At 38.3% G+C, this 72,089-nt stretch overlaps 1 protein-coding gene and 1 pseudogene across 1 annotated transcript; one reads left to right on the top strand and one right to left on the bottom strand.

Annotated features, from left to right (window-relative positions):
* Positions 1-16,316: 16,316 nt before the first annotated feature.
* Positions 16,317-17,489, bottom strand: LOC118546173 (glyceraldehyde-3-phosphate dehydrogenase pseudogene; annotated as a pseudogene).
* A 14,438-nt stretch (positions 17,490-31,927) lies between these two features.
* GC (GC vitamin D binding protein) lies at positions 31,928-71,135 on the top strand. Its single transcript, XM_036108819.2, has 13 exons — positions 31,928-32,082; positions 43,795-43,864; positions 44,472-44,604; positions 45,850-46,061; positions 47,195-47,327; positions 47,654-47,748; positions 51,114-51,243; positions 60,052-60,254; positions 60,984-61,113; positions 61,574-61,671; positions 63,496-63,628; positions 68,695-68,749; positions 70,972-71,135. The coding sequence occupies exons 1-12, from the start codon at positions 32,025-32,027 to the stop codon at positions 68,722-68,724; spliced, it is 1,425 nt and encodes a 474-aa protein (XP_035964712.1). The 5' UTR covers positions 31,928-32,024; the 3' UTR covers positions 68,725-68,749; positions 70,972-71,135.
* The last annotated feature ends 954 nt before the right edge of the window (positions 71,136-72,089 follow it).

Here is a 72,089-nt window from a genome sequence, read left to right as displayed (position 1 = left end):
TAGGGTAAACCATACGTGACCAATGGTGCTGCCAAGTCCTTTCACTTAGGGAGTAGTTATTGTTTATCTTAAAAACATCTATGTAATGGGTTGTATCTGCTTGGCCAAAGAAGGAGGTGAGACTTCTCAGTCTTTATAATTTCTTCAACAGATTGCCTGTGATGCACATCACATTCTGATTTAATGCTTACTCAATAATTCTTTTGTCTTCTACCTTTGTGGAGAGATTTTCTGGGCTGTGCTTAACCTCTTTTTCTTTCCTTTCTCTCTCCTTCATCTTGCTACCAGGAACATGGATGCTGCCAACTCTGATTATGAAGGAAGGCCACACACAGCCAAGTAACAAGACAAAAGGAACTTGTACCATGACACCATGGAACAACAGATCTACAGAAATTTCATGCGAGGTGAATAGATTCCTATATAGTTTAAGCTACTATTAGTTGGAGTTTTCTGTCAATTGTTGCTGAATCTAATCTTAACCAGAATGGGAAAAACAGAGGTGGCAGTGTGTGCAAAAGTCCTGAGGAACTGTTTCCCGAATCAAAAGACCAGTTCAGGAGAAAATTAGCAAGAAAGGGAAGAAATACTACAAGAGGACTACACACTGATGACATACACTGGGGATATAAACTAAGTCCAGAACACCATGGTAACAGGAAAGCAATGGGAAGTCCCCTAAGGATCAGGAAAGTGGTAGAATATAATGTACTTTCTAAGGATTCGCTCGGGTTATGCTGTGGGAAATGAAGAAAGACAGGCAGGAAGAGTACACAGGGAAGCCATTAAAAAGGCTATTGTAGTTATCAAAGAAAGAAATGACTGAGCACAGATTAAGGTGGAGGTAAAGAATATAAAGTGGAATATATGGATTAGCGGTGGGGAAGTTTCTTTCAGAGCCCTGATTTTCTCTTCTGGAAGATTGGGATACTAATACTCTTTCTCATAACACTTTTGTCACACTTAATAATGTATGTAAAGTGATTAGAAGCATCCTTGGCAGAGAGCTAAATTAAGGTTATCTATTGCTATCACTATTAAAATGATCATCTTGGAAGTAGAAGTGACAGGACTTATTAACAGCTTTTGTAAAATTATGATCTACTATGTGCTGGACACTTACCAGATATTGTACCAACCTCTAGGTAGAGTCTAGTGGAGTAAGGGCCATTAGTTTTAGTCTATGTCACAGTTTCAGAGTGCATAATCAGAATTTTACTGACATGTTTATTATATTAACTTTTTCAACTATGGCAGGTATGAAGTTTATTACTCATCTATCAGAGACAAAGAGAGGAGATAAATTATATATATATTTCTGTAAGTCTAATCTCTAAATTAAATCCCTTCTGAATATCCCCTCATGACCAGCAAGAAATTCAATCTCATTAGGATTTGTAGAGCCCTTCTCTAAGGTTATGTAAGAGCTCCAGGGTCTTATTTATTCCAAAACATTCAACAAGGACCTTTCATCAGTCTACACTGGAAAAGCCCTATGGTCAATATGAAGCAGAGAACACTGCTGTTTCATTGGGCATCTTGGGCACCATGACCCTTGCCAAGTAGGGGAATCAGGTCCCTGGTAAGCAGCTTTCAATCCCATATGAGTTTCTGCTACCTCCCTGGGTGCTGCATGGAAACAGACTGCTGAATCTTACACATGAGGTGTCCCATATATTTTGAGGACTTTTTCTCAGTTCCTTAGAAGTATCTCTGGACAACCCTTCTTAGCCCCTCTATCAAACACCACAGTCTATTTCCTCCCTGGACTCACCTTTCAAAAAACACTACTATTCTTTTTTACTTATATTTAGTTTATGCATAAAAACCACCACCAATTCCTAATTGTCTGGGGATTCAGATAAGTACTGTGGGAGCAGGAAGTGGGGGCTTTTTGATCATTCACCATGTGACAAATGGCTTCATCTATGAACTTATGGCCTCGTTAAACAGAGCACCTTGGTAAACAGGTTCTAGCAAATCCTAGGTCCTTTTACACCTAGGAGATCATTTATGTAGGGTTACAAAAGAGAGAGGAGAAAAGCATAGGAGGTACTTTTTACTCCTTATATCTTGCATCGTATCATGGGACTATATCCATGCTTGATCCCTTGTCAGATAGGTGGACTTCATTCATTTGATAACCTATCAGTGTCCCAGGTAAGAAAAAGAAAAGTTGTAATAGAAGTCATTCCTGCGAATATGGATAATAAAAGGTGAAGACTGGTTATTTCTTGCCGAGAAGCACTGACCAGTCCATGTTCACAAAGTTTGATGAAATAAAAATCTTATTTCTATTTTTCTTTTTGTCCTAAGAGTGGGTTAAGGGGGTAGGAATTTCTATTTATGTACAAATCATTGAAACAATTCAAACAAAGAGACCTTGTAACAGAGCCCCGAGAGCCAATGGAAGTAATATTGGATGATTATTTAATGCTATCTTTAATGGGAAATAAAAATTGCTAACAAACCTAACTGATAGATGGCTCTTAGAGTTTTGAACCTTCTTAAAATACAGTCTGTGCTTTATGAAAACCATAAGCAGAAGGAAGTTTTCACCTAATATTTGGCCAAGGATTCTCCTAAAACACACATCTAGAACCCCACAAATCTGTTAACTCAGATACTATCAAGCCATTCTCCCTCCCTTACGTCCTGCTTACTCAGACCCCAAGAGTAGTTTGGCCTCTGTCCCAATAGGTCACAGAAGCAGCTCTCACAAAGGTAAATAGTTTTTAATCCTCCTTAATGGGTATAAACAACAAAGCTCTTTATTTTCCCTGGGAAGGAGAAGATGGTATAAGAGCAGCTCACACCTTCACTCAATTCTGTAAATAACCTAAATGTCTATTGACAGGAGAATGGATAAATAAAATATAGCATATCCATGTAATTGTTTACATAGCTGTGAAAATGGAGTAACTTATCAACCCAACTAAATCTCAAAAAGCATTATTTTTGAGGAAAAAGGCACATTGCAAAAAAGTAGCTCACAGTGTTGACTACATTATAGAAGCATGCAAAATACTGTTTAGCAAATCATTCAGTTAGAATAAAAATATTAATATATTCATTGGAGTGAAAAAAATGCAAAAAAAAAAAATGATGCTGGTACCTCAGAGGTAGGAAAATGTGATTAGGATGAAGTGCTTCGATTGTATTTTTATGTGATATGTACATGTATTTTAATTAGATTCTCTATCCTGCTCAGCATGTTTAAAATAATACAGGAAACAAAATTTAAACCTCTTTCCTGGAGGTGAGGAAAAGGGTTAGGTGAGGAGAGGTTGGTGCTATTACGTTCCTTCTTCGTATTACACACCCTGTTGTATTCATTGTTCTTTACACCATAACTAGACAAAATGAGCTGGGCTATGCTTCACTAACAAATCCCAAAATGTTTATCGCATAACTAGACAAAAGTTCAGTTTTCATTTTTGCAGAGCAGCTGGATTCCTTGAGGTGGCTCCACATTCCAGATGGCTTCATCTCAACACAGGTTTATACAATTACCATACCTAAGTAAGAAAGCAGGAATAATTCATTACACAAGGAATCTCAAGTGCTTCTAAGCATGGCCAAATGCCACATACCATCCCTCATTTTAAGGGGCTGTTTCTTAGCCTGTAACATCCTCCCCTAAAGAAGCAGAACCTGAGTCAAGGGCATGCCTGTAAATCATTTATTATGTAAAGTAATCCTAGAAACAGGAGGAGAAAGGATAGAAAAATACAGGGAAGGAGGAAAAGGCAATTCTAGGGTTTATTGGCAAGCAGAGTCTCTCTCAGGCTCAGTTGTGCTTCAGAGTCTCACAGGAGCCATAGAAGATTATCTGAGAATTGCCTTTTTGAGTGATTTTGAAGTATTTGTTCATATTCTTCTAACCTTGTTGGCCAAGAATTGCCCCCATGTAGTAACTAACACTTTCTGGTTGGTGTATGTATCAAAATGGCTGAGCTGGTTCTTGCGAATGTTCTACACTGCTTCACAGAAAAACACCAGGGCAAACAACAAGAGACAGGCAGTACAGCTGAGGCCAGTTGCCATCAAGCTGCACCTCTAAGTAGTGGACTACCACAACAATAGCTGGAACAGGAAGTGTGCTGAAAGATGGGTAGTCATCCAGTAGTCAGTCTCCCACTTAAACCACTCAGATCTACTTGTGCCCTACATCAAATCCAATAGGCCACAGAGAACAACCTACTGTCCTCACTGCTGTAACTCATCTCAAGTCTAACACTGATATTTCTCTTCACCACACATTTTAGATTTCCCTAATCCTTGGGCAACAATTCAGGATCTCCAGATTTCTCCTCTACTGAGATAATATAGACCTCTGTGAGAAGTCAAGGCCTTCAGCTACTTCATGTGGTTTAAGCATGTTTGCTGCAATTACCTATCTATAGTCATGACTAGGCATAGAAGCACCAAGATATTCTCCTAGATTTTAGATGTATTTCTTGTCCCCAGGATATAATATCTCTATTATGTTAGAGATGTATGATAGATATGTTCTGGATCAACCACTCCCACTCATACAGTAACTCCTTTCATGGGTCAACAGCATTAAGAGTTAAAATGAGGAACATCAAAAACTAATGATGTAATGTATGGTGATTAAAATAACATAATAAAAAAAAAAGAGTTAAAATCAGGAAACAGTAGTGGGGCTTCAGGCAATTTGAACCCTTACCTCTGGTAGAAATATTTCCCTGGTGGGATCCAGGATCTCTATTGTAGCAGTCAAGGGACAGGAAGCACAAATTCCAAAAGAGGGTCACTTGGCATAATATGAAGAGGGGCCAACCCTTCCTATAAACTTTGGTTCCCATTTCTATATGTTTTAGTTATTGAGGACATATGTAAACCACTCTTTTAGTGTGTATAATGCATTCTGAAGGACAACCCACAATCCAGTGGTGTGCTGTAAGCTGGCTTCTTCTCAAAGTCATCTTTTGCTCTGGGCCCCATTCAAATGTAGCCTACTTTCAAGTCACTAATAAATGAATCAAAAACGTTTCCCAACTGCATAAATATCACTTCAAAAATTCAGAGGCTTACTGAGTACAGAGTCTTTTTTACAGGACTTCTAACACTTTACTTAGTGACAGGCCCCTGAACCCTCCCAGAGTCTCTCTCTCATCCTCTGCCACTCATGTGTCCTAATGGGACATCAGAGTACATCCTAATTTCTATTCATCATATCCAATTAACCTAATGTCAATACTATTAGTGAACTAGCATGATAGTCTGCAGAACATAAACATTGTCCTCGGACTATAATGTTATAAAGAACAGGAGAGTTAACATAACCCTGAGACCAGATAGTGATTATACAGTGACTGCAGGAGATATAAACAAAAAACAGCCAACTCTGTAATTATCACAATATTAATCAACACTGTTACCGTATAAGCTGATGAGTTATCTCCAGTACTCTTCTCAACCCATCATCAAAGTCTTAATTTTACCAATGTTACTCCACATGCCAAGGGTCATATCACCCTTATAGAATTACCACTTCTAGAGTCCCATCTTGAGGTCTGCTAAAAATAAAATAAAATTTTTAAAAAATGCTACTGGAGCTATTTAGAGTACCGACTATTCCAGCCTGGGCTTCCCCTATAAGCAGAGACTGAGACAGGGCTTGCATATATGTATTTTATTTGGGGATATGCTCAGCCTCTAGAATGGTTCCCTGAGGGAAACCATTTAGAACCTTAAAATTCTCTGTCTATGGATAGAAAAGAGTAGTATTTAGCTACCAACTCCTATCCCCATTGTCTAGGCCTATCTCATGGGATGATAACTACCTCATCCTCCCAGCTTAGAACATTCATCAGAATGACCGAGAATTTTCACAGGTGACCCATGCAGATATGGCAGAGAAGCGCTGAGGCAGAAAATGAAGTTCTCAATGCAGCTGAAATGAGGTGGTGTCAGGTTACACCTGTCCACACCAACCTTTTACAACAATGTTTGAGGTGGTGGAGGATTGTGGGAATAGGCTGAGAAGATATGAGGTAAGGCACACGCAGAGCCTGCCATGTTCCTGGTAAGAAAGAAAGTCTGGAAATCCTGGTAGACCCTAGTGTGGTGTACCACAGACCCCATTAAATACATATTTAGGAGCACTGTCTGTCACTCCATGAAGCCAAGGACAGGCTGTGTCTTATTTATCATAGTAAGTGCTCAAATATCTGTTGAGTAAATGGTTAAAAGAATAAGTGAACAATGCTGCTTATCATCGAATTGTTAATGGAAGAAATTTAAAAGCACATCATCTTACCTACTACATGTATAGATATAGGACTCCTGTTAAGTAACAGTGCACTGAAACATTTCATCATGCTTTGTAAGATACATATTATCCAGGCACTCAGTATACATCATGTCTTAATAGCAAACAGAAACAAAAGGCAGACTCACGTTTCGTATAGGTTCAATCAATCCATACTTACAGAACATAAGAAATTACTCAGTGATTGTTCTTTAACCCAAGTTAGCATGGAAGACATATTTGAAATGAAGTAGAGCTTAAGGTAGCTCACAAAATTATGCATAGGTAGTCGGGTTTTATTTTGGTTTTGAGAAATCTCTTCTGTTCGACCCAATAGCAAAGCGATGCACTAGTCTAGCATAGTCCAAGTGCCATATAGCTTTCTCCAGATCCCTACCTGATATGTATATTTTTAGGTGTTTCGTGGATTTACAGAGAGAGAGACAGAAAGAGAAAGATATAAGGTTTCAGCTTACTCTCAATTGATTATAAAGAGCTACTTTTCATGTGGAAATATTTCACAATTCATTTCATTTTGCAAATGATTTGAGTTGCCATTTCCATTATATTGTTCCGATTTTTCCATCCCTTTTAAGACAAAGCCTGCACATCTAAGATGGCCAGTTATGATGAAACTATAGCCGTAAAGACTTTTTCATGAAGATAATACTATAGGCTTAAGTTCTGAGCCAGTGACCCCAAAATACTGCCAATTTATAGTATTATGCCTTCCAACCTCAAGTATGCAGATCCTTTTTAACTATCAAAAAGGGTATCAACATCTTCTACCTCTATACTATTCTTAATTCAGTTTAAGTGAAATTGCATTCAATAGTCAGACAAGTGCTAAATATAATTGAAAGTAGCAGTATGGAAAATATATATCCATTTATAAGTCACTGCTTCCTTGTTGATAGTAGAGAACTGGTTTAGGGGTAGCTCTGGATCAAAATGCTTGACTTGATAATCAGATTCTGCTTACTAGGAAACTCTAAGGCACAGTTTTCTGATCTATAAAAAAGAATGAGGACTTCATGTACTGTTATAAAAATTAAATGAGGAAATCCATGTAAACTGTTCAGCATAGCACTTGAGGGGAGAGGGTGCTAACAGTAAGAGAAATGTTAAGCTCACTTCGTGTTAACATTTTTAGTAGTATGCGTATGAATCTGACTTTTTTCCTTTTACAATGACATTGATCACTTCCTCCTCAAAAAAATTGGGAGAAATCACTTTTGTTAATGAAACTAGCCAGGCCAGGTTGCTGAGCAATGAACAATGAGACCACATAGCTACAGTATAGAGAGATATTACTAGTAAGTGTCTATACAGTCTTGAGACTTTTTTGGTTAGCTCACTGCGAAGTTATTTAAATGCCAATAGATTTTATTGGCATTTGACAACTTCGGAGTAAATTTAAGAATGACCCAAAACATGAGTTGATAGTTAAAAGAAAATTGTCTTTGAGAAAAGTCCTCACCACTTCTCCAGTTATACTACAAATCAGTAATCTTAGTAAGAATTCCAGATTCCTTATTTGAAACTTAACATACATTGTTCTGCCTACCAATGCATAGAACAACGCTTCTTTTAGATACCTTGAAAATGTCAATTTCTTAAATATTGTACACATCTTAGTACATTATGAAGGCTATATAACAGATGAAAGAAGAAAGTTAATAGCAAGGGAAAATGGTGTTTTCTCTTACTATTAGCACCCTCTCACCTCACCAAAAGAAGAGGGGTTGCTTCATCTAGTGTTTATACACTTTGTGGTTATTCCCTGTTGTTCTATATGCTGCACAATCCCTGTGTGCTTTTATTTTTTTTGTTTCCCATAGCTGTTCTACTTTTTCTGTGATTAAGTTAGAAATATTTTTTATTGACTCCAAGGTAAAAAGGAACACAGCAGAATCTCAAGTCTAATTCTCCTGGGTATTCAGTGACTTTTTTAATAAAAAAACATATGAAGCTTTAAGAAACAAATGGTATTGGGATGGGCTGCTCATTATAAAGCAATTTTCCTTGGGTTATAGTGGCTCAAATGTCCTTAAAATTATATAATTGTATCTACTAGAAGACTGCGTACCAGAATAGATATGCCACACACAATTTTTATTTCTTTTTAAGTAGGCTCCATGCCCAGCATGGAGCCCAACACAGGGCTTGAACTCACAACGCTGAGATAATGACCGGAGCTGAAATCAAGAGTCAGATGCTTAACTGACTAAGCCACTCAGGTGCCCTGCCACACACAATTTAAAAAGACATGGACTCCTCAGGTCTCACCCAGTGTAAATTATCTGCATGAAGAGGGTTCACTAAAAACTTTTACATCAGAAAGCAATTACCACTACCTAACAAGTAACTATTTATTAAAATATAATTACCATCTTTTCTATCCCACTAGAATTACATTCCATGAAGGCAAATATTTTGTCTGCATTTTCATTATCTTACCCCAATGTTTAGAACAGTGCCTAGATCAATAAAAGTTTCTTTGAATGAAGTAATATGTTACTAATGCTAGTCAAATTACTATAATTAACAATATAACAGTATGTTAGGAACAATGGGTTACTACTATTATGCCACATGACTATAGGTTAAGCAGAGTTAGGTGTTTTTGTTTTTTTTAAGGTGGGCTTTTTTTTAATTTCTTCCTCTAACTTGTTATATCAGTCAATGTTTGTAGAATCAAAAATTTAAACACTCCTTATAAATTAGCCATGACTGAAAAAATGACATATTCTAAGAAACAGAAGTAATAATATGTGTTTTGAATTCAAATGTTTAGGTTTGGCCAGTTGTCTTAATTTTTCTACGTTTATGTTATAACAAAGTTCATACTCTTTGCACTGTTCTAAGAGATTGCTTACTCCATCAGGAGAAAGCTATCTACCTTATCTATCAATGGTGATGATCTGGACTAATTCAATTAACGAGAAACACTCTAGTCTGGAGTCAGGTTTTGTATTTTAATCTCAAAGAATTTCAAGTACCATTGGTACTCTAAGCCTCAGCTTTCTTATTTGTAAAATTATTTTATAATCTTCTAACTACCAATGTATAAATTGTTGTCCAGAGCAAATGAAATGAGAAGTATAGGAAAGTGACTTACAAGCTGTAAAGCAATCGAAGTATATGATATGGCTGGTATCAGCACTCATCTACAGTCACTCATGTCAAAGTTTTTTTTTGTTTTTTGTTTTTTTAAGATTTATTTATTTGACACAGAGAGAGAGCACAAGCAGTGGGAGCAGCAGGCGGAGGGAGAGGGAGAAGCAGGCTCCCCATTGAGCAGGGAGCCCGATGTGGGACTCGATCCCAGGACCCTGGATCATGACCTGAGCCAAAGGCAGACACTTAACCTACTGAGCCACCCAGGTGCTCCAGAGTTGTTTTTCTGTTGTTGTTTTTTATTCTTTGTTTGTTTGTTTGTTTCTTTTTTTTAAGAGCTATGATTTTACACCAAATTTTATTTGTGGGAAGGAAGTAGAGTCCTGATATCTGAAGAGGACAAAAAAATAGAATAACAGAAATAGCCAGTGTTTGTATCCTGCATATCCCTTTAATTGGACTCCTTTTTCAGAGCACATCTTGTATAGAATTCACATGGCAGTACTTTGAATAAAGCAGAACATTCATTACACATTAACCTGTTGAAAGTCTCCATATTTGAAGTGACAATCAGAAGTGAGCTTTCTAATAGGTAATCAGATGTCTTTCTTTAAAAAAAAAAAAAATTGGTTCAGAAATAGACTGAGAATAAATTTCTGTTACCAGAAAACTTTTCTTTGCTAGTTCCTTTTATCCTCAACCAAATTAGAGTTTATGTATGACATCAAACTGAGTTCATCAGATCTTTCTATCTTAGTCCCCCATTTGAGTATTCCAAATGGTGGTTTGACTAAACTGGGCAGCAATTTGGCTGCTATCCAATCGATTCAATCAAAAGGATGTTTGAATAGCACTAATTAAACTCTGGGATATCGAGAATGAGAAAACCAATGTGAAAACAACTTAAAGGTTCTGTATGGTTTGATTTTTTAATTCCCTATAACATCACAAGTGTTGATGAGACTATCCTAAGGGTCTTGTTTTTCTGTTAAAGAACATATTGACCTAACCTGATCAGTGTAGGCACAGCTCTATGGAGAATGCCAATATGATCTTGCATGTGAATAATGCTAGAAGGTAAATATCAAAAGAATAAAAATATTAAGCTCAAAGTCTAAATAAACATTAATTGCAATAATTAAAAGCACTGGAGAACCTAAGACTATTAAAACAATGAAGTATTTATTGGAATAGGTAAGAGTGAAAAATAAAATAATAAGTGTATGGAGCTACTAGAATAAAGGCTTAAATCCAATACTTAGTCAAGACAAATAAAATCTACTTTCCAAAGAAATAAAGGCATTATTCAAGACTGACTACAATTAAGTCAATTAGCTCAAAAAAATATTTTGATCACTTCTACAAATTTAAAATTAAGTTGGTATTTTCAAACACTTAGTTTTTCTAATACTGATTAATTTTCATCTCAAAATCAACTTTGAGAACAGGTAAAAAGAAGAAACTACCATGAAGTTATAGGAAAGCAGAATACAAATATTTAAAAATTAAAGACTAGTCATTTAAAAATATGACAGTGATATTTTTAAATAATTATTGTCAACACTTATAGGCAGAGCTTTTATATTTTAGGTATTTGTAATTCTGTTTATGTATCAAGAGTATATCCTCTTTCAGGTATGAAGGAATAACAGGAAAATCAAATACCATGCTAGAATTCCTGCTGTAAGAAACCATTAATGAGGTACCTGCTTTCAGGCATTAGACAACAGTTAAATTTGAATCCCTCTGAATGAGGAACCTCAGAAGCTAAGCCCCAAGGTCACCCTGGCTCTATTTGTAGAAAATGTGCTGACCTCAACTGCAACAAGCTGCAATCCATGCAGAGCACAGTGGCCCCACTATATGGAGGAATTTGCAGCATAGGGTATGGGGTGGAGGAGGAGAATATGCATGGTAGTAGGAAATGTGCCCAGGAGACAATGAGCTTCCCATTTGATCTAGGACAAAGATTGGCTGTGCATGCAGAGTGCAAAGACATATAAGCCCTGCTTATGCATAATTTTTCTTTTTGATAATAGCTTTATTAAAATAAAATTCACACACCATATAATGCCTCTATTTAAAATATTAATCTATCCACAGATACATGCAATCATCAGCACTGTCAATTTTAGAACCTTTTCATCCCCTCAAAAAGAAATTCCAGAACCCCTGGGTGGCTCAGTTGGTTAAGCAACCGACCCTTGGTTTCAGCTCAGGTCATGATCTTGGGGTTGTGGGATCAAGCCCAGCATTGGGCTCCACACTCAGTGGAGAGTCTGCTTAAGATTCTCTTTCTGCCCACTCTCCTCCATGTGTATGCATGTGCACTCTCTCTAAAATAAGTAAATCTTAAAAAAAAAAAAAAAAAAAAGGAAAGAAAGAAATGCTATACCCTTTAGCTATCACCCCACTGATTCCCCCATTTCCCTAAACATAGGCAACCACTAAGCTACTTTGTCTCCATAGCTTGGCTTATTCTGGATATTTCACATGAATAGAATCATGTAATAGGTGGTCATTTAGCATAATGGTTTCAAGGTTCCACATGTTAAACATGTATCCTTACTTCATTCCCAGTATTCTATACGGATATATCACATTTTGTTTATCCATTCATCAGCTGATGGGCAATTAGGTTGTTTGTACCATTTGGCTATTATGAGTTGTGCTGCTATAAACGTTTGTTTAAAAGTTTTTGTGTAGACATAAAGTTTCATCTCTCTTGGGAAGAAATCTAGGAGTGGAGCTGCTGGATCACATAGTAACTATATTTAATCATCTGAGGAATTTCCAGACCATTTTTCAAAGTGACTGCATCATTTTATATCCCCCACAATCAGTTTATGAAGGTTTTAATTTCTCCACATTCTCAACACATTATCCAACTTTGAGATTGTAGTCATCCAAATGGGTATGAAGTGGTGCCTCATTGTGGTTTTGGTTTGCATCTCCCTGATGACTAATGAGGTCAAGCATCATGTGTTTTTTGTCAGCTTATCTACCTTCCTTGGAGAAATATCTATTCAGATCCTTTATCCCCCCCCCCCTTTTTTTTTAATTCAGTTGTCTTTTTATTGTTGAGTTGTAAGAGTTCTATATATTTTGGTTACAAGACCCTTATCAGATATAATTTGCAAATATTTTCTCCTACTCTAGGGGTTGTCTTTTCAAGCTCTTGGTAAAAACCTTTGTCCTACAAAGGACACTAGTTTTGATGAAGTCCATTTATCTGTTTTCTCTTTTGTTGTTTATCATCCTGGTGTCATATCTAGGAATCCATTGTCATGAAGATTACCCCTATACTTTCTCCTAAGAAATCAAGAGTGAAATAGAGCTGAGCACTCAGTGGCGGGAGCAGACATCAGGCCCAGGTCACCTTGGTGTGCCTCTCTTGTCCTTGAGCTCCTACCCACAAACCACAGCAAAGGCAGTTAGGGCTCAAGTTTTCTCAGTGATGCCATGCCCAAGGTTGAACCTATATCCCATGAGCAGGAGCTGGGCAGAAAAGGGGCACTTACTTTTCAGCCACACTCACCTGGAGCTTAGCCTCAGTAACAGGTAGATAAAGGTAGGAGGAGAAATGCTGGCATCCTGGCCCTCTGCTGGGTAGCCCTACCAACTGAGAGAGGAGGGAAAAGGGAGTCCTTTGTACTTATACTTGTCTTGCTGAGCTGGGAGTAAGGAGTGAGTGGGTCTTGTTTTAAATACCACAGACTATCCAAGTTTAGAACTACCCTACGATCCAGCAATTGCACTACTGGGTATTTACTCCAAAGATACAAATGTAGTGATCTGAAGGGGCACATGCACCCCAATGTTTATAGCAGCAATGTCCACAATAGACAAACTATGGAAAGATCCTAGATGTCCATCAAAGGATGAATGGATAAAGAAGATGTAGTGTGTATATATACAATGGAATATTATGCAGCAATCAAAAAATGAAATCTTGCCTTTTGCAACAATGTGGATGGAACTAGAGGGTATTATGCTAAGTGAAATAAGTTAATCAGAGAAAGACAATTATCATTTGATCTCACTGATATGTGGAATTTGAGAAACAAGGCAGAGAATCATAGGGGAAGGGAGGAAAAAATGAAACAAGATGAAAGCAGAGAGGGAGACAAACCATAAGAGACTATTAATCTCAGGAAACAAACTGAAGTTTGCTGGAGTGGAGGGGGCTGGCAGGGATGGGGTGTCTGGGTGATGGACACTGGGGAGGGTATGTGCTCTGGTGAGTGTTGTGAATTGTGTAAGACTGATGAATCACAGACCTGTACCCCTGAAACAAATAATACCTTATATGTTAATAAAAAATATATAAGTTGCCTTCTAGTCTTTGTTCTACTAAATAGTATGCGAGGGCCATCTCAAAGTTGGTTTCTAGTGACTGATTTTTATCTGGATTATCGGTGACATTTTTCAGTTTCTTTTCATATGTAGTAACTTTTTCATTGTATACTGGACACTATTGAATGTTATTTAAAAAAAAAAACACTGCATTCCATTATATTCCTATAAAGATTTGACTTTTTTTCAGTTGGCACTTCAATTATTGGCCAAATTCATCTTAAACTTGTGTGAGCTTAATTTTGCCTTTCCTTAGGGTGGATGAGTGAAAAGCACAGTGTTTCTCAAGCCCCTGTAACTTGGAGGGACTGAATCCCTCTAAATGCTGTCTTTTATTGCTCTTATAAGGACTTGGATATTAGGCTCTGTACAGGTGGATCTAGAGTAGATCTTACTCTCCAATGAGATCTATATGTCTAGAGTGTAGTCTTTTTAGCATCTTAGCTGGGTGTTTTGATGTTTAAAAAGGTGGTGATGAAGCCTTTTCACTAGTGGGGTATGGAACCTGGGAGGTTCTAGCACTGCTTAACCTCTCTTCTCTTTTCCCTTCTCAACACAGTAACCACATTTTGGTAAGCCTCATATATTCTTTTTTTAATGGCAAAATTACTGAGATGTAATTTAAATTCCATAATGTTCATCTGATTAAGGTATAAGATTGAATGTTTTTTAGTATAGTCAGGCAACCATCACCATATCTAATTTTGGAACATTTTCATCATCCCAAAAAAGAAACCTTGTAGTTCCTTTGGCATGATAATATGAGGAACGCCATGGACTTGCTCCCCCAGGGAAACTAGTGAAAGTCTCTGGAAATGGTTCTAAGGGTATATAACAAATGAAGAAACATTTTTTTTCCCAAGAAAATCTAAATTTGGTAAGGGTAGCTCTATTTTCAACTTTTTGAGGAATCTCCATACTGTTTTCCAGAGTGGCTGCACCAGCTTGCATTCCCACCAACAGTATAGAAGGGTTCCCCTTTCTCCACATCCTCGCCAACATCTGTCGTTTCCTGACTTGTTAATTTTAGTCATTCTGACTGGTGTGAGGTGGTATATCATTGTGGTTTTGATTTGGATTTCCCTGATGCCAAGTGATGTTGAGCACTTTTTCATGCATCTGTTGGCCGTTTGGATGTCTTCTTTGCAGAAATGTCTGTTCATGTCTTCTGCCCATTTCTTGATTGGATTATTTGTTCTTTGGGTGTTGAGTTTGATAAGTTCTTTATAGATTTTGGATACTAGCCCTTTATCTGATATGTCATTTGCAAATATCTTCTCCCATTCTGTCAGTTGTCTTTTGGTTTTGTTGACTATTTCCTTTGCTTTGCAAAAGCTTTTTATATTGATGAAATCCCAATAGTTCATTTTTGCCCTTGCTTCCCTTGCCTTTGGCAATGTTTCTAGGAAGCAGTTACTGCGGCTGAGGTGGAAGAGGTTGCTGCCTGTGTTCTCCTCTAGGATTTTGATGGATTCCTGTCTCACATTGAGGTCCTTCATCCATTTTGAGTCTATTTTTGTGTGTGGTGTAAGGAAATGGTCCAGTTTCATTCTTCTGCATGTGGCTGTCCAATTTTCCCAACACCATTTGTTGAAGAGATTGTATTTTTTCCATTGGACATTCTTTCCTGCTTTGTTGAAGATTACTTGACCATAGAATTGAGGGTCCATTTCTGGGCTCTCTGTTCTATGTGTCTGTTTTTGTGCCAGTACCATACTGTCTTGATGATGACAGCTTTGTAATAGAGCTGGAAGTCTGGAATTGTAATGCCACCAGCTTTTTCAACATTTCTCTGGCTATTTGGGGTCTTTTCTGGTTCCATACAAATTTTAGGATTATTTGTTCCATTTCTTTGAAAAAAGTTGATGGTATTTTAATAGGGATTGCATTAAATGTGTAGATTGCTCTAGGTAGCATAGACATTTTCACAATATTTGTTCTTCCAATCCATGAGCATGGAATGTTTTTCCATTTCTTTGTGTCTTCCTCAATTTCTTTCATGAGTATTCTATAGTTTTCTGAGTACAGGTTCTTTGCCTCTTTGGTTAGATTTATTCCTAGGTATCTTATGGTTTTGGGTGCAATTGTAAATGAGATCGACTCCTTAATTTCTCCTCTGTCTTGTTAGTGTATAGAAATGCAACTGATTTTTGTGCATTGATTTTATATCCTGTCACTTTACTGAATTCCTGTATGAGTTCTAGCAGTTTTGGGGTGGAATCTTTTGGGTTTCCCACATAAAGTATCATATCATCTGCAAAGAGTGAGTTTCATTTCTTCTTTGCTGATTCAGATGCGTTTTCTTTTTGTTGTCTGATTGCTGAGGCTAGGAGTTCTAGTACTATGTTGAATTGCAGTGGTGAGATTGGACATCCCTGCCGTGTTCCTGACCTTAGGAGAAAAGGTCTCAATTTTTCCCCATTGAGAATGATATTCGCTGTGGGTTTTTCATAGATGGCCTTTTTTTTTTTTTTTTGGCTGGGTACAGTATACCTTATTGATGGTACATGACAAGGTAGGGCTCCCAAAGCCCCTCCCCTTCTTCAGGGGGTCTGGGATGGAAATGATGGAGGTCAGGAGATTCTTAGTGTTTGTGGGGATAAGTTGGGGCAGGGACTCCCCAGCAGCTGAGGGCCTCTCTCTTCCTCTTGCTCTCATTGGGGCTGGTGGTCCAGGGGGCTCTTACTCCTTGGAGGCCATGTGGACCATAAGGTCCACCACCCGGTTGCTGTAGCCGAATTCATTGTCATACCAGGAAATGAGCTTGACAAAGTAGTCGTTGAGAGCAATGCCAGCCCCAGCATCGAAGGTGGAGGAGTGGGTGTCACTGTTAAAGTCGCAGGAGACAAACTGGTCCTCAGTGTACCCCAGTATGCCCTTGAGGGGGCCCTCTGATGCCTGCTTCACCACCTTCTTGATGTCGTCATATTTGGTAGCTTTCTCCAGGCAGCAGATCAGATCCACGACGGACACGTTGGGGGTGGGGATACGGAAGGCCATGCCAGTGAGCTTCCTGTTCAGCTCAGGGATGACCTTGCCCACAGCCTTGGCAGCGCCAGTGGAAGCAGGGATAATGTTCTGGGTAGCCCCTTGGCCATCATGCCACAGCTTCCCAGAGGGGCCGTCCACGGTCTTCTGGGTGGCAGTGATGGCATGGATGGTGGTCATGAGTCCCTCCACGATGCCAAAGTTGTCATGGATAACCTTGGCCAGAGGAGCCAAGCAGTTGGTGGTGCAGGAGGCATTGCTGACAATCTTGAGGGAGTTGTCATACTTCTCATGGTTCACACCCATCACGAACAAAGGGGCATCAGCAGAGGGAGCAGAGATGATAACCCTCTTGGCCCTGCCCTTCAAATGAGCCCCAGCCTTCTCCATGGTGGTGAAGACCCCAGTGGACTCCACAACATACTGAGCACCAGCATCACCCCATTTGATGTTGGCAGGATCTCGCTCCTGGAAGATGGAGATGAACTTTCCATTGATGACAAGCTTCCCGTTCTCAGCCTTGACTGTGCTGTGGAATTTGCCATGGGTGGAATCATACTGGAACATGTAGACCATGTAGTTGAGGTCAATGAAGGGGTCATTGATGGTGACAACATCCACTTTGCCAGAGTTAAAAGCAGCCCTGGTGACCAGGCGCCCAATAGGGCCAAATCCGTTCACTCCGACCTTCACTATTGTGTCTTGGGGACGCGGCTGGCACTGCACCAGAAGATGCGGTTATCTGTGGAACAGGGAGGAGCAGAGAGCCTCATAGGTGGCTTTTATGATATTGAGGTATGTACACTCTATCCCTACACTCTGAAGAGTTTTAATCAAGAAAGGATGCTGTACTTTGTCAAATGCTTTTTCTGCATTTATTAAGAGTATCATATAGTTCTTATTCTTTCTTTTATTAACGTATTGTATCACACTGATTGATTTGGGGATGTTGAACCAACCTTGCAGCCCAGGGATAAATCCCACTTGGTCGTGGTGAATAATCCTTTTAATGTACTGTTGGATCCTATTGGCTAGTATTTTGGTGAGAATTTTTGCATCCATCTTCATCAGGGATATTGGTCTGTAATTCTTTTTGATGGGGTCTTTGTCTGGTTTTGGGATCAAGGTAATGGTGGCCTCATAAAACGAGTTTGGAAGTTTTCCTTCCATTTCTATTTTTCGGAAGTTTCAGAAGAATAGGTATTAATTCTTCTTTAAATGTTTGGTAGAATTCCCCTGGGAAGCCATCTGGTCCTGGGCTCTTTTTTGTTGGGAGATTTTTGATTACTGCTTCAATTTCCTTACTGGTTATGGGTCTGTTCAGGTTTTCTATTTCTTCCTGGTTCAGTTTTGGTAGTTTATACATCTCTAGGAATGCATCCATTTCTTCCAGATTGTCTAATTTGATAGCATATGCTTTCTCATAATATGCTCTTATAATTGTTTGTATTTATTTGGTGTTGGTGGTGAGCTCCCCTCTTTCATTCATGATTTTATTTATTTGGGTCTTTTCTCTTTCCGTTTTGATAAGTCTGGCCAGGGATTTATCAATCTTGTTAATTCTTTCAAAGAACCAGCTCCTAGTTTCTTTGATCTGTTCTACTGTTCTTTTGGTTTCTATTTCATTGATTTCTGCTCTGATCTTTATTATCTCTCTTCTTCTGCTGGGTTTAGGCTTTTTTTTTTTTTTTTTTTTAAAGATTTTATTTATTTATGAGAGAGAGAATGAGAGAGAGAGAGAGCATATGAGAGGGGGGAGGGTCAGAGGGAGAAGCAGACTCCCTGCCGAGCAGGGAGCCCGATGCGGGACTCGATCTGGAGACTCCAGGATCATGACCTGAGCCGAAGGCAGTCGCTTAACCAACTGAGCCACCCAGGCGCCCCTGGGTTTAGGCTTTATTTGCTGTTCTTTCTCCAGCTCCTTTAGGTGTAGGGTTAGGTTGTGTATTTGAGACCTTTCTTGTTTCTTGAGAAAGGCTTGTATTGCTATATACTTTCCTCTTAGGACTGCCTTTGCTGCATCCCAAAGATTTGGAACAGTTGTGTTTTCATTTTCATTGGTTTCCACGAATTTTTTTAATTCTTTAATTTCCTGGTTGACCCATTCATTCTTTAGTAGGATGCTCTTTAGCCTCCATGTACTTGAGTTCTTTCCAACTTTCCTCTTGTGATTGAGTTCTAGTTTCAAAACATTGTGGTCTGAAAATATTCAGGGAATGATCCCAATCTTTTGGTACCGGTTGAGACCTGATTTGTGACCTAGGATGTGATCTATTCTGGAGAATGTTCCATGGGCACTAGAGAAGAATGTGTACTCTGTTGCTTTGGGATGGAATATTCTGAATATATCTGTGAAGTCCATTTGGTCCAGTGTGTCATTTAAAGCCCTTATTTCCTTGTTGATTTTTTGCTTAGATGATCTATCCATATCGGTGAGGAGGGTGTTAAAGTCCCCTACTATTATTGTATTATTGTCGATGTGTTTCTTTGATCATGTTAGGGGCATAAATATTTATAACTGTTAGATCTTATTGTTGGATAGATCCTTTAAGTATGATGTAGTGTCCTTCCTCATCTCTTATTATAGTCTTTGGTTTAAAATCTAATTTGTCTGATATAAAGATTACCACCCCAGCTTTCTTTTGGTGTCCATTAGCATGGTAAATTGTTTTCCACCCCCTCATTTTCAATCTGGAGGTGACTTTGGGTCTAAAATCAGTCTCTTTCAGACAGCATATCAATGAGTCTTGGTTGTTTGTTTTAAAGATTTTATTTATTTATTTGACAGAGAGAGAGACCGTGAGAGAGGGAACACAAGCAGGGGGAGTGGGAGAGGGAGAAGCAGGCTTCCCGCTGAGCAGAGAGCCTAATGTGGGGCTCAATCCCAGGACCCCAGGATCATGACCTGAGCTGAAGGCAGACAGTCAACGACTGAGCCACCCAGGCACCCCTGGGTCCTGTTTTTTTATCCAATCTGATACACTGTGTCTTTTAATTGGGGCACTTAGCCCATTTACATTCAGGGTAACTATTGAAAGATATGAATTTAGTGATATTGTATTGCCTGTAAGGTGATTGTTACTGTATATTGTCTCTATTCCTTTCTGGTCTGTTACTTTTAGGCTCCTTCTTTGCTTAGAGGACCCCTTTCAATGTTTCTTATAGGGCTGGTTTAGTGATCACAAATTCTTTTAGTTTTTGTTTGTCCCAAAGCAGCTTATATTAATATGAAGGAAGATTTAAAGAATATGCTTAAAGAAAAACAAATATGGTCTTAAGTAAACAAAGAAACATAGTAGCAAAATAGAAACTATAAAAAGATAGAAATTTTAAAACTGAAAAAAAATGCCAAATTCTTTGAATGAGATTGGAGATAAAATAATAATGAGTTTGAGGCTAATGAATTGGAATTATCCAAACTGAGGAAGAGAACAAAGGTTAAAAAAGCTGAATAGAACCTCAGGGACATATGCTCTGGGATAACATCAGATAGTCTAATATACCACTAGGAGCATGTGTAATTATACTCCCAAACAAAAGATTAGGGCAGAAAAGTTCTTCAAAAATAACGGTCAAACATTTCACAAATTTGATGAAAAACATTTGATGAAAAACACTGCAGACAATCTGTTCAATGAAACCTTGAGATAGATGTAAAAAGAACCACACAGGGGACACCTGGGTGGCTCTGTCGGTAACACCGTCTGTCTTCGGCTCAGGTCATGATCCCAGGGTCCTGGGAAAGAGCCCCATGTTGGGCTCCCCACTCAGCAGGGAGTCTTCCTCTCCCTCTGCCTCCTCCTCCCAGCTCTTGCTCATGCTCTGGCGTGCTCTCTCTCTCTCTCTCTCTCTCAAATAAGTTAAAAAAAAAAAAAAAAGGCGGGAACCACACTGTGCACAAACGCTAGAGGAAACGAAAGACAAAGCACTAGTACTGAAAGCAATCAGACACACCATATACCTGAGAGCAGTAAAAACTACCACTAACTACTTATAAGTTAATGAGAAAACATGTTTAAAGTGCTAAATAAGGCAAGAAGAATAACTTAGAAAGGTTTATAAAACATGAACAAATACAAAAATAGTACAAAGGGTGGTATGGGTAAATGGTATTATACTGTGTAAGTTTTAAATGTATGAAATGGAAAGTGAAAATATGAAATGAGAAGTGGGAAAGTGGGAAATAAGATCTATCAAATGTTAAATGGGAAGTGTGAAGTGTCAGATGTAAAACCAATAAGCTTTGATATATTAAAGATAATGTTAGTCCTAGAGCAACCACTAAAAAATAAAATAGTTAAAAAGCTGAATGATAAAAATATTCAATTGACATGAAAGAGGCAAGAACAGAATATCAAAGAGAAAAATGGAAAAGCATTCAAGCACATGAAACAAATAAGATGGTAGATTCAAACTCAATCATATCAATAACATAAATGAACTAAACACTCCAATTAAAAGAGTATGTCTTAATTTTTAAGAAAGATATAACTAAATGCCTTTTTCAAGAAAGTCACTTAAGTACAAAGACAAATATTTTCAAAGTAAAAACATGGAAAAAGATAAACCATGTAAAAAGTATAAGAAACCTGTCATGGCTATATTAATATTAGACAAAAGAGACTTCAAGACAAAGTATTACATAAAGAAGGACATACTGAGGAAGGGGTAATTTATCAGAAGTAATTATAAGTCTCTATGTATATAACACCCGTTTCAAAATTTAAGAAGTTAAAAAAGTACAGAAATGGAAAAAAAAAAAAAAAAAAGGAAAGTTCTCAGAACTGGAGATGGTAATACCCTTGTTTTCTTGCCTTTTCCAACTTCTAGAGGCTGCCTACATTTTGGGGCTCATGTCCCCTTTCCATTTTGAAAGTCAACAATCACATCATTCCAATCTCTACTTTCCTCTTCACATCTCTTATTAATCTTTTCTAAACTTCTGCCTTATTCTTCCATGTTTAAGGGACTCTTGTGATTCTATTGGGCCCACCCAGATAATCCAGGAAAACCTACATATTTTACAGTAGTCTGATTAACAGCCTTAATACCCCCTTACCATGTAGAATAACCTGTTCACAGGTTCCAAGGATTAGGATGTGAACATTTTTGGGGCGGGGAGGTAGAGAAAAGGGCATTATAAGCATTCTGTGTTTTATTTTTAAAGATTTTATTTATCTGACAGAGAGAATGTGCATGCACAAGCATGGGGAGCAGGAGAGGCTCCCGCTGAGCAGGGAGCCTGTCAACAATAGGGCTCCATCCCAGGCCCCTGGGGTCATGACCCGAGCCAAAGGCAGACACTTAATGACTGACCCAACCAGGCACACTCCCATAACTTGGTTTATTAAGTTTTCCTTTACTGAACGTCGCAGATACTGTTTTTGGTTTTCTGTAAACACAAATTGAAGGTTTGTGGCAACCCTGCAACAAGCAAGTGTATCAGTAACATTTTTTCAAACAGCATTTTCTCACTTTGTGTTTCTGTGCCACATTTGGTAATTCTCATCATCACCAATTTCAAACTTTTCCATTATCATTATATTTGTTATGGTGAGCTATGATCAGTGATTATAACCTGCTGAAAGCTCAGATGGTGGTTAGCATTTTTTTTTTTTTTAGCAATAAAGTATGTTTTAGTTAAGGTATGTACATTTTTTTAGACACAATGCTATTGTACACTTAACAGACTACACTATAATGTAAACCTTCTATGCATTGGGAAACAATAATTTGACTTGTCTTGCTGTGATATTTGCATTATTGGGCTGTGGGTCTGGAACCAAACCCATAATATCTCAGAGGTATGCCTACATTCTGCCTATTATAATTAGTTTCTCAAAATTTCCTATCTCTTGACATTACAACCCCCCCCCCCAAAAGAAATTCATGAAAACCAAGATAATCTAATAGATCCTACTTGGGGAAAATATGTTATCTTTTAATTGTTACAATATGATCCTGGAAATGTTAAGCCCATGTAATCCAATTTAAATATGAATTTCATTTATTCAGATTCCCAGCCTTTCCTCTTTAGAGTCCTGCTTATTAGAGAATGGCTAGAAGGCAACATTAGAAGCCCTTAATGAACAGGCTACGAATATTAACACATATTCTATTTTTGAGGACTTCATTCTCTTCTTAGAAATCATTAAAAAATGTGGAAAAGAAATATGTATATTTCAGTCACATCAATCTGTACTGTTCATGATGGATATTTTACTATAAATTGGCTTATTTTCTCATTCTTTCTTTTTTTTTTTTTTTAAAGATTTATTTCTTTGAGAGGGAGAGAAAGCAAGCACAAGCCAGAAGGGCAGAGGGAGAGAGAATCTCAAGCAGACTCCCCGCTCAGCGCAGAGCCTGATGTGTGGGGCTCGATCTCACAACCCTGAGGTCAGGGCCTGAGCCAGAACCAAGAGTCAGATGCTTAACCGCCTGAGCCGCCCAGCGCCCTTTATTTCATCATCTTTTTTTATCTTCATTCTCTCATTTTCTCATTATCAACCCCTGCCTCCTTCACTCTAAATGATGCAAAAAATATGCTACCACTGCAACGTTCTCCAAAAAGTAATTGCGGTTTTCATACTCGGGCCTGTTTTCACAAATTACTTGGCGCCATTATTGGAAAATAGTTGAACAAGAAGTGGCTATAAAGGGATTTCTTCTTAATGAACCGAACCTAGCCATCACTTTTTCTTAGGCATTCTCAGTTGGCAGTTCCCTAGTTAGGACTATAGCCGCAGCAGTTGTGACCACAGAATTCTTCATTCCATCAAGCAGCAGTGGTGCACAGAGTTGTAGCTACTTGTCTAAGGTTGAGGCAATCTCGTATGAAACTTGTTTCTGAGTTTTTTAAATTCCATTTTCTTTATGTTTGCTTTTCCAAGCAGAAGACAAAATTGATTGCTTCTAGTCTAAATAAGCATTTCTCTTAAATATCTGATGTTCTCTTCAGTGAGGTTTATTTCTTTATGAACATGTTCGGGGGGAAAGTTATGATTATTTGCCAACGTATGTAAGACTTCTTAAACCACAGCCTTAGCAGACAGAACCATGGTAGAAGTTAATTTATCTCTAATTTCAACTCAAATTTTCCTTTTAAAATAAATGAAGTCATCTTGCTTAATAAACCCATATGTATTTGTGAGATTTTCTAACTCCTGTACTCTGTTGAATATATAATAGCCTCTTGTTTAAAATACAAAATGAGTCATTTGTAGATTTGCATGAAAGTGCAAAATTTAAATGAATTGACTTGTTCATATTTTACCTGTATTTCAATGAGCAAAAACAAATTATAGAGTTCTATCATAGTCTTTAATTTCAAACACAGGGTTGACAACCTCACTAGATATTTAACTTGCTCCATTACACTATTATTGAAGATTTACAATGGTGAGTTTCTGTGCTAGCTGTTGGGAACTCTTAGATGAACGAGTCTCAGCTAGAGTAAGAGCACTGTGGGTGAACAGAGCACAGTGCAGGAAGACTCAGTGCAGCCTAAAAATTCATGTCTCTTGTGCACTCCAGAGTAGATCATGTGCCGACTCAGAGTTCCTCCTAACACAGCATCTTCCCCAAACTGTTTCCTCCAGTGCATCCTATCATAGAAAATGGCATTAATAGTCACCTACTTGCTTAGGCCAGAAACCTGGGTGCTCACTTCTGACTTTTTCTCCCTTCTAACATATGGTCAATCACCGCTGATTCTATGTCCTAAACAGTGTCCCCATCCCGTTGCCAGTACCACAAGCCAAGCAACTGTCATTTCTTGCCTGGATTCCTGAAGCAGCCTTCAAACTGACTTCTCTGTATCCACTGACCTCTTCTGCATTCTCCACATATTCACCACTCAACACATTTGCTATTTTGTTTTCATCATCTGTCTTCCTAAGTAGATTAGAAGGTCCATGAGGACCATAGAGGTCTGCATGCCATGGAACACCAATAGCTTTGCATGATACCTGGCAAAAAGTGGTGTGAAATAGATATATGTTAAATAAGTGAAAGGCTTCTTCTACTGAAAACTAAGAGAGCAGACACAAAAAAGAGTAAGAGCTCTTTCAAGGAAAAGAATGAAAACAAAGACCTTTGGGGCACCTGGGTGGCTCAGTTGGTTAAGCCATTGCCTTCGGCTCAGGTCATGATCCTGGAGTCCCGGGATCGAGTCCCACATCGGACTCCCTGCTCAGCAGGGAGTCTGCTTCTCCCTCTGACCCTCCCCCTTCTCATGCTCTCTCTCTCTATCTCATTCTCTCTCTCAAATAAATAAATAAAATCTTAAAAAAAAAAAAAAAGAAAAGAAAAGAAAGACCTTTGGAAACCCAGCAATGCCATGTGCTCAGTGAACCACAAGCAGTTCAGCTGTACTAAATTTTAATATGTGAGGCAAAGAGAACCTTACAGAGGTGCATAGGATATAGTCATGAACTTTAAACACGGGCAATTAACTAAAGGGTTATAAGTAGGGAGGCAATAATATGGTCTCATTTACATTTTAGGTAAATGATAGCAACAGAGGGAAGATTGGTCTAACATGTTAGTTAGAAAGCTTTAATTGCAAATAAGGGAATTGCAGCATGAATAAACTTAAATAAAAAGGGAGATTATAAGAATATTGGGATTTCTCATGGGAGTCGAGAACAGAAAAATGGCTATCCTATAAAGAATACCCTGCAGGAAAAACAGAGAGATTTCCCCCTAAGGTCAGGAACAAAACAAGGATGCCCACTTTCACCACTTTTGTTCAACATAGTACTGGAAGTCCTATTCACAGCAATCAGACAACAAAAAGAAATAAAAGGCATCCAAATCAGCAGGGAAGAAATCAAACTTTCACTATTTGCAGATGACGGCACACTACATATAGAAAACCTGAAAGACTCCACCAAAAAAAAAAAAAAAAAAGGCTACTAGAACTGATAAATTCAGTAAAGTCACAGGATAAAAATCAATGTACAGAAATCTGTTGCATTTCTGTACACCAATAATGAAGCAGCAGAGAAATTAAGAAAACAATCCCATTTACAACTGCACCAAAAACAATAATATACCTAGGAATAAACCTAACCAAAGCAATAAAAACCCATACTCTGAAAACTATAAAACAATGATGAAAGAAATTAAAGATGACATAAAGAAATGGAGAGACATTCCATGCTCATGGATTGGAAGAATCTTGTCAAAATGTCTAGGCTCCCCAAAGCAATTCACACATTTAATTCCACCAGCACTTTTCACAGAGATAAAATAAACAATCCTAAAATTTTTATGGAACCACAAAAGACCCCGAATAACAAAAGAAGTCTTGAAAAAGAAAAGCCAAGCTGGACGTATCAATTCTAGACTTCGAATTTCATTACAAAGCTGTAGTGATCAAAACAGTATGGTACTAGCACAAACAGACACATAGATCAATGAAAAAGAATAGAAAACACAGAAATAAACCCACAATTATATGGTCAATTAATCTTTGACAAAGCAGGAAAGAATATACAATGGGAAAGACAGTCTCTTCAAAAAATGGTGTTGGGACAACTGGACAGCTACATGCAAAACAATGAAACTGGACCACTTATACCATACACAACAACTTAAAATGGATTAAAGACCTAAATGTGAGACCTGAAGCCATAAAAATCCTAGAAGAGAGCACAGGCAGTAATTTCTCTGACATCAGCCATAGCAACATTTTTCCAGATACGGCTCCTGAGGCAAAGGAAATAAAAGCAAAAACAAGCTATTAGGGCTACCTCAAAATAAAAAGCATTTGCACAGAAAAGGAAACAATCAACAAAACTAAAAGGCAACTTCCTGAATGGAAGAAAGTATTTGCAAATGACACATCCAATAAAGGGTTAGTATCCAAAATATATCAAGAACTTCCAAAACTCACCAAAAAAAAAAAAAAAAACAATTAAAAAATGGGCAGAAGACACGAACAGATATTTCTCCAAAGACAACCTACAGATGGCCAACAGATACATCATCAGTGATGAGCATCTTTTCGTCAGGGAAATGCAAATCAAAACTACAATGAGATATCACCTTACACTTGTCAGAAGGCCTAAAATAAAAAACACAAGAAACAACAGGTGTTGACAAGGATGTGGAGAAAAAGGAACCCTCTTGTACTGTTGGTGGGAAGGCAAACTGGTGCAGCCACTGTGGAAAACAGTATAGAGATTCCTTGAAAAGTTAAAAATAGAACTACCCTATAATTCAGTAATTTCACCAGTGGATATTTACCCCCCCAAATACAAAAAAACTAATTCAAAGGGATACATGATCCCTATGTTTATAGCAGCATTATTTACAATAGCTAAATTATGGAAGCAGCCATCAACAGATGAATGGAAAAGAAGAGGTGATGTATACATTGGAATATTACTCAGCCATAAAAAAAAAAAGAAATCTTGCTACTTGCAAGGACATGGATAGAGCTAGAGAATATAATGCTGAGCAAAATAAGTCAATCAGAGATAGACAAATACCATATGATTTCACTCATCTGTGGAATTTAAGAAACAATCAAAGGGAGGGAAAAAAAAAAAAGAAACCAAGAAACAGAATCTTAACTATAGATAACAAACTGATGGTCACCAGAGGGGCAGTGGGTAGGGAGATGGCTGAAATAGGTGATGGGGATTAAGGAGCGCACTTCTTGCGATGGGCACTGAGTGATGTATGGAAGTGTTGAATCAATATATTGTACACCTGAAACTAATATAACACTGCATATTAACTATACTGGAATTAAAATAAGAATTAGGAAAAAACAAAAAAAAAGACCAGCGGTAGCCTGGGTGGCTCAGTCAGTTAAGCATCTGACTTTGGCTCAGGTCATGATCTCAGGATCCTGGAACTGAGCCCCACATCAGGCTCCCCACTCAGCAAGGAGTCCGCTTCTCCCTCTCCCTCTGCCCCTCCCCCTGCTCGTGCACTCTCTCAAATAAATAAAATCTTAAAGTATTCTGCAATGTAGATCATGTTCTATTCCTGCTCTGCACATCAACTTTAAGGATAATACATACTTTATGCTATTAAGACATCCACCTCATGAGGTCATTCATCAGGGCAAGATACTGACACCACACTAATAGCATAGAAAGAACCTGAATTAAAAGAACACTCTGGCAAATTAAATCATTTTGAAGGCAATTTCTACTGTTATACTATAATGGAAGAGTTTCTAAGCAGCCTACAGCAGCATAGAAGTGTTCAAAATACAGCTTTGGTAAAGAGTGTATGGTCTAGGAGTTACTAAAAGAAGAGAAAACAGGGAAAGAATCAAGATTGGCTTTGTCTCACACTTTTGCCTAGAACTAGCCTTGCTTATGTAAAAAACCTGTATTTCTTCTAAAGCCAATGGCAAGATAAAGAGAAGACTACTTTTTTTTTTTTTTTTTTAAGATTTTGTTTTTAAGTAATCTCTATACCCAACATGGGGCTGGAATTTACAACCCTGAAATCCAGAGTTGCATGCTCTACCAACTGAGACAGCCAAGAGCCTCATTTCAATTCTTCACAGGCAAAACAACTCCTGTAAAATTCTACTGCTTATTTAATAAAGAATTCTTTTTAAAAATCTATTTCAATAATAAATTTAAGTTGCCGTAACTGCTACTGTAACACTTCAGATGTACTAGTCATTGCAACACGAGACTTCTCATTTAAGCCAATTAGGGTTATTTCTTCCCAAATTTCAAATCATTGTAAGCAATCAACATTTGAAAGATTAAGGAAACTTACAGAAATAAGACAGAGCAAAGATTCATATATTTAGCTACTAGCATGTGAGAGCTAATTTTCAGTTAGGAAAAGATACTCAGCTAAGGGAATGCATTTGGCAGCTTGTGTAGAGATTTCTCAAGAGGACACCTAAATGAGATGTTGCAATTCTTGCTACATGTAGTTTGTCATTAAACAGGAATGGTAGAGGCTACTGCAAAAGCAGAGATAAAGTTATCTTTTTTAAGTGCAAGAACAGGCTGATCTTAAACCCTGTAGCAAATTTAATGGGAAACAATATACTCTGTCTTTAAATGAACTAATCAAAAGATGACTAAAATACTGTTAAATTAAAAACTATAAGAGTACATACGTTGTGTTATCTTAAAAATGGAAACTAATCTGTCAGTTATTCAGAGTTCTGGGTTTCTTTATTTTTAAACTCTTTGGCCCTCATTTAGAGTTGATTTCCAAATAATTTACAAAAAGACTAAAGCACTTTTTTAATTAACTTACAGAGTAAACTCATAGTTTAGCCAAAGGAAAAGTTTAGAAGATTTTTAGTAGGCAGAAAGTTAATTTTTGAACAGTATAGAGTTGGTTCTTAAACAGCAAGACTATCTTCCCATACGGTCTCTAGCAAGGTTTATAGTATCTTTTCATCTCCTTTACCACAGATTTCTATTGGCCTTACAGAGGTAACTAAACAAGATCAAAGCAGACATCTTTTTCCAACTAACTGGACTCCATTTTCTGAACCTAAAACCCCACTATTTTCAATACAGATGGGGGATCAGACTAAAAATGTAACCTCTTAGAGCAGTTTACTAAGATTTGGATGGAATCTGCCAATGCAATTAATCCTTAGCTACTAAATGGATACTGAAATTCTAGATCATTTGTCTGTGGTCCTAGATCCAAGATACAGGGCTGGCTTTAAAATATTCCACTGAGTCCCAGTGACCTTCTTGGTTTGGAGAGCCAGCGAAGAATGTGAACAAAAACTAGAGTAAGAGTAATAGCTAACATTAACAGTCATAGATAACGTTAATGTCATCATCTGTTTGATATAAACCCTGCACATTGATTATCTTCATTAGCTCACAACAACTTTATGACAACAGTACTAGAGTTATCACCACTTTGCATACAAGAAAAATAAGGCTTAGACAAAACTTCCCAAGATTACAGGGCCAATAAGAGCTGAGGAAGGGGGTGCCTGGGTGGCTCAGTAGTTAAGCGTCTGCCTTCGGCTCAGGTCATGATCCTGGAGTCCCTGGATTGAGTCCCGCATCGGGCTCCCTGCTCGGCAGGGAGTCTGCTTCTCCCTCTGACCCTCCCCCCTCTCATGTGCTCTCTCTCTCAAATAAATAAATAAAATCTTAAAAAAAAAAAGAGCTGAGTGAGGATTTGGTTTCAGGGCTTGTGTCCCAATCCTGACCTGACACTATTTCTGGAAAAAAAGGGCTACTGCAAGACCCAGGCACTGACCCGATTCCAATGATGGGATGAATAACTGTGCCTCTCTGGCCAAGTTACAGAACCTATCTGGGACTTGGTCCCCTCTTCTGTAAAATACTCCCTCTTCTGCATTCCACAAGGCCACTGTGAGCTCTCAAGTTATACTATCCCAAAATACACTAATTTTATAGAATTCATAGAAATTTTTTTAAAAGATTTGAGAGACAGAGAGAGAGAGAGAGAAAAAACACAAGCCAAAGGGAAGGGCAGAGGAAGAGGGAGAAGCAGACTCCCCGCTGAGCAGGGACCTGACCCCACCCCCCTTCCTGATGCCAGGCTCAATCCCAAGACCCTGAGATCATGACCTGAGCCTAAGGCAGACACAACCAACTGAGCCATCCAGGCACCCACATGGAAAGAACTTTAAATGAGCTCTAGGGAGTCCAAGATTTGCAACTAGCTTTTGTGATTTGGAGTAAGTCATTTACCACCACCATCCTAGTTATTTGCCTCACTTCAAGGGCTATTTTTTTTTTCCAGGTTTGGGACAATGCTTGTTTTAATGGTAGATTCAAGTACACATTGCATTCAGCTGCTACATATGGGTTCCATATAAAGCTCAATTTCCATATTATTTTTGTCATTTAATATCCTGTGGTATTTGATATCACTTACTTGTGAGGTTCCTTGATAGACTTGTACGGTCTTCCAGTTTAACATTAATTTATTCTTCTCATCTTTCTCAGTAAATCCCAGTAACATTTTCTAATCACATTAGAACTGGGCCTTAAACCAAGAAATCATCAACAGAACCATGCTGGGTGAAAAAACAGTAGAGGCCGAGCTTGTCACTTGCTGTTGGAAGTGTATGAGTGCAAAGGAAATATCACAAGACAAAACATCTCTACTGGTTTAAGGACATTTTTCTTAAATTAAAACTTAGCTAAAATATGAACACTAAAATGGTGACTTTAATGGAATTTTTTTTTTTTAAAGATTTTATTTATTTATTTGACAGAGAGAGACACAGCAAGAGAGGGAATACAAGCAGGGGGAGTGGGAGAGGGAGAAGAGGCTTTCCGCGGAGCAGGGAGCCAGATGCGGGGCTCGATCCCAGGACCCTGGAATTATGACCTGAGCCGAAGGCAGACGCTTAACGACTGAGCCACCCAGGTGCCCCTGGAATTTTTGACTATGTATTCTATCCGAGGGGTTGAGGGGGGGTTTCAATGTTTGGAACTGGGTTCAATGTTTTATTTTAAGGGCTATTTTTAATATGTATTAAAATAAGGGTGCCTGGGTGGCTCAGTCAGTTCAGTGTCTGACTTCAGCTCAGGTCATGATCTCGGTCCTGGAATCAAGTCCCGCATTGGGCTCCTCACTCAGTGGAGAGTCTGCTTCTCCCTCTCCCTCTGCCCTTCCCCCCTCTCATGCTCACTCTGTTTCACTCAAATAAATATCTTTAAAAATATGTATTAAAATATGTCAGTGCTTCAAGAAGTGTAATATAGCACATAAAGTACTATCCCACCATCTTCAATAAAATTTTAGAACATTAAGATTATGGAACTAGGCAACTGTGATAAATTGTGCCTTAGGACTTAAAAATATCTAGTCTTCAGTATTTTAAGGTAATCCTTATTTGTAGTAAATTTGAAGAAAGAAAAGCGGACCAATAGAGAGAAACCTCCAGGTTTCCATTTATATATGAGAAGGGTAGGGAAGGTCAAAAACACATAACCCTATAAGTGTTGGGGGGGAGGGATATGTGCCAATTAATACATTAATTTTAGAAAAAAGCAGCAGTGGGAAAAAATAATTCTATGTATTCCCTGACTCTTTGGCAGTTTGACAAAGTTAATGATTAAAATGTCCTACATTTTCCCCAGAGTGTCTATTTGCCTTGATTGATATTATTTTACCTCTTGTGGGCCAAGGATGACTGCCCTTGCTTCTGTGTAGAGATTAATAATTGATTAGTTCACAGTCAGGAATCTTAGTAAAAAGAAATTGGTTACTTTGGGCTGCTACTTTGTACTGGGTCACGTACAGGAGACGGGGTGTTGCAGAACTTGCTGGCAGAAAAATGAAGGTGATCCTGGTTCTTCTGCTTGCTGTAGCATTTGTGCGTGCTCTAGAAAGAGGTAAGACCTTCCAGTGGTGCCATCACTTATAAGAACTCTTACTAGTTTGATTTTCCATTACCGTTTTTAAAAGTTCTACAACAGGTGAAGAACAGAGTTGGTAAACATGTTGAGGAGTAAGGGTAGAATCAAAGAGGCACCAATCTGAGCTCAAATGGGGCATATAACATTGAATTGGAATGGGCAAGAAATCAAGAACCTCATAAAAGAAAAATCATAATTTTTCAATTATCCCTCCCTGCTTTTTTGAAAACCAAGATCTGGAGAGAATTGCTTGAAATTAGAAATTTTTTCATTGTTAAAAGATAACACAAATGAGGGGCACTTGGGTGGCTCAGTGGTTGGGTGTCTGCTTTCAGCTCAGGTCATGATCCCAGGGTCCTGTGATCGGTCCCCTGTCGGGCTCCCTTCTCCGCAGGATGCCCTCTTCTCCCTCTCCCACTCGCCCTGCTTGTGTTCCCTCTCTGTCTGTGTCAAATAAATTTTTTAAAAAATCTTAAAATATATATATATATATAATGCAAATGGAAGCTGTAGTCCATCACAGAGTATTTTTTCCCCCCAGACTTCAAAGATTTATTGTTTTTGAGAGCATAATATACCATATCAATGATGCATGAAGTCAGCTAAGATCTTTGATCCTCTTCAAGGAATTCTGTGTATGTGTAATATTTGAAAATGCATTATAGTTTCTAAAAGATCCTACATGAAAGAATTTAATAGATATGAAACATGATTCAATAATTAAGCTATATTTTTCATTAATATTCTTCAAATGATGTCTTTATCTCTGAGCAATGTTTAAAAACCTTTTTAAATGATACAAGCTAAAATATGTGAAGCATACAACTTCATGAGAAGTTCCCAAGTTGCAAAATTCATAATCTGTTCCAATTAACTTTTCTGGCTGATTCTTTAATGCTTATAAGGAAATCTGCATTTGTCTTGCTTTGGCAAATTAAAACTTCCATCTAGTGCTCTCAGTGAACAGCCTCGCCCATATCGCAGGGTAATATTCATATCGGTAACCTATCTAACCAGTAGAAGATGTGTATCCCAGAAATTGTCAGTTACTGTGACATGAGTAACCTTATCGCTCTTTTTACATTCACTTTTCCTTCATCTTTGGTCATTGAAGTTACTTTAAATTTTAAGTTACTCACTTACAGATTCTTAAGGAAGCTATGGGTCCTTATGTTAGACTACTAAGTCTGAGATATAAATAAATGGTGTCCTTTACAAGACCTCTGAATAGGCCAAATCCCAAGAAACCCTGACAGCTTACTCCTTTGCCCAAGGCTTCCCTGGGGCAGATCTGAACCTGAAAAATCCTACTGAAATACGTTCAGATCAAGATCTTCAAAACACAGAGGATCTCGGAGTGACTAGGTCCTGGGATTATGTGCGGACACCATAGCTTGGGGCATGAGTCATTTTGAACTGCTGACTCAGTAAGTATATATTAGATTCACCACAAAGGATTACAAATGTCCTCTGGAAAACAGTATTCTGCACCCTCTGTTTTGACATCATTCAGTTCTGTCTCATGCTCTAATGAAATGGATGCTAAAAACTACAATTCACCTTCCTTAAAGGTCTGAACTTCACAATCAACTTCAGTCAGATTACTTAGGTGCCACAGGTAGATGATATCCCGAGACATAAAATACATTTGTAAGTGATACATGTCCAATATTTGGGAACAGTAGTCCTGACACATCAGTCCTCTATTCTACAATACATGAGCATGACCCAAATGACCAAGCCAATGATTTACCTGGAAGCTAGGTGTACGGTCTCCTGGAAGAAAGTTACAAAGTACAGATTAAAGGAATTGAGAGGAGGCTTGGGTGGTAGGGGATGGGTTTGGGATCCAATTCTCTCTGCCTTTTATAGTTCCAGAAAGTGGACCAACAATCCACAGCATGTATCTAGAACACCTTTTTGAAAGTATTTCATTCAAGACTCCTCTTGGAAGAAAGTCTCTATGGCCAAACACATTTAAGAAATAAGCCATACATTAGTCCTTCTTGGTCAGTTTACAATCAAGGTCTTTGTTATCCTAAAGATTCTGAGAAATCATATAAGAAAGAAATCTTATTTAACCCAGTTTCCCAAACACATGGGCTCATTCCTAAAGTGCCTTTGGGAAAGGAAGTGTTCTTTGGGAATCGTCAGGTTTAAGATGGACTGCTACAGCTCACCGTGAAGATCAGCTCTAGTTAGGCCAGGCCTCCCCTATCAAATGCACCGGAGACTCAGTTCACAAGACCGTGGGTACATCTTGGGAGAGAAGGCCCTTGCCAAATATGCCAAATCTGGATGGAGTCATAAGAAAATATCCACTTTAGCTACCCCATGAGAGGCAAGCAGTCTGTGCGTGCCAGCTGCCTCTCCACTCAGCTTCTTTCCTCAGGACTGAAATCTAAAATGCACCTTTCCCTGTTCCCAATGAAGCAGCAGGAAGGCTGCTGACACAGCTACAGGATTGCTAAGGAAATAATCCTACAGGAAACAAACCTGCATTTTATATGAGCTGTTGGCCATAACAGGTATTTATTATGAACATTTTCTTCTTTGCTTTAAGCAGCTCATTCTCAGCATATGTATTGTTACTAGATGGGATATCAAATAGTAAGAAGAAAGTAAGTCCTTTGGGTTGGTGGGTAAGCTGCATTTTTCCTTCTCCCACTCGCCTGCCAGACAATATGGGCTATCCCAACCTCCCCACTCACCACTGAATCACTGTTTCTCTTTTCTACAAGTTGCCCCTTCGTCAGCAGCCATACTAAAAACAAGTTGTCCTAAGTTTGATTCAGGGACATAGCTGTACAGAAAGCATGATAAGTAGGTAATCTTCTCTATTTTCTCAGAGAAGTCTTTATATCCTCTCTGCAAAACCTATATAATGGTTATTGAGGGGGTGACCTAGGATAGGAGATCTACATGATGAAAAGACAGCCATGCAAAGATCTAGAAGTGTGTTTCAAGCTGAAGGGATGGAGGTGTGGAAGTACAAGCCTGGCCTGATTCAAGTTCGAAAAGCAGCCAGAGTCGAAGCCCAAAAGAGGCTTAGCCAGGAAGGGGGAGGAGGAGGAGCTGAAATCAGAGAGATAACGAACTTTTGTCATCAAAGGCAATGTTAAGCTCCCTGGAAATCAATAGCGACGTGACGCTCCACTGTTGTCAGGTATAACGCCAGGTACGCCCTCACCACCATGTGTATAGTAGAGGGGCAGGTGTGCACGCTTTTGAAGGCCAGGAGATCACTCTATCAGGAAGAGATGAAGACTCCTTAAGAGGCATTGATTACCCGTCTCCCTGGGTACCTGTGGCCACTTAACCTCTTTGTTCTGCCCACAGCTACCCTGCTCTGTTTTCCCCTTCACTCTGCATCGGCCACAGACCTCTACACTCTCCCACACACTACGTGCTCTGCACCTAAGGGGCTTGCACTAGCTCCCCCCTCCTCTTAGAACACTGACCCCCCCGATATCTACATGGCTCCCTTCCTCACCTCTTTCATGTGTCTGCTCCAAGTTCATGTACAGAAGAGGCTTCCCTGACCAACCTATCTCAAATAGCACTGACCACTTCATTTTTCTCTATCCCCTTACCCTGCTTTATATTTTTCTTTTTGGTACCCATCACCTTACCTGATCACCAGCTGTTCATCTGTTTATTATAACAAATACAAAATGTAGACCCTAAGCTCCATGAGATCAAGGAGTTTATTTCTGTTCCTTAATTCCCAGTTTTAGAATACCACCTGCCAGGTAGTATGTGTTCAACAGAGGTTTTGTGCAAAATCACAAAATTAGGATTGTTAGAGTACCGATCTCAAAAGGTAGTTTTGAGTATTTAAGGAAAATTGAGTTTCAATTAGAATACCTAATAGACATCCTGAAAGTAGTAAACTCTAATTCTAAAAATAAGATTTATAAATTATCCACTGTGAAACATTGGTCTTAGAGTCTATGCACTGAATAAAATAGACAATATTCACAATGTCCCAGCATGTTCAAGATCTTTTGAATAGATCTATTTCATCATTATAACACCCTGATCAACTCAGCATTATCATTCCCACTTTAAAAAGTGAGAATCTGTAGGAGGGAGGAGTCAGTGGCTTATCTAAGGAAACCAAGCTAGTAAGTGGCAGAATCAGAATTTTAGAGCGATTAGTTAGGTTTACAAAGACAATGCTCACAATCATGGCTTGGCTGCCTCTCATGGGACAGATATCTGAACAATCTTTCACTAATATAAGAATAAGAGAGAACACCAGTTCACTAGCTCCAGTTTAGGGGGAATTAAGTAAAATTCATGCTGCCTACTATGATCATCTGTAACTGATCCAAACTCTAGTTCATCTGTACTCCATGGATCCAGCTCTGTCTTCTAATTTCCCTATTTTCCCAGTACCTTGGAATCATTTATGTCCCATCCTGTAGAGACTTCCTGGATTTTATTGTATCCATTTTTGCTGTCTATATTTAATCATTTCCACATTCTACCATTTTCAGCTCCGAAATACATCAGCCTTATACAGAACCTTCTACTATAGAAAGCTCCTCGGTATTCCCTTTTTCTTCTCTCCTTTACCCTCCTACATGTATCTAGCTCAAGGCCTGGTGAACACTACCTCTCATATCCACTACATTTCCACATACTGTCTTTGTCCAGATCCTGTTCCCCTTCACCTGACTATTGCAATGGCTTCCTAATCAAACCCTATCTCTTCCCCAATCAATTCATATTAAGATACAATACCAAACCTGATAATCTGGTAACTGGAATCCAAAAGATGAACTACATCAAAGTCAGGATCACTCTTGAGAGATTAATGAACTGATGAGCTTGAGCATGTACAACTGACTGGTAGGATTCCAGGGTTCAGACTGTCTGATACAAATCCACCCAATTCTGGTCTCTGTTTAGAGCCACCTGATGGTGACTTGAGGCTTAAATAGGAATATATGGTAAGCAGAATAAGGGCCCTCCAAAATGGTCTACATCCTAAGGCCTAGAACCTGTGAATAGGGTAGGTTACATTGCAAAAGGGAATTAAGGTTGCAGATGAAAAAAGGAATCAGTGGTCTTTCAAACAGAAAAATAATGCCAGATTATCTGGGTGGGGTCAGTGTAATCACAAGGTGCTTTAAGGTGGAAGAGAATCAGAACACAGTCAGAGGAAGGTGTGACTAAGGAAAAAAGAGGTGCAAAATTGCTGGCTTTGAAGATAGAGAAGAGGGCCTGGGCCCAAGAAATGTAGGCCACCTCTAGAAGCTGGAAGAGGCAAGGAAACAGATGATCTCCTTAAGCCTCCAGGAAGAACACAGTCCTACTGACACTTTGACTTTAGCCCAATGAGACGCCTGTCAGAACTATAAGCTAGTAAACTTGAAGCTAGATGGTATTGATTAAACCACTAAATTTGTGGTAATTGGTCACAGTAGCAATAGAAGTCTAGTACAGTAGGTTTCTGGATCCTGTGACAAGTTGAAACTTCTCAGAGAAAAAGAGCACTGAGCCAAGGCATCTCAGTGTTGACAGGCTACCCTTTTATTTGCCAGATCCAGTGAAAGCTGGCCAGGAGATGACTGGGGTGCATGTTAACTCATTTCCCTGCTCTCTGGGAGTTTTCTATTTTTACCTTCTCTTCTGTATTCTTACTAGAAAGTAATTTAACCTACCACCTGCAAGAAGGACTGGAACAAATCCCAGGACATCCACATCAGAAGATTACAGAATATCTGATAATATATATCATCATTGGATTTTGCTATAAAAAGTTCCTAATACAGGGTGTTCATCACATTAGGCAGGAGAGGTGCTAAGCATTTTTACTTAGATTAACATTTCATAGAACAGCCTCATGAAAGGGTACCACTGACTATCTTAAATTCAAGATTATTTTTCCTTGAATTCCCCTACAGGAATATATTTCAATGGATACCCCATTACCTAAAAAGTAAAACTTTGGCTTTAAAGCATGTGTTAAAGTCCACCTTTCCATTTCCTTATAGGACTTTTTTTTTTTTTTTTTTTTCAGGTAGGACTTGTGTTTTAACTTCAGATCTCTCCAAGTTGTTCTCTCCACTTAAAATACTTCTTCCAATTCATTTACTCCTGTTAAAATCCTGCCCATTATTCATGATCCACTTCAAGTAATAGTTTCTTTCAGGAGACTTTCTAAAAGCCCTCTTCATTCTGAGGTTTTGTAATGCTTTGTTTCAATCTCCTCTATGGCAATGAGCACTATTGGTGTTATATGCTTAGCTCTATGAGACGTCAGTTCCTTAAGTATTGGTGGCTTCAGAGTTTCTTGCATGGTACCTTTTCATTCTTATATTGCTTAAAAACTAAGCCCTGCAATGCATTCTAAATTTCTAAATCAGGTTGTTAAAGGTAGCACTCTCATGCATCCCAAAGATGGCAGAAAGAAACTTGCTCCCTAATCTTCACCCCTGCAAAAGCATTTGTAGATAACAAGATGCCCAACCTGTGAAGGGAAGGGGAGGTGGAATGAGATGCATGAAGGAAGAATGCCTCCTTTGAGACTTTGGTGGGTGTAGCATCTATATAGGCAACCGCCCACAGTGGACCCAAGGATATTAAATTTGAATGAGTCTATGAAGTCATTCTCTATTGCAATTTTAGGTTTTGGGCAACTGACTCACTGACCCTGTATATCCTACTGCTTTTTTAATGTTCAAAGTCTAAAATGAAGATTTGTTCCTCTGATGGTATCCTAAGAGGTACATTTAATTTCCTCTAGATGGTTTAATATATAGATGTCATGTAGAGTTCTAGGTTTAGTATTAAAAGGATTGAATTTCTTTCTATGGACTCAAACCCAGAAAACTGCACACCTACCTGCAATCATTATCAATATGAAAAACCAGATCAATGCTTTATGATGTAAAATGTCAATAGATAGGAGAACCAAAAAAGCTGAAAAATGAAATAAAGTATTAATTTGCCACTTCATTGACAGTGTTTCCAGTAATAAATCAGTAGTTTTCTTTAGCTCCAATAATTAGGGCAGCTTCCTAAATCAGTCCAGCAATGTTCAATTTCTCAAGTAAAACCACTACCCTGCAATCAACATCTAACCTGACTAGTCAGAATAAACACTACAAACTATATTTTTAAACACACACACACACCAAATACCCTGGCCTTTTCTGACAAATTAGTCTATCAGTGTATAATAGAAATGAAAATGCCAAAGGAATGAAATTACAGAAATACAGAATGCCCAACAGAGCTCTGAAAGCCCATGATTCTCCAGAACACAATAGGAAAATAGCAACGTAATGTAGTTTCTAGCATTTTGTATAAGCATTTTTCAATTCAATGTTATTTAGAGTACAGCAATCATTCCTGGTATACAAACAACTTTTATAAAAGACCAAAATGGTTTCAGAGGAATATTCTAACTGTGGTTAAAGCGTTCAAAATACACTTTTTAGCGACGTTTGTACCAAGATGGTAGTAGCTGATTGTCTATCCCCACTAGATTGAAAGTTCCATGAGGGCAGAAATAGGTCTATTTTGCTCTCCATTGTATATTCAATACTGAACCCAATACCCAGTACAGGTCTTCAAAACATATCTGTTGCATGTATGAATATTGTTAGCTATGTTGAGAGGTACATGAAACAATAAAAATTTCCCGAAAATAAATCAAGTTTTCAAAAGTCTAGAATTAGATGCGATTTACCAGAATATTTCACAATACAGAGAGAAATGAGACAGGCTATTGCAAAAAGCAAAACTGTTAATGAAATTTGTAAACATTTAGTGCCAAGGGGTCACTTGATGTGAAAATGATTTCACCAGGGTCACTGAGATTATGCCAATATTTACTGGGACCATATCAAAGTTCAGATTGCCTTCTTTATAACCACATGGAACATTAAAGAACAGACTATGTCATTTACAATTCATTCTAGATAGGATTTAATTATATGAATCAAAGGGAGTTCCACCAGTATGAAAACATTTAGCAGTACTCCATGGAATAAGGAATCAATTTGTAATAATCACATTGCAAATTAACTTCAGTATTTGCTCTTTGGACCATGAGAAAATTATTAACATATTTGCTTAGGCTTAGAAGCTATAGATCTCTGTAGATAAATAAGTGAAAAAAATTTTTTAATCAGAAACATTTTCAGTATTCTACCTGAAAGATACATAGTACAACAGCTTCCTCTACAGGTTATTTCTTTAAGAGAAATATTTTACCCTTATATTTTAATTCTAAACTTTCTCAATGACTCTCTTTTGAACTTCCTTCCTTGCTTCTGTCAAGCCCAAGGCTGAATTTTCAGCAAGAATTATTCCCAAAGCACTTTAAGTCATTAGGTGATCGAGTTTCCCCACTTTGCTGTTATTTTGCATTCTAACTAAAGCAGTACCTAACACCTGTGGATTCTAATGCATTTTGGTGCAAACACCAGTTGATTGAATTAAAGCTATTGAACAGAGGATAATCTGTGGCATCTACTTATACTACATTCACATGTACTCCCATTCCCATAACACACTGAAACTTCTTTGTGAAGTGGGAAATCTGAATCTGAAAGGCTAGAAACAAAATATTTCCTTAAACGTTCATCGGAGGTGCCCCATTTGAAGACAGGCTCTCACTGTTCATGTTACTGAGTGTTTGCAATCACAGTAACAAAATGACCTCTCTTTCTATAGGGAAAGTTTACTAAACAGTTAGCTCCTCTGCATTAAAAAGAGAAAAGTTCTTATTGGAGAACTATTTTTTGTGGTTTAAAACACCATAAACTTTGGGGGGGGGTCCATATAATTTCTTACTATTTCTAAAAGGAATTATTTTGTAAACCTTCGGATGTGATCTTAGAGATCACGAGGATACAATCTTGTACTAAATTCAGGAATCTTTAATAATTATGGTTAAATTCTACTTGATTATTTCCAGGGCAAAACAAATTCACCTTTTCAAAAAGCAGTTCATTTATTAGTCATGGCTATAATAAAATTCTCGCACATTGAACTAAAATCTAACCCCCAGCTCTTTTTCCTAGCTCTACCTTAGGAACAACATAAAACAACAACTCTATGGACATCCTAATGGCACATTCTTCACTATAGGAGGACAGCTCTCCCCTAAATTCTTTCCCCCATGCCCTAATCACTGGTCTCATTGAATACCATTAATGATTAATGGAAGTTTTTGGTACTATTTGATCTTTTGAAACTGTGACAATATCCGACCTTGTAAACTAGTCAATACATTTCAGAAGATGTACTAGATGTGAAGGTCCTCAGCTCTAACAGGTTCACTGCAAGTAGCTTTTTATACTCCATTGTTAACTTTATCAATCCTATGGTCTTGTCCTGATTTCCAAGATAACATGAGATCTGAACATGTAGTTTCTTTCACACCCTTTAGGATTTTGATGGAATTTGTAATAAGGGGCTTAAACAAAGTGCTGCTTAGGAATGTCTTTGTCCCTCAATTCTGACTCCCCCCACCGCAGTGATATACTTTGAGCAGTCCACCTGAAAGACAGAGGGGCAACAGCTTCCTCTACAGGTTTTTGCCATTAAGTCTAACACATCCTCAAGAGAACCTTCTCAAAAGAAAAATAAAAACAAAACAAAAGTAAAAAAAATTTCTCCCCGCTTGTATCCAAGCGACACCACCTGCTCTCCAAACCATCAGAGACCGCTTTCAACCCTGGCTTCCTTATGTTCCTGCTTTCAAAGCTGTAACTGCGAGAGGCAAGGCCATGTAGGAGGGTCAAAGTCATGACAGAAGTTGCCATTGTATCACCTGAGATGGGTTGCTCAATATTTAAAATCCAGGAAAAAAAAACTTACTAAACTTTAACACACTTAGAAACTGGGCCATTTATATTCTTCTTACATTTTTCCCCCCAAAAGCTGTATCATGAAATGTTGGAATGTTTCCTAGACTTACTTGCATAAATGATGCATCAGGAAATAACCGCATGGACTACTTCCCCACATCCACCCTATTGTATTATGTAGTAGGTATGGTGAACAGGTGGGTCTTCAGCAGTAGAGAACTCCTCTCCTCCTGTGGGAACTACCTCTTCCCAACCATTTGGACGGACCTAAGAGTAGGTTCGATGATTTTTCTGTTCACTTAAAGAGGTCCTCTCTGGTCCTTTTGAACCTCAAAAGGACTACCTCCTAACAGTCATGGGAATGTCTGGTTTGTTGAATAGTCAAACATTTGTAAGTTCTTTTGAAGTTGAAGCTACCCCCCCCCCCCCCCCCCAGATCAGGCCTGTGTTAGTCCTGTTGCCTATGGCGGCAACAAAGGACCTGTACACTTTTCTTCTCTCCGCCTTCCTCCTATTCTCTAGGCTTTTTTTTTTTTTTTAAGATTTTATTTATTTATTTGACAGAGATCACAAGTAGGCAGACAGAGGAAGAGGGAGAAACAGGCTCCGTCCTGAGCACGGAGCCCAATGCATGTGGGGCTCGATCCCAGGATGCTGGGACCATGACCCAAGCCAAAGGCAGACGCTTAACTGAATGAGCCACCCAGGTACCCCTCTCTAGATGGTTTTTACCTTTTCCAGTTTTAACATAGGGAAGGGAGAAGCTAGCAGGAGAGGTAAGCAGCAGGAACATTAATTCAACAGATAGTTTTCTGAGATAGTGTTTCCACTGCTTATGGGAGGTATTCCAAGTTGATATTTTTCCTTTATGGGTTCTTTAGGGAGCTCTTTACCATCATTTCTGGGATCTCTTACATCCAGCCAGTACCTTCAGACTTTTCAAGTTGTCACCTTTCCATGGAGATATCCACTGTTGGCAGCCCACTGCCCTCTAGATAGCCTAGCTCCACCCCAAAATTAAGACAAGTCCAGGCGGGCTTGCTCTCCTGCTTGATCTTCATCAGGTCCACAGGTCACAATACAGCTCCCACTCAAAGCTTTCTCCTTTGTTGCCCCAGGCCACTTCGCCAGCCCCTCCCTCCCTCTAGCATTCTCTAGTCTGAATCAGACACCTGTCATCATACCCCAAACTCCAGGAGTCCCCTATCTAGGTCTGAGTGTTTTCCTTTAAGCCTTTCCCTATGCTTGAAATGAGAGTAAGTGCTCTCCACCCATTCCTCCAAACCCACCACACAGGCAAGTTATTTTTTGAGAAAGCGGTCAAATTTCCACTTTTCCCCCCTGAGCTGAATTCCTAGCATTCCTGGATAGAATTTGGAGGTGGGTAATGGGGTTACGGTGGCAACACCAGCTCACATACCTCCTTTAAAGTCCTGCATTAGGTGGGGCTAGCTCTCCACTATGTATATATGTAGACATACTCTCCATTTATTTTTTTGTTGTTTCTTTCAATGCCTTTGGTGACATAGAGACAAAGAAGGGAAGGATAAAGAGTTCCATCTTAGCGTTACTGTAAAGAAGGGGCCCATGAGAAGGATTACCATGTCAATGGTTCTGACATCATTTGACTTTTCTACTTTCAGCATTAGTGCATTTGTTCTGCTGTCCATCACAATTTATAGCAGGCCATAAAGTTCATCTGTAAGAAAACAGCTAGAAAGGCAAGCAAAAATGAAATTGTATATAGAGAAAAATGCTACTTTCACCTTAAATGAATCCTGTAGAAGACACATACATATAATGTAGCAGTCATTAAAAAGGAAAAGATATAGATTCTTCTATTTCTGGTTCCTAGGCCGAGATTATGAGAAGGATAAAGTTTGCAAGGAACTTGCCAGTCTGGGAAAAGAGGACTTCACATCCTTGTAAGTATGAGGTATTCGCTCAAGCTCTTAGTTACTGGACCTTGAATGAAATCACATCTGAGGGAACTTCAATTCAGCATGCTGAACCACTCTCTGCACATTTTAAAAGGATAGAACCCAAGGTCAATGTGGGCATGGACATCAGGCCAGTGGAGGACATCCAAAGATTCCGGTTGAATTATTGTTACTAGACCAGTTAAATTATTGTTACTAGGGTCTAAGAATTTGTTAGCAGTAAGTTTATTAATAGAGTTAGGAGAACAAGCACAGTTTTCTAAGGTAAATTCGAATGCAAAGAGTACACAGAAGGACCGAGGCAAACAAAGACAACAGGATACAGAACGGGTCCTACTGGGGAGGCTTGAGAGAAGAACAGGAGGCTGCTCAGATAAAACCCCAAACCCAACTTCCATTTTACAAGAGAAGTTTGCCTAGAACACAAACTATGTTTTTAAAAGTCAACCTCCTGTTCTTTTCACTAATCAAGGTGTGCAATATGCTTGTTAAAGACTGAACAAATTTCATGTTTTAATTTGTACAAATGTGAAATTTTTTGAAAATTTTTAAAAATTCTCTCTATATATTGACTTGCTTTTTCCCCCCTCAGATCAATGGTCTTATACAGCAGAAAGTTTCCCAGTGGCACATTTGAACAGATCCGTCACCTTGTGAATGAAGTGGTCTCCTTGACAGAAGCCTGCTGTGCTGAAGGAGCCGACCCTGACTGCTATGACCGCAGGGCAGGTTCACGTGGCTGGCCATGTCCACAGTGGCCCAGAGAAAGAAGCCAGGAGAGGCTTTTATGCCATATCTTGGAGAAATCTTAGACAGCAACTCCACCTACTCCAAGTTTGGGAGACATATAAAGCCTGTTACCCGCAGAGCCCAGACTTATTCTAGTATAATGAATCAGTTTTGCCCAGCAGTCTTACAAGGTTCAAATGAGAAAACTGGGACATATATTAATTCATGAACCTCTTGTAATATATTCTGTCTCTTAAAAGCCTACTCATGCACATACATTTATCATGTTAAGACTGGTACCAACTGCCCCAGAATAATTTAGTGTTTGCCTCAAATTATTTAGGGGTTCAAAAGTTGCCCTATAACCATATACCAGGTTCTCCCTTCAAGTATATATGCAGAAGTTAAAATGCCGAAGTGACAGGGTTCAAAATGTAGACAGGAGCTGAAAAAAGTGAAACCACAGGTGTTTCTAGCAATTTACTAATGCAGTCATCAGGCCTCACGCAAAGGACATTTAGATGCATCTTGATAAAGGCCTCTACAAATATCTGCTTGCTCAAGCCTGCAGAAACCATGCTCCAAAGATCTGATTAGAATATATCCTACACAATGATTATTCTTACCCATTAATTGCTTCATCTGGCCCTTATGTAACTTCTAAGAATTTTAATCCTTTTCTCCTACCACCAACTCCGCAAATATCCATCATTTAAAACCTGACCTTCTGCACCACCTTAAAATAAACTACCAACCATGATCACTAACACATTATTTTATTTACATTTTATTTCATGTATTTGCTAAGTGATCCCTTGACCAGAGATAAGCTCCAGGTTTGTAGAGACAGATCATAACAAAATAGAAATGGCACTGCCCCCCTTTTTTTTTTTTTAAACACCTTCTTTCTCCTATTCAAAGCATTTTTAAAAACGTGTTGACTCTTTTCAAACTTTTTTGAAAGGAGGTAATTTAAAAAAAAAAAAGAAAAAAACAGGAGATTTTTCAGGGAAAGAAATGGAAAAGGAATTCACTGAAAAAAGAGATAAGGATAAAAAGGAGTTCCTAAGAATTCCTAAGTTCTGAGAGTCTGATGGAAAATAGGTTGAACCTTTTGTCATGGATGGTTTGTTACTAATGAGAATTTTTAAACTTAAGACTAAGATGGTCATATTGAATGGAGAACTAAGAGCCTGGAGACTTCCATTTAGGAGCTGACTGTTTCTCTTCTCTCATTCTAGACCTCAGCATTGTCTGCTAGGTCCTGTGAAAAGGACTCTCCATTCCCAGTACACCCAGGAACTGCTGAGTGCTGTACCAGAGAGGGCCTTGAACAGAAACTCTGTATGGCTGCCCTGAGGCACCAGCCACAAGAATTTCCTACCTACACAGAGCCAACAAATGATGAAATCTGTGAGGCATTCAGGAAAGATCCCAAAGACTTTGCTGAGCAGTAAGCTGCTTTCATCCTAAGTAAAACTTCAGGGCATAAAAATACCAGAAGTGTGTCGAATCTAACCCCCTCCTCTATACAAACACCTCTTCTATAGAAACCTGGATAATTTCCAATAAGAACTTAACTCCTACCCAAGACTTTTCATCTCCATCAGTGCTAATTATTGTAAATGCCTTTCTCAGACAGAGATGAAGTCAACTTTCTAAAAACTCCCAAACTTAGTTCTATTGTCTAAAGCAGAATCACTTGGATTTCCTATGTGACATTTTCAAATATTTGACAGCTATTGGGATTCTCTTTATGCGAGGGATCCTTGCATACTCTATCAGATAGATTTCTCCCCCATTTTTGTTAGTTTTTGTGATCTTCCAAGGCTAATATAAGAATATATGACCTGGTTACTCATGAATGTTAGACAATGAGATGGTCAAAGTTACATGTTCACTTATGTGGTATAACATGTCACGTTCACAACTGTTTCTAGAGATGTAGGAATAAAAAAACCTTAAACTTTTCTGAACATTAAGCATTTAAAATGTGCACAGCAATACAATTCTGTTTATGATCATGGCAAAATACATATACAAAAGTCAAATGCAATGTCACTCAAATTGGCTTTAGAAGTTTATAGTTAAGGTCATGATTTTATAAAAACTCATTGGCTTTCCCATCCCTGAAAATTTTCAGAGAGGATTTTGCCCAAGATTTCAGAGTATCCAATAGACCCTTAAGGGCTTATGCTCCTAAAAATTAAAGATTTCAGCAAATAAGCAAGCCTACACATAGCAATTATCGAATAGTAAACTGGGATAGATCATGAAAGCTAAATGTATCTCATTTTAATTTGTTCAATCAACATTAATAAGCAATTACCACGGGCCATGCAGCTTGTAGACATTAACTAAAGAGAGACAAATAGCCCTTCCTCTTAAGTAATCCACATGGAAATTTAAGAAATTAATGAATACTGATTAAAATTGACTAGTATTGTAACCCATTCTTTAAATCCTTAGTGCTTTTCATATAATAAAACTAAACTAATGTAATGCATCCTGTCTATCAAATGCCTATGAAAAAGTAGATTCTGCTTCCCACCAATGTTTTGACCAATCTTATTTTCCCCCCCACAGATTTATGTATGAATATTCCATTAACTATGGACAAGCCCCTCTATCGCTCTTAGTCAGTTATACCAAGAGTTATCTCTCTATGGTAGGATCCTGCTGTACTTCACCAAGCCCAACAGTATGCTTTTTGACAGAGGTAGGTATCATTTTATTATGTATTTATGTTCTATTTTTTTCTTCTATTAATGCCATTCAACTTAAATAATGGGAGTTCAGATTCTATAATCAGTAAAACTTTCTAAAATGCCTCCTTTACATTTCATTCATTGGAAAAACAAACATAACCACCTCTAGGAAAGGAATATCAATAAGTTCTTTTGGTCAGAATTCAGTTTTATAGTAAAAAAAAAAAATAGTTTTGAGGTTTTTGGGGTTTTTTGTTTGTTTGTTTTTTGGCCATTCCTGCACACTGCTTTCAATGGATCTTGACCATCTAATAGGATTCTCTCATTTATCTCCTAGAGACTCCAGATGAAACATTTATCACTTCTCACCACTATGTCAAATAGAGTCTGTTCACAATATGCTGCTTATGGGAAGGAGAAATCAAGGCTCAGGTAAAGATTAAGCATCATCAATATGTTTAGTTGTTTGCTTCTATACTATCCATAATATTAGGATGCTCTAAGAAAATATTTGTAATAGAATATATACACCATAGTCTTACGTTCCTATAATTCACAAAAATAGTCTAGTTCTTCTCTATGTAAAATCTGAGTAAATAGGCTATTTTGTAAAACATAAGATTTGCTCTTAATCAACCTTTTCCACATGCATATGGGAAAACTGGTAGACCATTAGAAATTGTTTCTTCAGTATTCATGTTAGTATGTATTACAAACACAAAAACAAAAAATCATTTTTTTGTTCATCACCTGTTATTTCCTTTGCCTATTTTTTTTTCCTTGGGATGAGACTTCTTGAATTATTTGTTCTATGAAGTTTTGTGCTATATATAATGTGTATCTCTTAAGCTTTGTGAATGTATTCTAATTATTTGTAAACTTCACCTTGATTTTTGTGTGGCTACTGTTAACACTAGATTTTAATTTTGACAGTTTCTATGTTAACACATCTCAGACTTCTAGACTTTGCTCAGATTTATCTTTCCACTATCTATAGTCCCTAATTCTTTTTACTCTGATCCACAAGTTTTTCTCCTCTAATGGTAATAAAAAAAACTATTTTGTGCTGGCATCAGATCCTAAGGTTCTCTAGTGGTAATAGAAACTACTTTAGGTTCTTTAAAAATAATCCTCCAGTAGAAATACTCAAATACTTAATGGCATATTCTCTAGACCTTCCCTCTCCTTTTCCTTTTGCATTAAGATGGTGTATTTGGCAAATAGAACATAAGGATTTATAATACAAAACCACCTATAAAATATATATCTATCTTAATCATTAATTTATACTTGCATTAGTGTCTGGGAATTTATCCCAGGGAAATAGCATTGAATGTGAACAAAGATTTAGCTAATATATTGCTGCATCATTTCTTTTTAAATATGAAAAAATTAGAGTCTTCCTAAATTTCCCTAGAATGGAGACTACTTCTATCAGTTATAGTGTATCCATATGAGAATGCTATATGGTTTGCTATAATGCTATTGTAAAAAGATATTTAATGAAAACTATAAAATAGTGGCAAAAGAAACTGAAGATACAAATAAATGGAAAGACATTCCATGCTCATTGAATGGAAGATTATTATTAAAATGCTCATACTATTCAAAGCAAGGTACAGATCTAGTGCAATCACTATCAATATCCCAATCGCATTTTTTGCAGCAATAGAAAAAAAATCCTAAAATTCATATAGAATGTCAAGGGACTCTATGTAGCCCTAACAATCTTGAAAAAGAAAAACAAAGTTGGAGGCCTCACACTTTAGGATTTCAAAACATACTACATAGCAATAATAATCAAGATGCTATGGGACTGGCATTAAAAAAAATAGATGGACTAATGGAACAGAGAGCTCAGAAATACACTCTTACATATTTGGCCAAATAAATTTCAACAAAGGTGCTGTGACTACACAATGCGGAAAGGACAGTCTTTCAACAAATGGTGATGGGAAAATTGGATATCCACGTGCTAAAGAATGAAATCGAATTCTTACCTTATACATACATTAAAATTCAAAATGGATTAAACCTAAACATAAGGCCTAAGACTATAAAACTCTTAGAAGACAACAAGAGGGAAAGCTTCAGAACATTAGATTTGGTGATGATTTCTTACAAATGACCAAGAATAGACAACAAAAGCAAAAATAGACAAATGGTGCTACATCAAACTTAAATTTCTGTGTGTAAAAAGATAACCTACAGAATGAGAAAATATTTGCAAGTATATCTAACAAGGATTTGATATCCAGAATGTAAGGAACTTCCATAACTCAGTAAGAAAGTATTCAATTCTGTTTCATTGAGTTGTTTAAACAATTATCCAAGAGATGTATAAAAGGCCAACAAGCACATGAAAAGATGTTCACCATCACGAATCATAACAGAAATGCAAACCAAAACCACAAAGAGATGTCACCTCACACCCATTAGGATGGCCACTACCAAAACAAAAAATGACTGTTGGCAAGAATGTGGAGAAATTGAAATTCTCGTGCACTATTAATGGGAATGGAAAATGGTACAGCCATTATGAAAAACAGTATGGAGATTCCCCAAAAATTTAAAAATGGAATCCTATGATTCAGCAGTACCACTTTTGCGATTTGCACACCCTTGTTCATTGCAGCATTATTCATAATAGCTAAGAGGTAGAAGAAATCCAAATGTCTATTAATAGATGAATAAAGCAAATGTAGTATATATATAGAATGGAATATTATGCAGTCTTGAAAAAAAAATCCTGTCACATGCTACAATAGAGATGAATGCTAAGGACATTATGCTAAGCAAAATAAGCAGTCACAGGAGGACAAATACTGTATGATTCCACTTCTGTGTAGTATCTAAAGTAGTTTAAAAAAAAAAAAGTAAAAAGGTAGCTGTCAAAAGACTGGGGTGGAGGCGATCAGTGTTTAATGGGTACGCAGCTTCAGTTTAGCAAGATGAAAAGATTCTAGAGATTTGTTATATTTACAGATATTTACTTTTTTTTTTTAAGATTTTATTTATTTGACAGAGAGACACAGCGAGAGAGGGAACACAAGCAGGGGGAGTGGGAGAGGAAGAAGCAGGCTTCCTGCTGAGCAGGGAGTCCGATGCGAGGCTCGATCCCAGGACCCTTACAGTAAATAAATTTAACACTACTGAACTATACACTTTAATAGTTAAGATGACAAACTTAAGGTTATGCGTTTTGCCACAATTTAAAAAGAATACTCAATACAGAAAATATTCCTGATATATTAAGTGAAAAAGGCAAATATATAAGTAGTATAGAGTATAATCCCTGATGAAATACTTAATACTTGATAAACCTTATAAAATGCTTCAGGGTTATAAACCAAAATATCAACATTTATTAATTCTGTGATCTAGGGCCATAGATCTTCTTTCTTTTTAATCTGTAGTTTCTAAATGAATTTATAAACCATTTTTAAAAGTACAATGAGGGGCCACAAATATATGACATTGGCCCCATGAATAGGGATATTAGTGCTTTATTGTTCTTTTGGATCTAACATTTTAAAGGCATGCTTTGAGTAGGTAGACCTGGCAAGAAGAAAAGCTGCATATCAGTATTAAAACATAAAATGATTCCTTGGGGATGACTGAATTTTGAATAGTGGTTCTAGCACATGGGACCCATCACATACATAGCAGATTTGTTCCATGCAGCTATTGAGGACAAAGAGTTGAAACTATGGTATTATTCCTCCAGAGTGTAGATTCATAATGAAACCAAGAAAACAGAGTGTGGCTGAGCTAACAATTCATTTTTAACTGTTTAGCCATCTCATAAAATTAGCCCAGAAAGTGCCAGCTGCTAATCTGGAGGATGTTTTGCCACTAGCTGAAGAGATCAACACAATCCTCTCCAAGTGCTGTGAGTCTACCTCTGAGGACTGCATGGCCAAGGAGGTAAGAGAATCCTCATCATGGGCCGTGTACTGAGTGGCAGGCACTCTAGGTTGCTTTTTACCTACCTCAGCTCAATGAATCCTTGTAACATTTAAGTGTATTGTTAACCCCATTTTATAGATAAGAAAACAAGATTAACCAGGATGAATAATTTGAAGTCTTACAACTAGGAAGTGGCCAAGTCCACACACAAGGACAAGATCATCTAACTCCGGAGATCTTATTCTACCTGCACAGCCCAATGCAGTTTAATTATAATTAAACAAGTTCTTTAACTTAATTCCTAAAACTTAATATTTAAACTCAATTCCTTGGAAACACTAGTCATATTTTTTTTAATTTTTTAAAATTTAGGTAATCTCTACACCCAACATGGGGCTGGAACTCTCAACCCTGAGGTCAAGAGCCACACGCTCTACCAACTGAGCCAGCCAGGCGCCCCACTAGCTACACTTCAAATGCTCAATAGCATTGGACAGTATAGATAGAGATCATTTCATCGCAAAGTTCTATTGAACAATATTGCAACCATTAGATTATTGGGAACTGCTCATGTTTATACCTGTTATAAATGGATCGATTTTTTTTTCCACCATTTTTCATTTACATAATCCTTTTAAGCAGATATGAATTTGAGATCTATAAATTTTATTTTTTTTTCTTTTTCTTTTTTTATTTTTTTTTTATTTTTTTTATTGTTATGTTAATCCCCATACATTACATCATTAGTTTTAGATATAGTGTTCCATGATTCATTGTTTGTGCATAACACCCAGTGCTCCATGCAGAACGTGCCCTCCTCAATACCCATCACCAGGCTAACCCATCCTCCCAACCCCCTCCCCTCTAGAACCCTCAGTTTGTTTTTCAGAGTCCATCGTCTCTCATGGTTCTTCTCCCCCTCCGATTTCCCCCCCTTCATTCTTCCCCTCCTGCTACATTCTTCTTCTTCTTTTTTTCTTTCTTAACATATATTGCATTATTTGTTTCAGAGGTACAGATCTGAGATTCAACAGTCTTGCACAATTCACAGCGCTTACCAGAACACATACCCTCCCCAGTGTCCATCACCCAGTCACCCCATCCCTCCCACCCCACCCCCCACTCCAGCAACCCTCAGTTTGTTTCCTGAGATTAAGAATTCCTCATATCAGTGAGGTCATATGATACATGTCTTTCTCTGTTTGACTTATTTCGCTCAGCATAATACCCTCCAGTTCCATCCACGTCGTTGCAAATGGCAAGATCTTATTCCTTTTGATGGCTGCATAATATTCCATTGTATATATATACCACTTCTTCTTTATCCATTCATCTGTTGATGGACATCTTGGCTCTTTCCACAGTTTGGCTATTGTGGACATTGCTGCTATAAACATCGGGGTGCACGTAGCCTTTCGGGTCCCTACTTTTGTATCTTTGGGGTAAATACCCAGTAGTGCAATTGCTGGATTGTATGGTAGCTCTATTTTCAACTTTTTGAGGAACCTCCATACTGTTTTCCAGAGTGGCTGCACCAGCTTGCATTCCCACCAACAGTGTAGGAGGGTTCCCCTTTCTCCGCATCCCCGCCAACATCTGTCATTTCCTGACTTGTTAATTTTAGCCATTCTGACTGGTGTGAGGTGGTATCTCATTGAGGTTTTGATTTGGATTTCCCTGATGCCGAGCGATATTGAACACTTTTTCATGTGTCTGTTGGCCATTTGGATGTCTTCTTTGGAAAAATGTCTGTTCATGTCTTCTGCCCATTTCTTGATTGGATTCTTTGTTCTTTTGGTGTTGAGTTTGATGAGTTCTTTATAGATTTTGGATACTAGCCCTTTATCTGATATGTCATTTGCAAATATCTTCTCCCATTCTGTCAGTTGTCTTTTGGTTTTGTTGACTGTTTCCTTTGCTTTGCAAAAGCTTTTTATCTTGATGAAGTCCCAATAGTTCATTTTTGCCCTTGCTTCCCTTGCCTTTGGCGATGTTTCTAGGAAGAAGTTGCTGCGGCTGAGGTCGAAGAGGTTGCTGCCTGTGTTCTCCTTTAGGATTTTGATGGACTCCTGTCTCACATTGAGGTCTTTCAACCATTTGGAGTCTATTTTTGTGTGTGGTGTAAGGAAATGGTCCAGTTTCATTCTTCTGCATGTGGCTGTCCAATTTTCCCAACACCATTTGTTGAAGAGACTGTCTTTTTTCCATTGGACATTCTTTCCTGCTTTGTCAAAGATTAGTTGACCATAGAGTTGAGGGTCCATTTCTGGGCTCTCTATTCTGTTCCATTGATCTATGTGTCTGTTTTTGTGCCAGTACCATACTGTCTTGATGATGACAGCTTTGTAGTAGAGCTGGAAGTCCGGAATTGTGATGCCGCCAGCTTTGCTTTTCTTTTTCAACATTCCTCTGGCTATGCGGGGTCTTTTCTGGTTCCATACAAATTTTAGGATTATTTGTTCCATTTCTTTGAAGAAAGTGGATGGTATTTTGATGGGGATTGCATTGAATGTGTAGATTGCTCTAGGTAGGATTGACATCTTCACAATATTTGTTCTTCCAATCCATGAGCATGGAACGTTTTTCCATTTCTTTGAGTCTTCCTCAATTTCTTTCATGAGTATTTTATAGTTTTCTGAGTACAGATCCTTTGCCTCTTTGGTTAGATTTATTCCTAGGTATCTTATGGTTTTGGGTGCAATTGTAAATGGGATCGACTCCTTAATTTCTCTTTCTTCTGACTTGTTGTTGGTGTATAGGAATGCCACTGACTTCTGTGCATTGATTTTATATCCTGCCACTTGACTGAATTCCTGTATGAGTTCTAGCAGTTTTGGGGTGGAGTCTTTGGGATTTTCCACATAAAGTATCATATCATCTGCAAAGAGTGAGAGTTTGACTTCTTCTTTGCCGATTTGGATGCCTTTGATTTCTTTTTGTTGTCTGATTGCTGTGGCTAGGACTTCCAATACTATGTTGAATAGCAGTGGTGATAGTGGACATCCCTGCCGCGTTCCTGACCTTAGGGGGAAAGCTCTCAGTTTTTCCCCATTGAGAATGATATTCGCTGTAGGTTTTTCATAGATGGCTTTTATGATATTGAGGTATGTACCCTCTATCCCTATACTCTGAAGAGTTTTGATCAAGAAAGGATGCTGTACTTTGTCAAATGCTTTTTCTGCATCTATTGAGAGGATCATATGATTCTTGTTCTTTCTTTTGTTAATGTATTGTATCACGTTGATTGATTTGCGGATGTTGAACCAACCTTGCAGCCCAGGGATAAATCCGACTTGGTCGTGGTGAATAACCCTTTTAATGTACTGTTGGATCCTATTGGCTAGTATTTTGGTGAGAATTTTTGCATCCATGTTCATCAGGGATATTGGTCTGTAATTCTCCCTTTTTGATGGGGTCTTTGTCTGGTTTTGGGATCAAGGTAATGCTGGCCTCATAAAATGAGTTTGGAAGTTTTCCTTCCATTTCTATTTTTTGGAACAGTTTCAGAAGGATAGGTATTAATTCTTCTTGAAATGTTTGGTAGAATTCCCCTGGGAAGCCATCTGGCCCTGGGCTTTTGTGTTTTGGGAGATTTTTGATGACTGCTTCTATTTCCTTAGTGGTTATAGGTCTGTTCAGGTGTTCTATTTCTTCCTGGTTCAGTTTTGGTAGTTGATACATCTCTAGGAATGCATCCATTACTTCCAGGTTATCTAATTTGCTGGCATAGAGTTGCTCATAATATGTTCTTATAATTGTTTGTATTTCTTTGGTGTTGGTTGTGGTTTCTCCTCTTTCATTCATGATTTTGTTGATTTGGGTCATTTCTCTTTTCTTTTTGATAAGTCTGGCCAGGGGCTTATCAATCTTGTTAATTCTTTCAAAGAACCAGCTCCTAGTTTCGTTGATCTGTTCTACTGTTCTTTTGGTTTCTATTTCATTGATTTCTGCTCTGATCTTTATTATTTCTCTTCTCCTGCTGGGTTTAGGCTTTATTTGCTGTTCTTTCTCCAGCTCCTTTAGGTGTAGGGTTAGGTTGTGTACTTGAGACCTTTCTTGTTTCTTGAGAAAGCCTTGTATTGCTATATACTTTCCTCTTAGGACTGCCTTTGCTGTATCCCAAAGATTTTGAATAGTTGTGTTTTCATTTTCATTGGTTTCCATGAATTTTTTTAATTCTTCTTTAATTTCCTGGTTGACCCATTCATTCTTCAGTAGGATGCTCTTTAGCCTCCATGTATTTGAGTTCTTTCCGACTTTCCTCTTGTGATTGAGTTCTAGTTTCAAAGCATTGTGGTCTGAAAATAGGCAGGGGATGATCCCAATCTTCTGATACCGGTTGAGACCTGATTTATGACCTAGGATGTGATCTATTCTGGAGAATGTTCCATGGGCACTAGAGAAGAATGTGTATTCCGTTGCTTTGGGATGGAATGTTCTGAATATGTCTGTGAAGTCCATTTGGTCCAGTGTGTCATTTAAAGTCTTTATTTCCTTGTTGATCTTTTGCTTAGATGATCTGTCCATTTCAGTGAGGGGGGTGTTAAAGTCCCCCACTATTATTGTATTGTTGTCGATGTGTTTCTTTGCTTTTGTTATTAATTGCCTTATATAATTGGCTGCTCCCATGTTAGGGGCATAGATATTTACAATTGTTAGATCTTCTTGTTGGATAGACCCTTTAAGTAGGAGATAGTGTCCTTCCTCATCTCTTATTACAGTCTTTGGTTTAAAATCTAATTTGTCTGATATAAGGATTGCCACCCCAGCTTTCTTTTGGTGTCCATTAGCGTGGTAAATGGTTTTCCACCCCCTCACTTTCAATCTGGGGGTGTCTTTGGGTCTAAAATGAGTCTCTTGCAGACAGCATATCGATGGGTCTTGTTTTTTAATCCAATCTGATAGCCTGTGTCTTTTGATTGGGGCATTTAGCCCATTTACATTCAGGGTAACTATTGAAAGATAGGAATTCAGTGCCATTGTATTGCCTGTAAAGTGACTGTTACTGTATATTGTCTGTGTTCCTTTCTGGTCTATGTTGCTTTTAGGCTCTCTCTTTGCTTAGAGGACCCCTTTCAAGATTTGTTGTAGGGCTGGTTTCGTGTTTGCAAATTCCTTTAGTTTTTGTTTGTCCTGGAAGCTTTTTATCTCTCCTTCAATTTTCAATGACAGCCTAGCTGGTTATAGTATTCTTGGCTGCATATTTTTCTCATTTAGTGCTCTGAATATGTCCTGCCAGTCCTTTCTGGCCTGCCAGGTCTCTGTGGATAAGTCTGTTGCCAATCTAATGTTTCTACCATTGTAGGTTACATATCTCTTCTCCCGAGCTGCTTTCAGGATTTTCTCTTTGTCTCTGAGACTCGTAAGTTTTACTATTAGATGTCGGGGTGTTGACCTATTTTTATTGATTTTGAGAGGGGTTCTCTGTGCTTCCTGGATTTTGATGCCTGTTTCCTTCCCCAAATTAGGGAAGTTCTCTGCTATAATTTGCTCCATTATACCTTCTGCCCCTCTCTCTCTTTCTTCTTCTTCTGGGATCCCAATTATTCTAATGTTGTTTCGTCTTATGGTATCGTTTATCTCTCGAATTCTGCCCTCGTGATCCAGTAGTTGTTTATCTCTCTTTTTCTCAGCTTCTTTATTTTCCATCATTTGGTCTTCTATCTCACTGATTCTTTCTTCTGCCTCATTTATCCTAGCAGTTAGCGCCCCCATATTTGATTGCACCTCATTGATAGCCTTTTTGATTTCTACTTGGTTAGATTTTAGTTCTTTTACTTCTCCAGAAAGGGTTTCTCTAATAACTTCCATGTTTTTTTCAAGCCCAGCTAGTATCTTTAAAGTGATGATTCTGAACTCTAGATCTGACATCGTACTAATGTCCGTATTGAGTAGGTCCCTGGCAGTCGGTACTACCTCTTGTTCTTTTTGTTGAGGTGATTTTTTCCATCTTGTCATTTTGTGCAGAGGAGAATAGATTAATGAGAGAACAAAATGCTAGCAGGGTAACAACGTCCCCCGAAAATATACTCTAAACAAATCAGAAAAGACCTGAAGCAGTGGGAAAAGAAAGGGAAAGAGAGAAAAAAGAAAAGGAAAGAAAAAAAGAAAAAAGAAAAAGATAAAGATAAAAACAAACAAAAGCAGAACAAAACAAAACAAAACAAAAACAGAATGTGATCAAATATGATCAGGCTGGATTATAGATCAGTGCCACACACTAGATTTTGGGTGTATTTTGGTCTGTTAAAAGAAAGTCCCTCCCAAAACTTTAAAGAAAGAAAAACTTATATATGTACAAAAATAAGGGTTGATATGATGAAGGGATGGAATATGACTGTAAAGATGGAAATTATAAAAAATTTTTTAAAAAAGGATTTGATAAGTTGTTTGAAAAAAGAAAGAAGAGGATTAAAAAAAAAAAAGAAAAAAGGGAGAGAATGTGATCAGGCAGGGGAGTAGAAAAAAACCATACACTAGAGATTTAGAGTATATTTTGATCTGTTAGAAGAAACTATCTCAAGATTTTAAAGAGAGAACAACTTATATATATATGCCAAAAATACGGGTAACTACTATGAAGGGATAGAATATGACTTTAAAAATGAAAAATAAAAATGTTTTTTTTTTTTTTAAAAAGGGATTGATAAGATGTTGGTTGAAAAAGGGAAAAAGAAAAATTCAAAAAAAAAGAAAAAAGGAAAAAAGAAAAAAAGACAGTTAAAAAAACAAAAATAATAATTAACTTTGAAAGACTAAAGAATCATGGTAAAAAAGCCATGAATTCTATGTGCAGTATTCCCCTAGCACTGGAGTTCTGCCGTTCTCATTGATCGGTAAACTTGGTCTTGGCTGGCTGTTCTCGCTGATCTTCTGGGGGAGGGGCCTGTTGCCGTGGTTCCCAAATGTCTTTGCCGGAGGCAAAATTGCCCCGCCCTTGCCGGTCCAGGCTAAGTAATCTGCTCGGGTTTGCTCTCCGGAGCTTTTGTTCCCTGCAAGCTTTCCGTACAGCTTTGGAGGCGGAGAGTGAAAATGGCGGCCTCCCAGTCTCCGCCCCGGCGGAGCCGAGAACTCGGGGTCCCGCTCCTCAGTGAGCCCCCAGAGAAAAGCAGTCAGTCACTCCCGTCTCCCCGGCCTCCGGCCACACTCCGCGCTCACCCGGCCTGTGACCGCGCCTTTCTATCTGGCACCCGACCCCGGGTGGAGTCTCCAAACCCAGCAGATCCCCGCAGTGCGCTCCCGCACCTCTCCTCCCGGGGGAAGAAGGTGAGTCTCCCCGGATCTGTCACTTGTTGGGTCCCTGCTGGAGGAGCAGTGGCCTGACTGTGCCGCGGATCACGGTTTATAGCAACCCCGAGCTGAGAGCCCGCGCCTGGGCTCCATCTCTGCAGCCGGCTTCCCTGCTCCGATACCTGGGAGCTCTGCCGCACTCAGGCACCCCCGGTCTTCCTGTGACCCCGAGGGTCCTGAGACCACACTGTCCCGCGAGGGTTCCACCCCCCACTTCGCCACCAGAGTGACGTCCCTCAGCGGAGCAGACTTCTAAAAGTTCCGATTTTGTGCTCCGTGGCTCTATCACTTGCCAGAAGCGGCCGACGGAGGCCCCTCCCCCGCCGTCTATCCTCCCGAATATCGCCTCGGATTCACTTCTCCGCACGTCCTACCTTCCAGAAAGTGGTCGCTTTTCTGTTCAGAGAGTTGTTGCTATTCTTTTCTTCGATCTCCTGTTGAGTTTGTAGGTGTTCAGAATGGTTTGATCCCTATCCAGCTGAATTCCTGAGAGGAGACGAAATCCAGGTCTCCTACTCCTCCGCCATCTTGCTCCGCGCCCCTAAGCAGATATGAATTTGAACAGTTGCTTTAGATAAAGGTTACTCTAAATCTTTGGACCTCTTTAGAAATAGGTATATTGTATTGCGTGGTCTTTTTCCTCTAAGAAAACAGGTCTGTGTTAATAGGTGTTTTTCTATAACCTGACTTAGAACCTTTCATACATACCAGGCCAAGGCTTGTAAGCCTACCTAAGCCTTATTTTTCTTAATTTTATTTTATTATGTTATGTTAATCACCATACGTTACATCATTAGTTTTTGATGTAGTGTTCCATGATTCATTGTTTGCATATAACACCCAGGGCTCCATTCAATACGTGCTCTCTTTAATACCCATCACCAGGCTAACCCATCCCCCCCACTCCCCTCCCCTCTAGAACCCTCAGTTTGTTTCTCAGAGTCCACAGTCTCTCATAGTTCGTCTCCCCCTCCAATTTCCCCCCCTTCATTTTTCCCTTCCTACTTTTTTAACATATAATGTATTACTTGTTTCAGGGGTACAGGTCTGTGATTCATCAGTCTTACACAATTCACAGCGCTCACCATAGCACATACCCTCCCCAATGTCTATCACCCAGCCACCCCATCCCTCCCACCCCCCACCACTCCAGCAACCCTCAGTTTGTTTCCTGAGATTAAGAATTCCTCATATCAGTGAGTTCATATGATACTTGTATTTCTCTGATTGACTTATTTCGCTTAGCATAATACCCTCTAGTTCCATCCACGTTGTTGCAAATGGCAAGATCTCATTCCTTTTGATGGCTGCATAATATTCCATTGTGTATATATATACCACATCTTCTTTATGCATTCATCTGTTGATGGACATCTTGGCTCTTTCCATAGTTTGGCTGTTGTGGACATTGCTGCTATAAACATTGGGGTGCACGTACCCCTTTGGATCACTACATTTGTATCTTTGGCTAAGCCTTATTTTTAATGAGGCAAACCAGGAAACTAACAATGCACAAACTCACAATTGCTTTTATAGCTGCCTGAATACACAGTAAAAATCTGTGACAACTTATCCACAAAGAATTCTAAGTTTAAGGACTGTTGTCAAGAAAAAACCCCCATGGACGTGTTTGTGTGCACTTACTTCCTGCCAGCTGCCCCAACACCTGAGCTGCCAGCCATCGAGTGGCCCACAAATACAGACGTGTGTGACAAAGGGAATGCCAAAGCCATAGATCAGTAAGTAGAGTTGATCGGAGTAATTTTTTTCATGACGGTATTGATATTCACTAGCACTAAGTGACAAATTAAAGGTTTGCCATTTCTTCCCATTTATCTGTTTTCATCCAATGAAGAACTAAAATAGGCCATATGTTGCATAGACCGTGAGCTGCATAAGCTACGGGTATGTGCATATCCGTGGCATAGAAATATTTCACAGACAGGTTGGATTAACAAGTCGGAAAATGACCAATATTAGAGATCAGAATTTAAACTTTAGACTAATGTATATTTGTCTAAATATTTTCATAAATGCATAGAGCGCAATGGAATAAGACAATGGAAGGATTGACACAAATCTACTTCCACAGAAAAGCCATTCCCGGTACCTACTTGATGCTTTATGTTGTGTTCATTATATTATAGTTACACAAAAGCTAGCTCCATATGCATTTGAAATAGATGTTTATATATAATATATACATGTGTATATATAGTACACATAAAGCTTTAATTATTAACTAGTCAGAATAGCTCCAAAGCAACTACTAATAATTTGCATTTTGATGAGAATATTAATCCCAAACCTGTTGATTTGGAGTCAGTTTTACCTAAACCTTTTATTTCTAATTAAGATGCAGAAGCCAGGTGATCAGCCTTTATAACAGAGATCCAATTTCAAACACGACACACATACACAAGTCTACTCATGTTAAAAAGTACTCACTCCTTTCCCTCTCATGCCAGGTACACATTTGAATTAAGTAGGAGAACTCATCTTCCAGAAGTATTCCTCAGTAAAATACTTGAGCCAACCTTCAAAAGCCTTGCCGAATGCTGTGACTCTGAAGATGCTACGGGCTGTATGAATGCTCAGGTACCCCTCGCTACATTTTCTTTGCCAACCTTGGTAGAAGTCAAGGGTTGGAAAACTGTAGCTCATGGGCCAAATCGGACCCAGTGCCTGTGCTGTATGGCCTGTGAGCAGAGAATGGTCTTCTATTTTTAAATGGTTTTTAATTTTATAACACAAAAATGTGAAACTCAAAATTCAGTGTTCATAAAGTTTCGCTACAACCCAGCCTTACTCCTTGTTTGCACATTGTTTAGAGTTGCTTTTGTGCCATATTGGCAGAGTTGAGTAATTACAAAAGAAACTATATATAGCTTACAAAACCTAAAATATTTACTATCTGGCCTTATGAAAAGAATGTTTGCCAATGTCTGGTGTAGATAACAAACCCACATACTAATACATTAAACAGAATTCTGATTTAATGTTCTTCTAGAACAATGCTTCAAGACAAATAATTTTGTATGTAATTGTTTTCTTACAGGGCCCTCAACTGAAAAAGGAATTATCTTCTTTCATTGACAAGGGACAAAAACTATGTGCAGATTATTCAGAAAACACTTTTACTGAGTATAAGAAAAAGTAAGGGACTTTTCTGGCTGTTTTGTCTACATTTATCAATATTAGTAGTTTGGTATTGTGATTTCAGAGTATAGTTGAAGATTAAGATGTGGTAAGTGAGCAACAGAAAGAAGAGGTGCAATCAAGAGTTTTAAAAAGTAGAATCTAGTATCTATGTAGGAAGAAATGGAGTTCTTTTCAGAGGGGAAAAAAGTCATGTGTATCAGGGGAGATCAATTAGAACACAGCCACAGCAGTATAAATTGCAAGACCTGCAGGAACTTGATTCAAAAAACACCAAATTAGCCCAGAGTTCATCAACATTCTTGCCCTAAAACTTATGTAGATGTCGCCACACATAATTGAACTGTAAAACTGCGGAAAAAGGTTACCTAACTTGGTGGCATATTGTGTCTGACAAGACAACCCAAACTCTCAATCAAGTGTGATACCACCCATAACCAGCATGTATTCTTTACAAATTGAAAATAATTAATCATCAGTAATGTTGTACAAGAGTCAATAGTCATGTTTCCCAAGAGAAGAAAGACCATACTAGTGAAATGAATTTTACTGGGTTCCTAAAGATCCATGGCATTCCCAACTTCATTAAGTAGATTTCTTAGATCCATTTCAAATCATCTTGATCAACATAGGCCTAAAGCAAGCACAAATAGAACTCCACAAAAAGAACTAAGAATTCCAAAAGTAGGTCACCTCCTTCAATGACCCCCCTGAAGCCTACTTTAGCAAAGCTCTAAAAGAAAATGAAAAATTGTGAAAGCCTTAAGTTCAAAATGCTTATTTCCCCAATTATCAGAAAACAGTATAGAATAACATTAAACAGATAATACAAGTTTTGTACCCCAGTGTTTCCTTGGGCAACTGACAATTTATATAATCTCAATACATTAAAAATAGCAATGAAGTAGCATTGACCTTTGGGTTATGAAATCAAAAATTGAGACAACTGCATCGAGGTATTTGAAATCCTGCACAAGTGTACACACACATACCCACACTTTTTCTTTCTCCATTCTCTGAGTTCCTTTTGGTCTGACTTGCCTCCTCTTCCAACTGGGACCGACTCTTTTCAGTAACGCTATTATGAGTAAACTAGTCCCCCTCACCCTCTTGTCCCTTCCCAGCATCCACCTTACCGCAACTAGGTAAATTTGGGTTTCTACCACCTCCCATTGCCCACAACTAGGCTGGCAAGTAGTTCCTGGAGATGGTCCTAAAACCAGGCTGAATTGCCCATTATAAGAGTAGAGAGATACCAAGATTCTACAGACAATCCAGAGGACTCGAGTCCTAGCACCATCTTGAAAACTAGATGGAAAGTTAATTGATAGTAGAGCTAAAAACAAGAGCCAAAGTTTCTGACCTTTTTTGTGTTTCTCCAACATAGCCAGTTGAGAAGTAGGTACACTGAGGAGGAAATTGTGTAAAATGAGAGAAGAGAAAAAGTATTAAGGTGGCATAAAGTTCCATGAGGGAAATACTCTTTAAGAAGCTTGAAATCTAGCACTGGAGAGATGAAAAGTCAGGAAGAATAGGAGAGGAAGGGATCCATGTTAATATAATGGAGCAAATGAAAGGGGAAAGACCAGAATTCAAATCCAGCGACAAATTTTAAGTTTACTTTTAGGGTCTTAAAAGAGATATGGAGATTTCACTTTCTAACCTTGAATTGAGTCGCTAAAAATCACTCCACAGATCTGAAGTTTAAGAGCAACTATTTCCATTTTTCTATTGTAAAAGACCTGAAGTGGGTTATCATCTTGCATCAGAAAGGTTTATAAAATACATCTAGTAAAACCTTACATAAATATGGCCTTTCAGACTAGCAGAGCAATTAAGAGCACAACTGCCTGATGCCAGTGCGGTGGAACTCCAAGGGCTGATTGACAAGCGCTCAGACTTGGCCTCCAAGTGCTGTTCCATAAACTCACCTCCTCTCTACTGTGATTCAGAGGTAAGAAAATCTAACCCTCTACTTAGCACTGCACAGTATTTTAAGAATTTCTTTACTCAAACTGGCTCATTCCTTTGTTACTAAAATGCCATTATGTGGCAGACTTTTCCTGACACTTTCATGAGAAAGACAAAACAATTACTGTTTCCTTGTTATGTTAATTTAAAAGCAAATTGAGGCAGTTGCAAAACTTTGTTGCCTATATTCATAAACCCTTGTGTTAAAGTACACTTCAGGGGCGCCTGGGTGGCTCAGTCATTAAGTGTCTGCCTTCGGCTCAGGTCATGATCCCAGGGTCCTGGGATCCAGCCCCGCACTGGGCTCCCTGCTCCGCAGGAAGCCTGCTTCTCCCTCTCCCACTCCCCCTGCTTGTGTTCCCTCTCTCGCTGTGTCTCTCTCTGTCAAATAAATAAAATCTTAAAAAAAAAAAAAAATACACTGCAGTGTTTTTCAAACTGAAGGTTGTAACATTAACACCTTTTTAAAATAAAAAAAAAATACGGTAGAAAGAGTCCATCTCACACAGTAAGGGTAAATATTTTGTGAATTTTACTTCATATATGTACATGCATATAGGTATCAGTAGACAGAAATACTTTTAGAAACCTGGATCACACACCTTCTCTCAATTATAAAAATTTAATTTTGTTTTAAGAAAAAAATGCAACTGAAAATTAACGGTCACTGATGTGTCTTTAGAGTAAGAGGTTCTAAAAGTTAAGATGCAGTCATTTCTCATTACCAAATTTTTTTAGATGCTATCGATTTGCTTCCAAACTTTAAAAGCTAAAGAAATTAGCTTGGGTTCATTTTTCTTTAAATGTTAATAATGTTAATCCCCCTGCTCCTCCATTCCCTTTCCCTTATTCCCCTCCTCTCTAGCTTTCCTTCTGTCCCTTAAATGTAATTTGCATAGATGCCAGATCATTTATTTTTTTTACATTGTGCATGACAGAGGCATTTCCAGCCAGACTTTTTTTCTGTAGTCTGTTAGTGTATCCTTTTCACTACCTCTGAGCCTACCGGCTTTCTCCTATAAGCCAGCGTGAGGCAGGTACTTAGTGCCCTACCTTTATGTCAGCTGAAAGTATAAAGGAGGGGAGGAGAGCCCAATTTAGGACACGTAGGTCCGCTGCAGGTAGATCTGGTCGTACTCTGAGATTTTGTTCAATGTTTTAAGCTAGGATGTCCTCCTCCAAGTCAGTATCTATCCTATTCCATGGGGAGAGGTTCTGTTGGCCTTTTTCAGATATAGTAATCCCATTCACATCCTCCGTTTGACCTGTTCCTCCCCTGCAGTCATATCAATTATTTAGAAGAGTCAAAAAGACAACATTTCATTCACTTTACTGCTAATTTGGTGGTTTTAGTGATCATTCCAAGAACTGTGTTGTCTGACCCATTCCACTTCTGGAATACAGAGGCAGGGTTAACAACAACTCTATGCCAAACCAAAATATCTTCTTCCTTTGCTCACCTCTTTCTGAAGCTCATGATATTAAATTATATCCCTTTCTTACTCTGGCAGTGGCTGTTGAGATTTGACTGATTTTACTATTGTTTATTTTGTCATGTGTTGGGGAAGAAGCAATTATGATCCATTCTTGACCTGTCATTTTTGTGTTTTTACATGAAAAGAACTACAGTGGAAGTCAATATTTAGGCTAATAATTTAGTGTCAATTAGAAGTCCTCTTCTATAAGCTGGACAAATTCATGTAAATTCTTGAAAGATCTTCATTTAAACCATGAAAGTGACAAAAGTTTGGTTTCATCTTGTTCTATTATTTTTTCTATTTCTAGTATTCTATTAGAGCACATTTGAAAATATCTAAGAACTTAGTAGAAATTACAAAAGTTTAAATGTCAGAAAAAAACTATAAAGATCATCTAGTAGAACTTTTCACTCCACTAATTCCTTCCAGAGGTCATTCAGCCCACACGTAAATGTCTATAATCAATTTATTTTCTCCTAGAGGCAGCCTATTTCACTGCCTGGTGGCCTCATTTATGAGAGCTTTCTTCTACAAGCCACAGTATTACCCTCATGATTTCCACTGACTGGTCTGGTTTTCTTTATCAGCTAGAAAATGTCTCTCTTCTCAATAGCAGCTTTTATACCTAAAATGGCTTTTTAAAAGTTAGCCAAGTCTTAAGTGATACATCTGATAAAGGGTTAGTATCCAATATATAGAGAACTTATAAGACACCACCCAAAAAGTGAATAATCCAATCAAAAAATTGAAAAAAAAAGTCTATTCATGTCTTCTGCCCAAGAAGCCATATGGATAGCCAACAGACATATGAAAATATGCTAAAAAAAAAAATCACTGGATATCAGGGAAATACAAATCAAAACTACAAGGAGATACCACCTCACAACTGTCAAAATGGCTAAAATCAACAACACAAGAAACAACATGTGTTGGCAAGGATGTGAAGAAAGGGGAACCCTCTTGCGCTGTTGGTGGGAATGCAAGCTGGTACAGCCACTCTGGAAAACAGTATGGTTTCCTCAAAAGGTTAAAAATAGAACTATTCTATGACCCAGCAATTGCACTACTAGGTATTTACCCAAAGAATATAAAAATATTGATTTGAAGAGGCACATGCATCCCTATGTTTATAGCAGCATTATCTACAATAGCCATATTATGAAAACAGTCCAAGTATCCATCGACGGATGAATGGATAAAGAGGTGGTATATATACACAATGGAATATTACTGAGCCATAAAAAAGAATGAAATCTTGCCGTTTGCAACAACATGTTGGAGCTAGAGAGTATTATTCTAAGTGAAATAAGTCAGAGAAGGACAAGTACTATATGATTTCACTGCTATGTTGAATTTAAGAAATGAAACAAATGAGCAAAGTTGGGGGGGAAGAATAAGAGTGGTTCTTGGTTTGCCTCTAACTATGGAGAATAAACTGATGGTCACCAGAGAGGAGGTGGGTGGGGGGATGGGTTAAACAGATGATGGGGATTAAGGAGCACTATGTGATGAGCACTGGGTGATGTATGGGAGTGCTGAATCACTATACTGTACACCTGAAACTAATATCACACTGCATGTTAGCTGGAATTTAAAAACTTAAAAGTTAGGCAAGTTTGGTCTCTGAGTACTAACATTTTAGTGAAGTTTTATTTGTTTTTGACTGTATAGCACCTAACAAAGTCCTAATCAGTTTGCCAAACTGAGCTACATCACCTTGTTTGTTGTTCTGTTTAATATCGTGGGAGATTCTGATTTCTCTTCTAATTTCTACATTCACACCGTAGAGCCAAACCTATTAGCCAATCTTGTTTGTAGCAATTTTAAAGTTAGAACTCCAGATGAAGAATAAAAGCCTATTCTTTAAATTCTGCTGAGAAATAGATCATGTTCATCTTTCATGAAAATTCAAGCCAAGTGAGATTCTAAACATAAAAATTGGAGGAGTTGGATTGCTAGAATATTTTGGTCATTTTCAGCATTAAAACGCTTAGCATAAAACAACTGAGCAGTCCCTTTGTTACTACTAACCTACAACAGCTGAATTAGGTTGCCTCATCCCAGAAAAATAAAACTACCTCACTTAGAAGTTATTACCAGCAGATTTTGCTGAGTCTCGCTCAATTATTAAAAGGACTAAGTATTTTTTTTTTTTTACATTCTGTCGAAAAGCAGCAGTTTTGTAACCCTTCCCTACTCTTTTTGTTATCTGTTTAACCATATACACACTTTCCTTTTTGACATCATACAAGACAAACTGAACAATTGCACACAACACATGCTTCCTTCAAGTCCATTGGTTTTTTTTTTTTTGAGTTGCTTTTCAGAATTTTTATTATAACATATGGCCATTTAAAAACACTGTATTTTCAATTACAATGATGAAAAGTCAGGCTTACAAAGATGTTCTTGCTTTATACCCAGCAAATGTAGAGCAGTGCTGCTGCTGAATAGCCAATCTTTCAGAAACCTTCTAGAGAAGAGGGGGACAAATGGAGTGGAGGCACTTGCACACGTGATTGTTTGGAGCACTGGGAGAGGAGACCCTCTGTGGTTTGCATTAGCCCTTTAGATGGTCTTTCTACGCTAATCTCACAGCTAGGTTAACGAGCTGGCCTCTGGGACTTCATGTTAGAACAGCATTCACTTTGATTCTCAGTGCTTGGTGTGAGTATTTGTCCGGTCACCCTGTAATATTTGGGATATAATTTATTAAATCTCCTTGCCCTATATTTGCTTGACAGTTTTTTTTCCTTTAAAATAATGCCCGTCTACTACTACAAGTTGAGGCACAAGCAATAATAAATCCTATCAATTCTAACACCTCAGTATCTCTATCTCCCCATTTATTTCTACATTATTGGTATTTAAGTTTAGGCAAACTTTTGCCTGCATTATAATGTCCCAATTGGTCTCCCGTCTCCAGTCCCACCACCTTCCACACCTCACATCCACCCTCATCTCTATACAGAGGTCAAAATAACCTTTGTAAAACACAAAATAGTACATTCCTCTATCTCCATTGCATCTAAAGTTTTGTAATAGAGAGTTTGGACCCTTGACTTCCTTTCCAGTTGGATCTACCATTACTACTTGTTCCTCCCGCTTTGGTTCTCCTGAACTACTTGCAATTTTTCAAGTACATTCAGCTTGCTCTGACCTCAAGGATTTTGCACATAATGACTCATCCCAGATTGCCTAATGCTCACTCCAACCTGGATAAATCTTTCATCAAGTCTCAGGATTCAATTTAGGACTCACCTACCACCTTTGGGAATCCTTCCCTGGACTCAAGCTCTTCTGTTAGCCCTTAGTATTCTGGGCACACCCAGTAATTGGCACTTATTAACTATTGTCATTTCTTTCTTGTCTATTTTTCCTGGAACACTGTAAATTCTAAGGGCAGGGACAGTATAAAACTAAATAAATGTGAATGATGGCTAATAAAAAGTTTAATATAAAGCTACTTTTGACAAGAATCTTTTTCCCTAAGCAAGGTTCAAATTTGTGTATACCTTCTGCAACAGTCTTCGAAATACTTTATGACTTAGATAACATTTTTTCATTTCAGATTGATGTTGAAATGAAAAATATCCTATAGTCCTGATGCATGTGTGTGGTCTTAGGTAAGTATAGTTTAAAGGCAGCAAAGAACCCAGATTTGTATTTTAAAAATCTGAGAACAATTTGAATAGTCTCCTTTCTAACTATCATCTATTCAAACTCATTTTACAGTGAAAACGTTAAGCATATGGAAAGGTTAAGGCACTTATATGCATATACACAACCAACTTCTGACCTATTTAGGCCTAGAATCCAGGTCTCCAGCTTGGTACTATATCCATTACAACTTCACATCTAAGATAATGACAACATGGAGATCACTTCAGGAATTTTGAGGCATTCAAAGTTTAAAGACTCAGTTTAAAGACAGAGTCCATCAAGTCTTAAAGACAACAGGGTTCTTAGGAGGAAAGAGGCATTTTTCAAATTAAAGCAACATGTTTGAAGTATTATCACTTGCTTATTTTAGATATTACACTTTCACCCATTAAAAAATGCATGAGGATGTTAAGAGCATAAAGTAGAACCCCATACCTTAAACCGAAGGTGACCTCAACTCTGCACATTACAAAATTATTCTCTCCAGATTTAATTGTATTCATTTTAAAGATATTACTTTTGAGATAAAAAATGATGAAAATCATTTAGGTTTATCTCAGACCTTCATTGAACAGAGGTTTTTAATGCTCTAAGACTGTTATTTTGATTTATTGACAACATTCTTCAAAATGATATGGAAGCAAAGATCATTGACTAAGGAAATTGAATCATTTCATCATATCCAGGCTTTCAATATAAACTCTTTGAATATAAAATGGTAAAAAAGAAAATTAACATCCTGAGAAGCAGGACAATGGGGGTGGTCATGGAAACTTTTGAAATTACCCACTCTACATTAGAACCCCCACTCCAACTATCTATCTTTGTGAGCAAGTTATTATACTCCCTAAAGCCCAGTTTCCTTTTCTGTGAAAAGATATTACAGTATCTCTCCGCCTTGTTGTAATGATGAAAGGGAGGGGATGTGTAGAAACGCCTAGGAAATGGCAGTCCTACCAGCAACGTTGCTGCTGTTGTTTCTACTACGTATAACGTGAATCTAAACTCAAACGAGTTTCCTCCAGATCCATGTCTTTTCATGTTTTAAATTGCTCTAGAATAGATCCCTTTTCTTCTGAGTTTCCTCTTCCTAGAACATGTCAGCTCTCCCATGGCAGAAGGGGCACGTACTGTTGAGTGTGAAGCAGTTCCTAAAACCGTTAAACCAACTGTGGCTGGCTCTGCATTCTATCTCAACGAAAGCCTGTATTTCGGCAGATGGAGGAGCTGAAGCCTTGGTCTCAAAAGGTTCTCATCCTTAAGTACACCTCCAATTCAGGGCTTCCAGCCAACAGTGTGATGCAATTTCATTCTTAACTAAAAGCATATTATAAACCAGAGTTGTCCTCTTGACTATTATTGGTCCCCTTGATCACTTTCTTTCTTCCAGCCCCAAAATTGATTGTGGCATACCCCACTAGAGAGAGAATTACAGTCTCCTGATAAATCCCACGAGGCCAGTTAGCTTTTTCCTTCAGCTTTGGAAAGCGTGTTCCCTGGGTTGCCAACAGATAAAGGAATAGGCTCCCATTGCAGATTCAAGTTGGATAGAAAACACTACCAGAATCACACTCAGCACAACCAGGTGCTTACACCAGGAGAGAAACCAGTGAGGAAAGCACAAACGGGTCTCCCACGTCAAAGGCATAAACTCAGGACAACGAAAGATGGAATTTCTTGCACTGTGCAAACAGAACTATGGTATAACTTTGCTGTCATGTCTTGGTGGGTTTGGTAACCAAGGTGGGGCGGGGGGGATCATATGTGCCTCATTACAAAGTAGAGGGGGATTGGACAAAAACTCACACTGTTTCACTAAAAAAAAAACCTATTATCTCAGTCCCATGACCAGGGAGGCTCATGTGCTATTGGTTGCTGCATTTTTTTGTTTTGGCCATAACCATTCATTCTCTGAGCACAAAGTTACACACAACATTAATTCAAAGAAAGAAAGAAAAGCTATGATGTACCTTGACATAACAGTGATGGCCTCCTATACAGGTCTTGGGAATTTCTTAATTTTTATTCTGGACCCATCAGGTGGGTCATAGTGGATAATATGTGTCGTTAGCCAGGTCTCTCTTTCAACAAAAAAATAACCAGACCTTATAAACATCTGCTGAGCGGTATTATGATTGTTGCCCATTAGCTCTTTTTCTAACATTTATTTTCATTATTCTCATAGATCTGGTGTTGGAACCACCTGGGAATATCTGATGGCCTAACCTAAGCAAAACCAGAGCTCCTGGGGAGACCAGGAGGATACTCCCTGCTTTTTATCAGCTACATTTTCTTTATACAATAAGTTTGATAATTTGCTATAAAAATAAATATAATGCAGACCATAAATTTTACTGAGGATAATGTTACAACGCTGATCTTCAGCTCTGTCCCTGTGATTTTCACAAAGATGCTGCGATAGGCAGCCCCAACCTCACGAACCCCTGCTTTTTTCTAGCTCTCTGCTGTGTCTTTCTAGAAGATTCACAACATTAAGTATCCACTTTCAAATTCCCAACACCCTAAGGTCCATTTCTTGATTGCTTCTCAGGCTTAATAGGTACCATTAAGGAAAAGTTAGCCAGACTTCTATCATAAATAGCCTGGGATAGCTCACTTCTTAAAGAACCACCACCACCACCACCTTCCTGAGAACACCTTTGTACTCCCAGCTGCAGGCTGTGTGGCATTAAGTAACATCTGCCTTGCATAAAAAATCTCTGTGGTCTGAACATTTTTATCTCTGCTAAAGACGACTCATCAGAGAAATTTATTGGGTCAAAATTCTAAACACCTGATTTCAGCTTAATTCAATTTACCACGTGTACAGTGTATAGGATATTATTTCTATGTGCTTTCTTTGCTCAGGGGGAAAAAAAAATCAATGTTCTAAGTTGACAGGTTTTGTTTTGAAAAAACGATCATACTTTTAGAATAAGCACCTCTCTGAAACCAATACAAGCCAAGGAAACCTTCTATAACTAATTGCCTGAAGGAATTTACATTTATCTCATGGTAGATGTAGAGTTATATGGTAGAGATGAAGCATATTTTAGAGCAAATATAAGTGGAGTCCCATTAACCAAAATCATCCCTGGTCATGCCTCAAGATTCTAAGTCTTCTCAGCAGAAAGAATTTCATTAACTAAGCCAAGGTCAAATACTCAAGACTTTAGCTGCCAGTAACTGGGAAATAAAATGCCTGTCCCCTTGCAGCTTCTGTAGAAGGTTCCAGTCTTACCTCCCACAAAGATTCCAAAATGGGAAATTAACCTCAAATAGGAAAGTTCTTCAGATGCCATG

Source organism: Halichoerus grypus, chromosome 3 (genome assembly GCF_964656455.1).
Source record: "Halichoerus grypus chromosome 3, mHalGry1.hap1.1, whole genome shotgun sequence".
Taxonomy (NCBI): Eukaryota; Metazoa; Chordata; class Mammalia; order Carnivora; family Phocidae; genus Halichoerus; species Halichoerus grypus.
This window is presented reverse-complemented; position numbering and strand designations above follow the sequence as displayed.

What these genes read in the sequence shown, in the direction of transcription:
- GC (XM_036108819.2), top strand. Translation starts at nt 32,025, where the DNA reads ATGAAGGTGATCCTGGTTCTTCTGCTTGCTGTAGCATTTGTGCGTGCT. An exon ending in TGTGCGTGCTCTAGAAAGAG is followed by an intron (nt 32,083 to 43,794) that starts GTAAGACCTTCC and finishes TCTGGTTCCTAG; the next exon opens with GCCGAGATTATGAGAAGGAT. An exon ending in CGGGCTGTATGAATGCTCAG is followed by an intron (nt 61,114 to 61,573) that starts GTACCCCTCGCT and finishes GTTTTCTTACAG; the next exon opens with GGCCCTCAACTGAAAAAGGA.